The following is a 68,024-nucleotide window of genomic DNA, read 5'->3' as shown; positions in this document are numbered from 1 at the left end:
GTATTTTTTCTGGGTGAGAATCAAACCACTATTGCTTGTATTTGTCACTTGAATTCCAAGAAAGTAGCATAGGCTTCCCATGTCCTTTAGAGCGAATTTTGCATTCAACTGCTCGATGACTTGCTTCATTGTATCTTCAGACTCACCAGTGACTAATATGTCATCTACATAAACCAGCACAAACGTTTTTGCTCCATTAAGATCACTTTGGAAAACTGACACATCAGATTTTGTTTGCTTGAAACCAATGTCATTTAGACCGTTAGCTAGCTTGCAATACCATTCCCTTAGTACTTGTTTTAGGCCATAGAGAGCCTTTGCTAATTTGCAAACTAGTGATGAATCTCCCTATTCGAACCCTTGAGGCTGCTTCATATACACTTCCTCCATCAGGTCACCATGAAGGAAGGCATTGTTGACATCAAGTTGCCTTATTGGCCATGAGTTTGCCAAGGCAATAGACAGTATTATCCTTATGGAGGTGGGTTTTACTACAGGGCTGTAGGTTTCTGTGAAATCGAATTCTGGTCTTTGTGCATAGCCTTGAGCAACTAGCCTTGCCTTGTATTTTTTAAGAGACCCATCTGAGTTGTACTTGACTCTGAACACCCATCTACTCCCTATAGCACTTCTGTTTGGAGGCAGCTTCACTAGCTCCCATGTGTTGTTTTTCATTAAGGCATCATACTCCAAGTCCATAGCTGCTTTCCATTCAGGCATGTCGAGGGCCTGTTTCACACTCCTTGGATCTAAGCTTGCCTAAAACGCCTTAGGCTTTACTATCCCTGTCTTACTTCTGGTTGTCATAGGGTGCACATTTGTAACTATTGTGCGAGGTGGTTTAGAAATTGGAAGCATAATCTCTAAGTCATTAATTGGAACTGGTGTTGGGATTTAGGACACTGCTACTGGCCTTTGAGAGTTGCTGGCTGATTGAGGCTGTTGTTGAATTGAAGCTGGCATTGTTACTTGTTGAGTACTCAAGAGTTGCTGTGATGATGTTTGAAGAAGATTATCTCTTATTTGCTGAGAAAGGACTCTTGAAGGGTTATTTGTTGTGGCTGGACTTGAATGAGGTATTGGAGGTGAAGGTTCTGGTGTTGGTGTTGAGATTAAACTTGAGTGATTTTGAGCTATTGAGATTGGGAGTTTAGGAATAGTTGGCACTTGTGATGTTGTTTGATCAACTACTGCTACTGAGGACTGGTTTTGCTTGTTGAGTTCCTTGAAGGGGAATTTGGTTTCAACAAATACCACATCTCTGGTAATTATTATATTTCCATCTTGAGTGAGACATTTGTATCCCTTGTGAGCTGTGCTATAGCCAATGAACGTGCAGGGTGAAGATCTAAGGTCCAGCTTATGTTTGTTATAAGGCCTTTGATGAGGGAAGCTGTAACACCCTAATTAGCCCAAGCTTTACCTCGCGTCGTAAAGCAAAGGTTAATCAGAGATTACGACAGTTCTAAGCTCATATATATATATATATATAAAGAATAGTATAATCTAGAAACCCGATGAAGGATATAGCTCAAAATCAGGATTTAAAAAGCGCAAAACGTATTAACGAAGCTACTAACTTAAAGCACAAGATACAAATAAGATATATCAAAATATAATAGTATAATATCATAAGAATCTAGCCACGGCTTGCGGAGTCTAAGCCGGCTAGCCATATACAGACCAAAAAGAACCAGACAGTGAAAACAACTTATCAAATTTTGTTCTCTCAAATACATGCCTCTAAGCAAAACAAAATACAAGTGTGAGAGACATATACAAAATAAGCCAAAAAGACTCAAAAAGATATCTGGATCCTACGCTTCTGTCACCAACCAGACAACTCATCGAGGTGGGTTGCGACTTGCATCTGAAAAACACAACAGAAATATGGTATGAGAACCAGAGGTTCTCAGTATGGTAACAGTGCCCAGTGATGTAGGATATAAGACCCCAAGACGCCAAAGGCAATCCTAAGCTCCATATCCATCACAATATTCAAACTTAAGGCATACTAAAACAGATAGGCATAAATATATAAACCTTAGCATAAATAAACCGGGTAATCTATCTTAGGGGATTTCTACTCTAACCAAACACCGCTGTCCCACAGCTAGGCATGGCAAAAATCCCTGGCGGGGCGGGTATCCGCGGGGATTTACCCGCCGGGGGCAGGTATGGGGAGTGATTTATACCCGCGGGGACGGGGACGGGCCCCGTATAATAAACGGGGCGGGGGCGGGGGGAGAGGTCTCCGCCCCATGGAGACCCGTTAAATCCCCGTTTAAATGAAATGACGGAAATGCCCTTATATATATAATATGTGACTGAGCCATTGGACAGCAACCCTAGCCGCACATATGCTTCCCTGAATCCCTGCTTCAGAGACAGAGTGAGAGTCTCGTGATCTCGTCTCCTCTCCTCTCCACTCCTCCTCAAAGCTCAAACCATTAGTCCCTCTCCTTCTCAAACACCGCTGACCGCCGCCTCCCACCTTCTAGGTCCCTCAGTGTCGCAGTCTCGTCTCGTCTCCTCTCCACTCCTCCTCAAAGTTCAAACCCTCAGCCCCTTCTGTCTCCTTCCCAAACACTGCCGACCGCCGCCTCCCACGACCCAGCGCCGCCTCCTGAGTGGCTCGGTCTCTCACTGGTGGTCCTGAGCTCACCGTCGCCAGTCGTCATCTTCTCCTCTTCACGTTTGTCTGCCAAATCGCCGGTCTTTGCTGTGGTTTCTGTGTCGGGTAAGTTGATTTCTGAATTTCTGAACTTCTGATTCTGATTTGTGATTAAGGTAATTAGATTTTGAATTTCTGAATTAGGGTAATTAGATTTTGATTTCTGAACTTCTGATTCTGATTTGTGATTATGGTAATTAGATTCTGAATTTCTAAATTAGGGTAATTAGATTTTGATTTCTGAATTTATGAACTTCTGATTCTGATTTGTGATTAGAGTAATTAGATTCTAAATGGTGTTCAAGCATTAGCTGAGATGCCTGTTTTCGCTATGATTTAATGGGTGTTTTCTTTTCATTTGTTCTAAATTAATTTCATTTTTACATTGCACATGACTCCAACAATGCTACCATATATCCTAAATGAAGACAAGCAAACACATTTATGCAGCATTTTCTTATAGTTAAATTATAATTTTCAATATGTAGGGGTTCCAAGGACTGAAGAGGAACAAAATATTTTTACTTGGATTACAAAAGTTGGGCAAAGGTGATTGGCGTGGAATTGCAAGGAACTATGTTATATCAAGGACCCCTACTCAAGTGGCCAGTCACGCTCAAAAGTATTTCATCACGCAAAACAATGTGTCTAAATGAAAAAGACGCTCCAGCTTGTTTGACATTGTTGTAGATGAAGTTTTTACTCTTGTCTGCAATTACTATCCATGAAATAATTCTTTTTTAATTTTATTTTGCATCAAATGAACATTTTTGCCACGTAATATACTCATGTTCATTGATAAAATTATCCAATTGTTTTTATTTCTTTAATGTTGTTAATATCTTTGTTGTTGTTAATGTTGTTAATGTCTTTGGAGATAAGGAACATGTTGTTGATGTCTTTGTTGTTAATGCTTTGGAGACAATTGGAACATGATGATTGATATAGTTTTTTCATTTTTTTTCCCAATTTTTTCCAATTTTTTTTAATTTTGTAAAAATCCGTGGATATCCGTGGAGTCCCCGATCCCCGGCGGATACGGGGTCCCCGTTACCCGTGGTGGGGACGGGGCGGGGACGGGGACTGGATATGGAGGCGGGGGGCGGGGGGCATGTCCCCGCCCCCGTGGGTACCCGTTGCCATGCCTACCCACAGCCTTCACCAACCGATCCTCCAAGCGATCCCATCGCCACCGCCTTCCGAACCTCCTCAATCCCAGTAGAAAACACAGGTAATATACAATGCAAGTAAAACACAAGTAGAAGCATATAAGACAAATAATTCAAATAGCAAATAGGCATGTTATACAAATATGCAAGCCATTTCAAGTAGTCAAAGCATACAAACAGATAGATAATGCATATGATAAATGCCTGCCCTATTGACTGTGATATCACATTGTCGGTTCAACTGCCAACCCGACACATCTCCATGGAGATGTCGCCCTTCGGAATCATCAATGGGAACCCCCGAGATATAGTGCTCGGATCACTGTCCAGGGTTTTGCGCCTGCATGCTCTATAGATCCAAAGGGATGCGAGCGGGATACTCTTGCCACAGACCTCACATCTCAACGTAAGCGGGATCAGACCACCGTCCTTACGCCGCCGCCGCTACCTCGACAGGCGGGATCCAACCGCCATCCCTGCCGGGTGCATAGCGTCTCATAATCTCAATACAAAATAATAGTGCAGTGTTTTTTCAGAAAACAGTTTCAATACATCAATGATTCCTCATCACACATTCGAGTCCTTGACTCATCTCAACCACTGTCAATTCACATGTTTATTCCGAACTCAACAGTTCCTCAATTCTCATCTTATACATCAACCATTCATCACATAGCGTCACACCATCCTCAGCACGCCAGAAACATAGGCTTCCGTTTTCTAAGTTTCCCAAATAATATCATCTAAAGCCATTAAATTCTTTCCCAATGTTATAAATATCCAAAACTAGGCCCAAGAGTCCTAAAATGGTGTTAGAGAAGCTTACAACCTTGTTGGGAAGGTAGAATAGTTGAAAATAAAGTAAAATTTGAGAAACAGGGCATGAGCAGCCGCACAGGGGTGTGCGTGCGCACGCCCAGGAAGATTTTAAAAGTGTACATACGCATAGAGGTGTGCGTACGCACAGGTGTCAAAACTTTCAATGTCTGTTCGCTTGCACAACCTGTGTCAGCGCCTCTAACAGACTAGCCTTCCTAACGTGTGCGTGCGCACATGTTGCATTTTCTCTTTGGTGTGTGCGCGCATGCTGTTCTAGCGCTGCAAGCAGACTGCCTTCCTCTGCGTGTGCGTACGCATAGGTTTGTGTGTGCGCACAGGACAAGATTTTCGCAGAGGTGTGCGTCCGCACATACCAGAAAACACAAAATTCTGCAACTCTGTAGAATTTCAGATTTTCAACACCAACTTTGAATGATCATAACTTCCTCTACAAAATTCAAAATCTTTCAAACTTTATATCGTTTCGAAGAGTTTTCAATAAACTTTAATTCTAAACTAATTTCAACCAATTTTGAAAATCGAGGCAAAAGTTATAATCAGACAAAGTTCACAAAAAATCCACTTTTACCAAACTTCACAATTTCCACAATTTCTTATAAAACACAACAAAAACCATACCAAATCATTCCAAACTTTCATTTCTAGTACACTCTACCCTTTTAAATCACAATTCACCATTCTCAATCATCAAATACCACATATATGATACTAAAGTCAATTCTCCACCAACATCTTCACCAATCATTAGTTTGTTCCCATCACTTATCATCATCAATTCCATTCATACTTTATATCCACATCCAACAACACACAATCATTCAAGTCATCAAACATCATGCTTCAACATCATTATTTCTCAACATAACATTACCAATTCAACATGCATTTTGAAATAAACCATCATCAACAACCACATAATTCCAACCTATCCTATAGGTCACTAGCCTAAGTGTCCATGAATATTATATACTACATAGAGGAAACCAAAACCATACCTTGGCCGATTTCTAATATGTCAAAAAACTCAAAATTGAGCACCAAATGAGCTTTCCACCACAATCAAGCTTCCACTTCCACTCCAACAAGCACCAATATGTTCCAATAGCTCCCAAACTCACAATAATCAAGCTATATACATACAAATCACCACAAATCAACCCAGGATTCAACATAAATATAATCTCACAAGGATTTAATGTCTCTTACCTTTTCCAACAGTTTTGATAGCCAAAATCCAATGCTAAGCAATGATTAGAGTGAACCTAAACATCCAAAATCACAAAAACTCACTTAACCATAAGCCCTAAATACCCAAAATTTTGAGGAGAAGAACTGAAGGGATTTTGAGCTTTACTTACCAGTTTCTTATATGGGTTTTGTAGAGCTCTTCACAAGGAACGCGTAACTGCAAACGGTGCGGCGATCGGAGCTCTGTAGCTCAAGATATAAGCTTGAGAAGATTGAAGTGAATAATGCTCAATCTCTTCTCCTCTCCCTCTTTCAATTCTGATGTGTGTGTGTTTTTGAAAGGGTAGGGTTCATTAAATGAACCTTATATATGTTGGGCTTGGGCCCGGTCCAACCCGTTAGCGTTTTTAACCCGTTTGGCCTAACTTCGGGTCAAACCTTTAAAATTAACGCCCGATTTTCAACTTCTAATATTTTTTTAAGGTTTTTGACGGTTTTCACTTTTTCTCGTGCGGTACTGGGAAGACTTGAACCGGTTCAACCGCCAGTTCACAGTTTTTCACGGTTTTTCGCAGAAAATACATTTTCTGACTCAGAAAAACCTACTGAATCTAAAACTCACTTTTAAATCCTCACATTCTCACTCTAACTTTTCAGAACGTAATTTGGGCAATATAATCACTTAATTAACCGGTTGATTAGTTACAGTTCTTACAGAAGAAAAGACATCCAAAAACTCTGAGACTTGAGTAAGAAGGCTCTTTTCCAAACAGTTTCTCTATAGGGGACACTCCATCTAGCACTGGAGTTGGCAGGACATTAATCAATTTTACAGTTGTGGTGAATACTTCTCCCCAAAACTTAGTTGGCATAGAGGCACCAGCCAAGAGTATGAGGCCCATTTCCACTATGTGCCTGTGCTTTCTCTTTGCAGATCCATTTTGTTGATGGATGTGATGACATGAGAACTTGTGCTGCACTCCTCTGTCATTTAGAATTTTTTATAAGCTAACATATTCAGCAGCGTTGTCAGATTGTAACATTTTTAATTTTGTGTTTCATTAAAATTCAACCATTTGTTGGAAGTGATTAAAAACTGATTTTAGTTGAGCTCTAGATTTAATAAGGTAAAGCTAAGTGAATTTTGAAAAAGTATCAATAAAATGCACATAATACCAGTTTCCACTGTTATCAACCTGGGGTGCAGGTCCCCAAATATCTGAGTAGACAAGATCTAAAGGTGAATTGTATATAGTTTGTGAAAGAGAGAAGGGTAGCTGATGTGATTTTCCAACACACCAGGCTTCACAAGTTTCTTTATTAGGTGAAATAGAAAGATTACAAGTTTTGAGTACTTTTGACACTACATTATGATTCGGATGCCCTAATCTTGCATGCCAAATCAGAAAGGAATTAGACTGTGCTAATGAGGATGTGTAAGCAAAAGGTGTGTGTGCAGCAGTGATGTCCCCAAATCTATATAGGCCTTTGTCAACACTTCCTTGGAGTAATAGTTCTCTAGTTCCTTGTGATTTGATGCAGCATTTATCACAATAAAATTCAAAGAAAACTCTATTATCACAACAGAATTGATGCACACTCATTAGATTCTTTGTGATTTCAGGCATATGAAGCAACTTAGTTAAGGTAAGTAATTTTGAGCTCAAATTAATTTTAAAACACATTTTACCAACATGATGAATATGCAAACATGAACCATCTCCTATGACAACTTGTTCATCTCTAGTGTATGCCTCTTTCTCCATGAGATTATGTGCATCATGAGTCATATGGTGTGTGGCTCCAGAGTCAGGATACCAGTTCGGATCTTGAACAGTGGAGGGAGTTGCTAAGACATTACTGTAGTTTGCCTTTGGCTGAGTGATTCCATTTATGTCTTTATATTGCTCCTTATCATATCTATACCAACAGAATTTTGCTGTATGTCCAACCCTATCACAGACTTGGCATTGTGGCCTTCCACCTTGCATCATTCTTCCTCGACCATACTGTGCTCTACCATAATCACCATCTTGTGTGAATCTTCCTGCATCTTGAGTCATTCGCTCTGCATCATGTGCACCTCTGCTGCTTCCCCTAAATATTCTTCCAGGTCTGCCACGAAAGTTGCCTCTATAGTTTTCTCTTGCTGTTGAACTTTGAGAATAAAATTGATTTTGTTGAATTTGTGAATGTTGTGAATGCTGAGCTACATTTGCTTGTAAAAAAGATTCAGATTTTCTGAATCTTGCTAGCATGCTTTCATTAGCGAGTAATAGTGCTTCTAATTCTCCCAGTGTTATGCTGGTTGATCTTGCCAAGACTGAGGTCATCACATTTCCATATTCTTCAGTTAGACTGTGTAGTATTGCATTGACATGATCGCTTTCTTTCATTGATTCACCTACTGATGCTAGTGCATCCATAGTGCTCTTTATTGACAAGACATATACAGTGACCGAATTGCCTATCTAAATTGTGCTTAATTTGTTCTTCAGCTGCATTACCTTGGCCTTAATTTTGGATGAGAAGTGATCCTCCAGCCTTTTCCAGATTTGATGAGTAAGCGTACAACCAACCATTCTTGTGGTGAAGGGATTCGACATTGAAGCTTAGCAACCATGATTTCAGAAGAGCGTCTTGCCTTTTCCACTTCTGAAACTTTGGATTTACTGCTCCGTTTGGAAGAAGAATCTGAGGAATTTCCTCTCCAGTGAGATGATTCAGCATATCATTTCCTTTGATTGTTGATTCTGCTTGATCCTTCCATTATAGGTAATTGTTTTCATCTAGTTTCAAGGAAATGGGAGTTGCAACGAAATTCTGAGCCATGGTTCTTGATCGATCTTCAGCCAAAGATCCAGATTTGATTGTTTGCGAAAGCTATGGTACCAAAAAGCTCTGATACCATGAAGGTATCAGTGCCTTAGGCACACAGAAGATAGAGAATAGAACTGAGCTTAGTAGAGGAGCATGATGAAGATGGAAAGAAGGGATGAGAATCAGAACAGTGTGAATTACAAGCAGACTTTAGCTATTTATAGTCGAGAGATAACACAACTGAATTGATAACTAACTGAAGCTTCTGGAAGCTAGTAACTAACTAACTGAAACTTGCAACTGAAGCTTGTAACTGATTCTAACTGGATTGACTTCATAGCAGTGCACATGCTTCTCAACTGATTTGATCACAGTGCTTAATACACTCATCACACGCATTGGCCATGCAAGGCAAAATGTTGGTGACGTTTTGCACAAAAGTCAGTGCTGTTTTCTACTTAACAACATCGACGTTTTTGTCGCTAACACTGATGACTCCCACAGTATCATTAATCTCACTTGCTGGGCTATTTTGGTGGCTAACATTGCTCTTGGCTTAATATTAAAAAAAAGTCCATTTATAAGATGAGATGATATTAAATTAGATACGATTAAATAATTGGCCATACATATGTTTGTAAATATATTTTACACAGTCTCTTCATAAAAAAATCTACAACAAATAAATTATATGCTAATTTTTAATTTGCTAATAATATGAACACCAAAAAATATTAGCTAATAATATAAACTTTTATATTTATTAGTACAATGAAGTAGGTAGTTTTATTTTTATAACTGTTTTAGTTTGAGAGTCTTACGTTTGATATTGATTCTCTTCTCTAAATGTTTTTATGAAATAATTTTAAATTTTACTATATTTGTTAGGAAAATTCATTTTCTGGGGTTAAAACTAGTGCTGCACACGGATCGGATCGGATTGGATATAGCCTAAAATTCTATTTGATCTGCACTATATTCATCGGATCGGATCGGATACGATATTCGCATTTTTTTCAGGCCAGATCCGATCCGCATACTTGCGGATCGGATCGGATCAGATATCGGGTATATCCGCATAATTAAAAAAAAAACTATTTTAAGATTCTATTTGGCTATTTTTACAAAAAAATATCCATAAAATTCATTTTTTACCTATTTGAGTATATTTACTCCTAAAATATTATCAATAAAAGTTTTCTTAAATAACAAAAAAAAAATAACACAAGATTTAAGTTTAATTATTCTAAGTTGAAGTACAACATAAGAAATTAAAAACAAGATATCATAAAATTCATAAACAACACACTAAAATTCATATCACATTAGGGTTTACTTTCTTAAACTATACTATTTATATGAGATGTGCAGATATGCGGATCGGATCCGCAGATATCATTGCTAAATCCGCAATCCGATCCTACCATAGTGCGGATCGGATCTGATCCGCTCCGATGGCTCTGCGGATCGGATAATATCCACAAAATTCGGTTCGGATGCGGATAATTACCGCGAATATGCGGATATTATCCGATCCATGTGCAGCCTAGTCTGCCTAGTCAACACTGAAATTTTTTTTTTTTTTTTTTGTCCTTTTGAGGTATTATTGGGCTGATCTGCAGGAAGCTAATTACGGGTGTTACCCATCGGTGACACAAGCTTTGAGAAAGCAACTATATTAATATGCCACGTGTCCTGCCTTCGTCAACGCCCCCAGTTTCTGCCATGCCCCAATTTTCCGTCCAAGTTCATTTTTTTTACCCGGGAAAATCCCAGTGAAGTCAAAGTTTATCAAGTGATTGCCCTAATTTCCCAGATTATTTATCCAAATGGGGTTCCATCATTATTATTATTATAAATAATAAACGGCTTGCGTGCAATTTCAGCGTGAGAAAGCAGAAAGCTTTTTGAGGAAGAGTGAATATTGAATGGCAGGGTCAACAGGGTTTCAGGTTCAGAAATCAGAGGAGGAATGGAGGGCCATTCTCTCCCCTGAGCAGTTCAGGATCCTACGCCAGAAAGGAACTGAGTATGAATTCAATTCCCCAACCTTTTCTGTTCTCATTGTTTTGAGTTATTTTAGTGCCATTTCTTAAAATCATTGGTAGCTTTTAGCAAATATATATATGGGTTTAAACACAATCTAAGAAGTTCCTTTTAAGACATGAAATTGGTTATGAAGTGAGTTGAGTTGAGATTTAAGAATATGTGACTGCAATGGGAACTTGTGCAGATTGAAGGGTACTGGAGAATATAACAAGTTCTATGAAGAAGGGATCTACAACTGTGCTGGGTGTGCAACTCCTCTTTACAAGTCTTCCACTAAATTTGACTCTGGTTGTGGTTGGCCTGCTTTCTTTGAGGGTTTACCTGGTGCCATCAATCGCTCAGTGAGTTCTTTTTCTTGTTCAATATTTGGATATTCATCTCTCTCTTTTTTTCCTTTGCCAACATTGATTGAATAAACCACTTTCAGCCGGACCCAGATGGGAGGAGGACTGAGATAACTTGTGCAGCATGTGGTGGCCATTTGGGTCATGTTTTCAAAGGAGAGGGGTTCAAGACACCCACTGATGAACGCCATTGTGTTAATAGTGTTTCCGTTAAGTTTATTCCATCTAATTCTACTGCTTAACCATTATGGCCTGTGTTGAAAATTGAGGCACTAATAAAATCCCTTTCTCTTTCTTTGCAAAATCTATTTATATCCCTTTCTGTTTGTAGCATAAATATGGATTTCTGCAAGACACTGCCATATGATCCAAATAAATTAAGAATGGGTTTCGCCAATAAAATCATTTTAGAATAAACTGCAAAGAAAGGATAGTCTATCAATTTCCTTTGTTTGGTGGTGTGCCAATGCAATAGTTTGTTTTTTTTTTTGAATCAAAATAAGCTCAACACACTAATGTGGAGCAAACGAAAGAAACCATAAACAATTCATAAAAGCCATAAACCCCCCCTAGCTTCCGGCAACGCCATCAACCACCAAACAAATCACTCTCGGTCCATTCGTTGTAGCTCAGAACCGTCTTCCTTATAACAATCTCCACACTTGTTTCCTGATTATTAAAAATCCTAGCATTGCGTTGCACCCAAATGTTCCAAATAACTGCAAAGAACCCCGGCAACCATTTCTTCTGATCTTGTTTCCGCTTATACCTACCGGTCCACCGCTCAAATAATTCCCTTATGGTACCAGGAATAGGCCACACCTCCCCAATCGACCTCAACCAATGCAATAGTTTGTTTTCTTGGTGTGGGACAGGACTTGATTGAAAGACAATGTTTTTTAATCATCTTAACCTTGCACCCACCCCATATTGATGCCTATTCCATTACTTTAAGATCTTATTGTATAATGTTTATGTGGCCTTCAACTTTGACACCTACACCTAAACTACTTTATTTGACCTCTGATCTTGTATGGTGTCTTATAAACACTCCACTTTCAGATGCAAATTTATGATGAATACAAAATATCAACACGGTTCCCTTGTGTTTGGCCCCTCAACAATTTCTTCAAAACATAGTTACAATTATATCAAATCACCTAAGAACAGCAGAGCAACCAGAATAAAAGCATAATCCTAAGCACTAAATCTAAATCAATAATGCCAAAATGGTTTCTTCTAAATAATCTTTCTGTTATCTTCAAATTAGAATCAACCTTTATAAAGGGATATCATATGGAGTCCCATTTCCACAATTTCTTCAAAGCATAGTTACAATTTTATCAAATCACCTAAGAACAGCAGAGCAACCAGAATAAAAGCATAATCCTAAGCACTAAATCTAAATCAATAATGCCAAAATGGTTTCTTCTTAATGATCTTTCTGTTATCTTCAAATTAGAATCAACCTTTATAAAGGGATATCATATGGAGTGCCATTTCCACAAGTTCAATCTCAACCAGTTTCAATTGAAATATTGAATCATTCGTACAAACAAATTCAATTCTTTTCCCGTGTGCACCAGTGTCTATACAACATCAAAGTGGTGCCATGAAGAGTAGAAAAAGGAAGTACATTACATGAATGACCTTCATTATTGCCAGCTCAAAATTCTCTTACTTGCCTTTGTTTATCTTCTTCTTCTCAAAACATTCCTTCAGAGCTTGAACTTCTGTATGTCAAAAACTCAACAATTTACTTACAAGCATTGATTTGCAATAAAGAGCTTCTAAAGAAAACAAAATTAAGTAACATTCAACAGAATAACAATGATCTTCGTTTTTGGAAAAAAAAAAAAGAGCCTCGTGAAAAAGAATCAAATCATCGAGAAGTGATTGAAATTGAAGAAACATACCTGGTTGGCATTCTTTCCAATTCCTGTTTGTTCGAACAACGCAATCCTGAAATATAATAGACAAAAAACAAGTCGAACGAGTGCGATGGATTCCAATTCGAAGATTGAAGGGTTTAGGGTTTAAGGAAGCTGAGAGTAACACAAGAATTTTCACCTGCATTAAAAGGTAGAGAGCAGAACACTCGTCGAGCTGCTTAACGTTCTCATCGTCGTCGTCGGCGTCACTTTTGTGAAGCGGAGGCGCCGCCGCAGCCACCGGTTTCGCTCCGCTCGGGTTTAACTGTTGGTGATCCATTCGCGTTTGAAGCTGCAAAAATAAATTAACCCTAATTACTTAATTTCCAAATCCGCATGAGAATGGCTTTGCAAGGGAGGGGAGGGAAAAAAATTTGGACCATTTCTCGATTTGTGCGTGTCATCCTTGCGCAGGGGCCATGCTAATCTTCTCTGTATCGTTCCAATTTTATCGGATGTCCCCGAAGGGACGAGCCTTTGTTGCTCCCTTTGATATATATTCTGTCAAAGTAATGAAACACTAAACGATGTGCGACTTTACCGAGTAAAGTGAGAAAGAGAAACTGAACATGAAAATGAAGCATGATTAACATCTCCATCGCAGTTTGCATGAGCTCATAAGTCATAATTCAGTTCTTTAACTCAGTTCAGAGAGGGAGCTGGGACTAAATAGTAAACAATTTTTGTATTTAGTAAATAATTTTTGCATTTTATCCTAAGAAAAAGCTAAGAAATGCAAGCCTAATATAGGGAGCTTTGAGAATCTACTAATATATGCTTTGAAGAGTCAATAACTAATTGGGAATTGACTATACTGGCATATTTCTCAAATTTGCATGACAGAGTAGTGATAGTACATATGTGTCAATCATTTGATATTTTTATAATTTTATTTTGTTTTTTTTCTTTTAATTTAAATGTGAGACTGAATCTAAGACTTTTAGATGAAGATGAAAAGACCATATTATTTGAGCTATAATCTCGTTGGTTAAATTTATTTTGTTCTTGGTCTTTTTTTAATGTTCTTATAATCATGTCGTTAAAATATTTAACAATTTATGAAATTTTAAGGTTTAGATAAAATTTTATTCTTTTATTTTGATTCAATAAAATCTATAAGATTTTTATTTCAATTTCGCTCTTTAATGCTTTAAATGCTGGTGTGATCTTAAAATTCTTTGAGAACAAACTAACACTATTTTCGATAAGTAATAAAATCAACAGTTTTTAAATTTTATTTGACCACAGTTAAATGAAAAACAAAACCTTTAAAGAAATTAAAAAATAATATTTATAAAAAAAAATTTATCTTAGCAAAATTGCAATTATATCTGAGAGCTAAAATTACATTTAAAATCTATTTATGATATTGATATAAAATTATAAAGTATCGTGCTATAACTTAATTATTATAAAAAAAAAATATACATTCAACCACCGTTTCAATAAAAATAAGAGTAAATAATAAATAATAGGGGTGTTCAAGTCCAAACCGATCTCAATTAAACCATTCATTCAATTCAATCCAAATCGAAAATCGATTAAAACGACGTTAATTCGAATTTGATTGGATTCTATTTTTTACAAACCGCTCCAAACTGCACAATATTCTATAATATTATTATTTTATTATTATATTTACAATTATACTTATAACATGTTTAATTTTTTATAAATTTTTATATTATTCATGTATTATTATTATTTAATAAATATTTATGTTCAAAATATTATTTATTTATTTATTTTAACTAATCTATAATTTTATTTTTATTGTTATGTTATCGTTAGCTTTTTAAGATATTATTGAGACTTGTTATCTCATTGTTGATTATTTAAAATTTGATGTTAAGACTTGTTATATGTATTTAATTTTTTTAATTTATAAACCGCAAATCCAATTCAATCCAAACCGCTTGAGATTGGATCGGATCGGATCGAATTTTTTTTAAAGCATCCAATTCAAACCGTACCGCAAGTAAAATTAATGTTCGAATTGAATGAGTTTTTGACTCAAAACCGATCTAAACCGCACCGCAAACACTCCTAATAAATAAGTTCAAATTTTTTATTTCGAAAATAAATAAATTTTTTAATACGTGACACATTTAAATTTTTTTAAAAGATTAATTTATTTTTATATTTTTAATTAATCTAAATTTATGTATTTTCGAATTAAAAAATATTAACCACCTATTTATCTTTTTCTCAAAAAATAAAGCAGAAAAAATATATTTTTATATATAAAAAATACAAAGGATTGTTTTTCCATTCTGATTCTCCAATGTTCGAAGATTGATCTTACTTACCTTGGTTGTTGGAAAGACTTGCTTTGTATTAGGTATGTCTCTCGATCATCGAATTCTAATCCTTGATATGCTTCTTCCCCAGTTCCCACATGTATTGGGATCCTTCTGAGTAATATCAGTGACCATATTCGATACTAGTATTTTTGGAACACTTCTTCTTCAATTTCTTTTATCGTTTTTCTGATCACTGCTTGAATCTCAAGTATTGCTACGCGACTCAATTTATCTGGGTACTTCAAATTTTCGACCTTTTTCAACTGGGGATGCTTAGTTTAACTCTGAGATTGATGAATCAATGTTTCTGAGAAGTGCCTTTTTATTAATTTACTATAAATTAATAATATACATATGAATTCACGTTTTTTTTATCTATCTTAATGTTTCAGGAAGTTACACTTACACATCACAGGTTGCAGGTAGTAATTTTTTCTGTTATTGAATACATGCAATGCATTATAATCCTCTTGTTTTCGTTTTAACTTCTAACTATGAATTGCTGCAAAGCGTTATAATCCAATGTTGTGAACTTAGTAACTTACTACTCTGAATTTTCCTTGTCAATCTTAATTTTTGCATTAAATTTTGAGTGTAACTTTTTGTTAATGTTCAGTTTTTGGTTCCTTTGATTGGTTTGCAGCTAAATGGCATCATTGGTTGCCAGTCAAATGTCTCCTTCGGTTTCTGTCAAAGAGAAGGGAAGTAGGAATAAGAGAAAGTTCAGAACTGATCCACCTTTAGGGGAACCAAATAACATTGTTCCTTCGCCTCAACATGAAAGCATTAGTTATGAATTCTCTGCCGAAAAATTCGAAACAACAGCAGGTCATGAGGAATCCTCAGTTTTTGACCCGTGCAGTGTTAATCAAGATCATTCTAATGCGTTGAAGCTTGAACTTGGATTGTCTAGTCCTGTGGTTTCTTCAGAGGTTGGGATTAGCCAACCCAAGGAGGAGCATGAGGTGGATGAATTGAGTGATGCTGATTGGAGTGATCTCACAGAAGTGCAATTGGAAGAACTTCTCTTGAGCAATTTGGACACCATTTTTAAGAGCGCAATAAAAAAGATTGTTGCAAGTGGCTACACCGAAGAAGTTGCTACAAAATCCATCTTAAGGTCTGGAATCTGTTATGGATGTAAAGATATTGTATCGAATATAGTTGACAATACGTTATCATTGCTAAGAAATGGACAAGAGATGGATCCTTCACAAGAGCACGGTTTTGAGGATTTAGTCCAGCTAGAGAAGTACATGTTGGCTGAATTAATTTGTGTGCTTCGGGAGGTTCGACCATTCTTTAGTACCGGGGATGCAATGTGGTGCCTGTTAATTTGTGACATGAATGTTTCACATGCTTGTGCAATGGACACCGACCCTTTAGGTAGTGATAGCATGGTTGATGGTTGTTCTTCTGTTCAACCTGAATCGCAATCAAATATAGAAGCAAAAGGTGCTGAATTGACCCTTCCAAGTCCTTGTAAATCTGCTTCCTCAACTGAGAAATCGCATGTGACTGGAGATTCTGTCGCAAACAACTCAAAGAATTCTCAAATTCTTGGTGAACTCTTGGAGAAAGAGAGCGCTGATGCTGAATGTAGTAATGTTGGAACATCTCAGTCCCCCCTATTAGAAGAAAAGTGTGGTAGTGTTAGGAATGTAAATTCCACTGGTTCCAAGAGGGATTACATTCTTCGACAGAAGTCATTCCATGTTGAAAAAAGTTGTCGGACACATGGATCTAAAGGGTCTTCAAGAGGAGGAAAGGGAAGTGGTTTGAGTAGTTTAATCTTGGAGAGAAAACTTAAATCCATTTCAGAAGCTACTGCAATAAGCTTAAAGAGTGCATCCTTAAAGATAAGTAAGGCAATGGGAGTTGATGTGACCCAAGACAATCTTAATCCTAACCCCATCACAGTGAGCTCTGATTCTACTGATACTGTTTCTTGGTCAACGGATACTTTGTCTCTAATACCTGCAGCAGATACTATACCTACAGTCACTGTCCCAACTGCATTATCTGCCACAGATACCGACCTTTCTCTTTCATTGTGCTCCCAAAGCAAGTCTTCTACAACGCCATTATGTTGCAATAATGAGACTCCTAACGATAGTTGTACAGGGATACTATTTGACAAGTCCCTGGGGCAATGGATACCGCAAGATAGAAAGGATGAGATGATTATGAAGTTGATTCCGAGGGTACAAGAGCTACAAAATCAGCTTCAAGAATGGACTGAATGGGCGAATCAGAAGGTTATGCAGGCTGCTCGTCGGCTGAGTAAGGACAAGGCTGAGCTCAAGACACTAAGGCAAGAGAAAGACGAAGTTGAACTTCTAAAAAAAGAGAAGCAAACTCTTGAGGAAAACACCATGAAGAAGCTTTCTGAGATGGAAAATGCCTTGCGCAAAGCAAGCAGGCAGGTAGAACGAGCTAATGCTGCTGTCCGGAAGCTTGAGGTGGAGAATGCTATGCTGAGGCGAGAGATGGAGGCTGCTAAGTTACGTGCGGCAGAATCGGCCACAAGCTGTCAAGAGATCTCAAGGAGGGAAAAGAAGACTCAAATAAAGTTTCAGTCACGGGAGAAGCAGAAATCTTTATTTCAGGAAGAGCTAACGACGGTAAAGCGCAAATTAGCCCAACTACAGCAGGTTTTGGAGCAAGCTAAAGTACAACAAGAGCAAGCTGAGGTATATACTATTTCGAAATTGTTGTTACTGAGTTGCTTAAGGAGGTAGAAATGGTTTGACACACACTGAATGTTAGTTATCAAGGTTTGATGTGGCAATGAAATTTGATGACCTTGAATCTAAAGAAATGCATAGCCTCCACCATGGTATGAATGTTCATATGATGAACTGTGATAGCAGAGAAAAAGACTTACAATAACTCCTGATGAATCATTTTCTGCCCCTTGCATCTTTCTTGTTTCATTTAAATTTTGAGGGTTCCATTTCAATACTCTCTCTGCCCTTTTCATAAGAACATTGATACTATAACTGATGTTAAAATGAATTGAATTGTGAGAGTACTTTTGCACTACTTGCATTGTTACTTGGCTGCTTCTCATTATAATGGAAAAATACCACAGGCTAGATGGGAGCAGGCAGCAAAGGCAAAAGATGAACTTCTCATGCAGGCAAGTTCTATAAGAAAGGAAAGAGAGCAAATTGAAGAGTCCACAAAATCCAAGGAAGAGATGATCAAATCAAAAGCAGAAATAGATTTGCAAAGGAACAGTGATGATATCCAAAAGCTCGAAAAAGAAATCGCGCAAATGAGGCTAAAGACTGACTCTTTCAAAATTGCTGCACTGAGAAAGGGAATCGATGGAAGCCACAACGGCGGCTATACAGACATGGAAAACAGCACTTATATGGAAGAATCAAAGAGTTCTTGTATCTCAGAACTGGTTACTAGTTTAAGTGACTACTCCTTGATGGTTGGTGTGAAACGAGAGAGGGAATGTGTGATGTGCCTTTCCGAGGAGATGTCGGTCGTGTTCCTCCCCTGTGCTCATCAGGTGGTTTGCACTACATGCAATGAACTGCATGAGAAACAGGGTATGCAAGATTGCCCTTCTTGCCGGAGTCCCATTCACCGGCGAATTTCTGTTCGTTATGCTCATACTTAATTTATTTGCTTAAGTGGGTTGAGAGTTTTAAATAATGTCAGTGAGACTCACTTGCATAGAATAATGCATTTGAATCATGCAGATTTGTTTGATGTATACATTAATTTGTTTTTATTGTCAATGTTGATTCATAGAGGTAAGTAACACTCTTGTAATATTTTCCAAGCCATAATTTTGGAATTACAGTAAGCCAAAATACACCATTTTTCTTTTTGTAAACAAAAATCACAATTTTATATTTTACACACCAGACACCACCAAACAACAGTACATATGAATTGAGACTGCAAAAGGAATTTCCATAGTTCTTCATAATTTGTTTTCAATACTGATATTATATGCTAAAAAGTACTAGACAAGAGGAACAAGAGATTAATTTTCATGGAGCTGTGAACTGGTTTTGACTAGGTAAATGAACTAAAATCCCCAACTTTTTGGAATTCTAATTGATTACCAAATCTTGGAGGTTGTTTGTGCTGTTTTGATGTTGGGGGTGGAAAGATCTTTTTCTTGTTAAGCTGGTTATGCTTTTGAAAACCAACTAGGTTAGTTTTCAAAGTAGTTACAATGATATAACCAAAGAAGAGTCTTATATTATAGTTAGGAGAGAGAATTTACTTGAATTTATGTAAACAAAACTGAACATGAGTGATTATGATATTCCTAAAACATATATCAAGTGTATTTTAGTAACATATAACTATTTCTCATACCTCATACAAAATCCACAAAAAGTAAAAGAAAGATACCAGTACAAATTCAAACTAAAGTACTAAAGTTCTAACTACTCTAACTTATCCACTTAATTGAATAATAGTAATGTGGAGTTTCTGAATGTTGATTTTCATCAATGTAAATGAATTTCCTACCCTTAAGAATAGCCTTAGTAAGGAACCATTATTATTTATTAGGTGAAATGTATCATGAATGTTACTACTGTAACCACCATCAATGACAAGGATTTGAGGTTAAAACCTCTTTTATTTTACTGCTCTTGTACAGTTGTACTATCAAACTCATATTATATTTTTATTATTTGTGATTGTTAAAGGGCTGGCCATGGTTTCTGACACTATTTTTTCTTTGTATGCATTGCAACTTGTATATATTTTATTATATGTTATTATCAATATATCATTTGTAAAGTGTTTTATTAAGTTTTCCTGTTAAAACAGCTAATTGAATTATGATTTTGTCTAACTGTCACTCACTTTCTTTACCTATATTATTGACTTGATCTTGTTCAGTGAAAATGAATCTCAGATTCATGAACTTTCTTTGAGTTGGATAGAGTAACTAAATCCAAATAAAATATAGCACAGCACACTGCATATGCAAATTTATAAGAGACAGGCAAAGATGGTTCAACAATATGGTAAGGAATAATTTCATATATTGTAAAAAAATAAAGTTGATAGTTGAAAACTGTTAGATGATAATTTAGTCAAATATGTCAAATCATCTAACGGTTTTCAACTATCAACTTCACATGAAGACAACTGCATGTGAGTCTCAACTTTATGTTAGTAGTTGAAATATGAACACCTTTGTAAATCTTCAAAAATATTAGAAAAAGATGTATAATCTAAAGCTTTATTTGTTTAAAAAATTATAAGCGGGATCCAATGATTACATAATAACTCAGATACCATGTAAAGAAGAAAGTGTGATTTTATTCCAAGACTAAAATAGAAGAATCATTACAACTAAACTATAGCTTTCTATAGGGAGCAAGATCTCAGCTCTCAACATATTTAAATCAGAATCAATCAGGCTATGGAGTCAGAAATGACTGCAAATCACGGGATACAACACAAACACCAAGAAGAAACAATGATGATTAAGAATCCATTAGTTGACCCTACTTAAAAAGAAGTCTTATTTATTTTACTAACAATTTTATGATTGATTGTGTAATTATTAATATAACAACTGGAGTTTTGTTTGCCACTGCCAATCGTAGCAGTTGGATTTTGTTGTCTTGTGTTGAAAAAAAGGAAGCTCAACAACATGGCTGCCATTGTCAACTCTTCTGACTTTTATCCACCATATCCCTCGTGGAGTAGTTAGAAGCTAGGACCTACTTTTGTCTCCATTTATTCCAATATATTGAAGTGTGTTTAGCATGAAACCAAATACTTATGCAGATTGCAGCATTCTTTTTTAGCAATTAACTAAGGAACTAGTTTTCTTGTGTTGCAAGATGCTGAGTGTGATTCGAGGAAAACTCGGCCGGCTTTGTTCCAAGATATGGTGGACTCTATGGAAGCGTCCGAGGTCTAAAGTTGTTATCAGAAGATTCAGGAAACTGAGCTGCAAGAGTCAATCAAGAGCAGAACTTTGGAAGTGTGACAAGAAAGCTACAATACACTCAAATGGTGGTGAAGCTGGAAGGCCGATTCGTGTGGCGACATTCAATGTTGCCATGTTTTCTCTTGCTCCTGCAGTCTCAGAATTGGATCATGGACAAGGAGGATCCAACAGGAAGAATTCCAAAATGGTTGAATTTCCAAAGAGTATACTAAAGCAATCTCCATTGCATTGTGATAGCAAGATTGTTCCAAGATCAAACTTGAAGGTTTCAATTAATCTTCCTGATAATGAGATCTCATTGGCAAACAGTAGATTGCTTGCATCAATGAGGGAAAAAGAAGGGACAAGCGTTCCTGCTCGCTCCCCGGTGTGCTTTCCTTTCCTTATGAATCAGTATGAGGGAATTGACAAGTTGACAAGCAGCAGAAGCATTCTAGAAGTTCTCCGGGAGATCGACGCGGATGTGGTGGCACTGCAGGATGTGAAGGCTGAGGAAGAGAAAGGGATGAGGCCTCTCTCTGATTTGGCAGGTGCCTTGGGGATGAAGTATGTGTTTGCTGAGAGTTGGGCACCAGAATTTGGAAATGCCATCTTATCCAAATGGCCTATTAAGAGGTGCAGAGTTCAGAAGATTGCTGATGATGAAGATTTCAGGTTCTCTTTTCTTCCCTTTTAAGTTTTAACCTCATACTCCTAAATCTTCTATCATTCTTTCCTTTGTTTATTGATTTTCAATTGGTTAGGAATGTGTTGAAGGCCACAATTGATGTGCCATGGGCAGGGGAAATCAATTTCCACTCTACTCAACTTGATCATTTGGATGAGAGTTGGAGAATGAAGCAAGTTAATGCCATAATCCATTCCAATGACCCTCCTCACATCTTGGCAGGAGGTCTCAATTCTCTTTGTGGAGCTGATTACTCGTCTCAGCGATGGAATGATATTGTTAAGGTAAGCTGTTAGGCAGAGACACATGACGAAATCATTGAAATACTTGCTTTCTGTATCTAATACTTCTCCTCAAGCAAGAGCCTCTTTTTCTGATGCAGTACTATGAGAAGCTAGGAAAGCCAAGACCAAAGACAGATGTGATGAACTTGATGAACTCAAAAGACTATGTTGATTCAAAGGACTATGCAGGCGAATTCGAACCAATCGTCATCATCGCCAAAGGCCAAAGTACTACTAATCTACTCTAAGTTATGATTCTCAAAATTCTAGACAAAAAAAAAGTTGAATGGTTTTTTTGACACAGATGTGCAGGGGACATGTAAGTATGGAACAAGGGTGGATTACATTTTGGCTTCGCCTAATTCGCCATACAAATATGTTCCAGGTTCATACTCAGTGATTTCTTCAAAGGGAACTTCTGATCACCACATTGTGAAGGTGGACATTGTGAAAATGAACACTTTTGCTCACAGACAATGCAGGAAGCTAAAGAATAAGGTTGTGAGAATAAGAACACCACCTTGTTCTGCTTCTGCAACTGCTGTATGCAAATCAACACCATCATACTTGATTGAAACCAAGCCACAAATTTGATATAACATTATTCTGCTATGGGATGCTTACTATAATTTTAAATTAAAGCAGTATCTTGTAACCATATATAACCATATTTACAATTCAAACCAATACATGGCATCAGTATGAAAATATTTTCATGTAAATATGGTAGTTATATGTGTTTGATAATTTGACATGTTTAATATAAGTTGAAAATTCACGTGCAGTTAACTTGATGTGAAGTTGATAGTCAAGAATCGTTAAATGATAATTTAATCAAATCTGTTAAATCATCTAATAATTTTTAATTATCAACTTCACATGAAGACAACTGTATGTGAATCTTCACTTTAACATAATGTGTCAATATCTTAACTATTATTATCACGTAAAAGTATTTTTATATGAATAATTATTTTTAAATAAAACGTGTATATACGTTGACAAATCATTGCAAAAGGTAGTTCAAAAGAAAAGAATCATCAAGTATTTCTAAAAGGCGATGTTAATGTTTGAATTGGTGGCAATGATGCACTTATCTTTGTTGCTTCAACAATCATCCCACAAACCTAATTCTTGAAGGGACTTCTCTCTTACATGGAGAAGCTACGTAATCCAATCATGACTGCTGGTAAATTATTGAAATGAATAAAATGATGCAATAAATATTAGCACTAAAATTCAATTTAAATATACAAATTTGTAGTTATGTGTGTTATTCTATCTTAAAAGTAATATGACTATGAAGTCAATAATTAATCAACTGTTGATAGAAATCAACCAATATTAAACTTTTCTCTTATTTAAGTATGTGCGTGAAATATTGTGTCTATATATTAGGGTAGTATTTTATAGCTCTAATATGTACTTATGTAGTTTATAATTCAATTTTTAATAATTAATTTCACACTGTTTAAAAATTTGTAATCAAATTTCTATGTTATGAATTGTTTTCAATCAAATCCATGTTTAAAAATTTCTAATCAAATTCTTATACTTTACAAATAAGTTTTATTTAGATTATTTTTTTTTAAATGAATTAGCTGTTACGTCATAAATCCCCCAAAAAAAAAAAAGATCCGCACAATGTAGCAATTTAAATTAGTAACAAATTTTTTTAAAATAAAGTTAATTAGAGATATGATTGAATTTTTTTATGTATTGCGTGCAAAGACTTGATTACTAAAATTTAAAGTATAAAACATATCTAATTAAAACTTGAATAACATAGAATAATAATAGTTTAATTATTCTATTAGTTTTTATAGTTTTATTAAATTTACAATTAAATTTCTGTATTTTTTTTAATTGTATTCTTATATTACTTTTAATTTTATAATTAGATTTTTTTATGTTAAAAACGTCAAAATTAATAGAATATTTCTTCCAAAAAATATGTGGTAAAAAATTTAATGAGATTTTTAATTGTGGATACTTTTAATTTATAGATAAATATTTTGTTAATTCTAATATTTTTTATACTACGAAGAACTTAATTACAAAATTAAAAATAATGTAAGTACCCAATTAATTGTAAATTTAGTAAAAATAAAGATCTAATTATAAATTTAATAAAACTATAGGAGCAACAAAATAATTAAATCAATAATAATTAAACCACATAAATAGTTTGGTCAAGACTTATATTCAATTGTTTTTATATAAAGTTGATAATTAAAAATTATTAGATAACAATTTAGCCAAAAATATGTCAAATCATTTTAAAAAAAAATTGTGATAGTGATATGATCAATAAGAAAATGAGGCTCAGAGCAATTAGAGAAAAAGTTTCATTTCTCACGATATGCAAAAAACAGAAAAATAAAGGAAGCTACTTACAATTGCAACTACCTATTTATAACACTACCTAATTAATTCATAATTTATTTTAACTAATTTAGAGTACTAACGATGTGCTGACTCACCATAGTTAATTGTAACAAAATTCTATCTAAAAAATAATGACCAAATAATATATATATCATTAGCTATTAGTTAAAACTTGCTTAACAACTCAATTCTATGTCCATTATTTTTTCTCAAATTGTAGCTAATTACTACAAAATCTTCATTATCTTCACTTAGAACTACTTTAATTACCACATCTCTTAAGGCAATTACATCTGAGTTTTTTCAAATAATTTAGAATATTTATATCGACAAACTCGTACTAGGTACTTATTCCTTCACACCTAAATCTGTAGAAATAATGTAGTTAAGAATACTTAAGATGTCACAATTGATGTGTTATTGCAGATAGAAAGTCCCTATTTATTTGAATAGAAAAAGATAAATATTGTCTCATCGATCTTAACTAAGAGACATATGTTTAAGAAGTAGATTCGGATACTATTATTTTCTAACTCATTGTACACATTGTATAAATAGTCCATTGTCTCCCTAGCGGTATCCATACGAAAATACAAACATCTCAATCCTCTACTTTATACGATGTACATATGTATAGATTAAACAATGAATACGAATTAGATCGTCCAACATATACATACATGCAAACGACGATGAATCAACCATAACAAAGCAACCTAATACATCAATAATTAACCAATTAAAGAAATAACTCTAAAATTCGTTAACTGAAGATAAGTTTATATTTGAATAATAATTACCCTAAACATAACATAAATATCTTATTAATTATTAATTAGGCCTTGGAATTTTTATCAGTAACGTCATTAGGGTCCTCGCTGGTAGGGTACCCTATACCGTGGCGGTTATCAGGGAACATAACAAACACAGCACTCGTAACCGCTCCAATCACCGGCGGCAGAACCTGCACCAGAACCTTCTCCGACGACTCAAAGCCAGGGTAGAAACAACGCACCGTGTTGGTATCAAGCAAACCCAAGATGGCGAAAATAATCAGCGACGAAAAAGCGTGGACGAAATCACCGACCCTAAGCTTGTATTTTGACATGTCAACGGCGTCGGAGGCCGGAGAAGGCCAGAGACCTTTGGGCGTGACGAGAGCGTAGTGGCGAAGACCGTCGGAGCCGGCGTAGCTGTCGGTGAAAGAAGCAAAGACGCAGTTGAAGGCGCAGATTACGAGGAGAGTGGCGGTGAGGTACTTATTGAGCGTGGTGCAATGGCCGCTGTTAGTTACGATGGGGATCAAGAACTGGAACATGAACACCGTCCCTGTTGGCAGCAGCTTTATCAGGTTTCCAAGACTATTCAATGCCTTGGTTGACATGCTGCTGTTATTACTCATGCTTTTTCTAAGTCTGTTAGAGTCAGTTACAACTTACAACCACTTCCTTGGAGATTGTGATGATTCTGTTTCGGTGATTTATAGAACGTTATTAGGGATGAAGAGAGTGTTAATTAGTTGCTTCTACGCATAATTTGATGCTAGAGTGGAGCGTTTATGTTATCTTCCCTTGCTTCTACTCGAGGCTCTTAAATTTGAAGTTGATTTAGTTTTTAATTTAATAATTTAACAATATATTTTATCTCATACTTTTAAATAATAATACCTAATTAATAACTAAAACTAATAAATTATGATAATTTTTTAATTTTTTTCAAAAAACTATATACGTATGTACCAAACCGATTCATGCGTAGTTGACAAAACAAGAATGAGATCATAAGATATGTAGTAGGAACTAATTGTAGTATTATACAGTGATTAGCAGGTTGATCACGCTATTTCTTTCCTAGTTCAATGATGATAAACTAACTAACTCGTTAAACATTAACTAGTAGTATGTAATTCTTTGTTTGTTTTGAGCAGCCCTAATTAATAATAGATGAAAACTCAGTTACAGCCAACTTCACGTGAAGTTGATATTTGAGAATCGTTTGATGAAAATTTAGCCAAATCAGTTAAATCATCTAACGGCTCTCATCTATCAACTTCACATGAAGTTGACTGCACCTGAGTTTCCACCTTATAATAGTTGTTTATGGAGAAATACGAATAGGGAAGTGCTAAGGGAACAATAAAAATTTTGAACAACATGAACAACCACTAATCAAATGAAAATACACTACACCCTAATTTAGTGCTACTAATTAAATTTACTCTTTTAACCCTATTAATTTACATTATTTACACATTGTTCAAAAATCTTGTTTGTTACCTATACTTTTCCATACGAATAATATTCTTAATTGTTTATTGTTTATGGTAGGCGTGCTTTGTATATATATATATATATATATATATATATATATAGACACACATGCATGAAGCGTATGCATTATGCATATATACGAATACGATCGATTTTTATTTATTTATTACTTTGGGGAGTTTTCATTTGCCTTTGGTTATACTTTCATGAAATTACATATATAACAATATTCTGTGTCATTTGAATATACCAATATTAATAGTCGAGAGTGATATTTATTTTGGATAAAGTATTGTTTGAATATTTAATATTTGCGTTAAACAATTAAAAAATTCTTAAGTTTTTTTTTTAAAATAATCTCTAATATTTTTAAAATGTTTCTATTTTTTATTTTCAATAACATCTTCATCGTTCGCTTATAATTTTATACATTTTCTTTACTACTTTTCTTTTTCGGTGAGCAAATTAAACATGGTGCTAAAGAACGAAGAAAAGTATATATAGTATTGATCCAAAAAAGTTGCTTTTCTAATTTTATACATTAAAATCCGAATCAGCATTCAGATATACATACATATCCTTTTAAAGATCATATGATCCAATGTTTAGTACCAGTTAAGGAAATTAAATTTAATATCTAATGTTTTGTTGTCTAATCTTGTTATTTTCATGCTTACGTTTGATAATGATTATCTAAAATTTACAAAGCCAATTATATATATACCACGGATATATAATATGATTGATTTTATTTGTTTTTGTTTCTTGTGAGAGGGGTTTTAGTTGTTTTTGGAAAGATAAGTTCCGGCTTAAATTGAACAAGAAATTAAAACATATCTTAGGTCATTTATTAATTGCTTGACGCTATATGATATACACGCCCAATAAGATGATGTATCATCATTTCAATTATGAATACAAGGCTAGGTTTGTTTACAAAAATATGACACTGAGAATCTGAGATAGAAGTATAAAAACACAAAATTATATTTAATAGAAAAAATATAAATAGAAATAATATATTTAGAAATATTAAATTAATGTATTTTGTATCTATATTAATAAATATAAAAATATTAATAAAAAATATAATTTATTTATTATTTATTTATAATTATATTTTTTGTTATTATATTTTTTATCTTAAATTTTTTGAAAGAAGAAAAATAAATTAAATTTTTATAATTTATTTTAATTTATTATCAAATAAAATATAAAAATATAAAATTTTATATCTTTATCTTTTATATTTTAATTTTAATATTTTGTCTGTCTGATGTATATCTGGTTCTATCAATGTATGTTATTATTATTATATTATTATATTATATAATAGTGCGGTTGGTGTGTTTGCTTCTTTTGTATATCTTTCCAAGGCTTCGAGGCTTTTATATATATATATATATATATATATATATATTGTATGGACAGAAAGTTTGATGCTTTAAGAAATATTTCTTAGGAATATATATGTGTCCTTTGAAGAAGAATTGGAAATTGATCTATATGTTCCCTTTACTGTGTATGAAATTTATTATTTTATATTTATTACGATAATACTTGCTTATTAGTTGGTGATTAGATTAGATAATCAAAATCAAGTTACAAAGTTCTCTCTCTCATTTAATTTTTTTTTTAGAAAAAATCTTCATTAAGTATATATAAACTATGTTGAGTATAGGGATGGCAAAATTCCCTGAGACGCGGGGATCCCTGCGGGGATTGCCCCGAATGGGGATCCAATTATGGGGAATTTTTTCCGTGGGGATGGGGATGGGGGACAAAATTCCCCCGAAGCAGGCGCGGAGACCCGAGCGGGGATCCCCGCCCCGTCTCCGCTCTTCCCCGAAATTAAGAATTCCTTGAATTATCCTTAATAGTTTATTTCTCATATATGTTTTTTAGTCATTTCTCACACACACATATATATATAGAAACCCAAAACTCCTAATCTTTATTTGCATAATCCCTCTTCAATTCAGAGATCCCTAAGGCTGTCCATACTTCATCCAACCTCTCTACAGCCACCCCCTCGTCACCCTTCTCACCGCATTGTCACACCTCACCGTGCCATCACCTTACTGCGTCGTAATTTTTATTTGCGGCGTTCCTTTTCGTAACTCTGTCGTCGTGTCCATTCTCCTCTCTGTTGCCGCATCTCCCACCTCGTCCACTACTTTTTCCTTTGGCTCGTCGTTGCATCCCCCCATTGCGTTATTTCGAAAGAAGTCACCATCGTGTCATTTAGACTTTTTATATAAAATTTTACAGTTTTTGTATAAGATAGATACTTGTAACTCTATTTATATGGAAATTAATAATTAGTTAGAACTATTATGTAGATGGGGAATGGGATATCCGCGAGGAATGGGGCCCCGTGGAGAATGGGGATGGGGAGCAATATTCCCCCACGGCGGGGAATGGGGGCGGGGATGGGGAGCAAATCTGAGGGCGGGGATGGGGAGCAGGGAGGCATCCCCCACCCCCGCCCTACCCATTGACATCCCTAGTTGAGTATATATTAAAATCAACTATAAATATAAAATATATGTTAAATTAAAAATAAATAAAAATAATATATATTTATATACAAATATATAATTAATAATTATTTTAGTAACTAATTTTAGTATATATATAATATTTTTTTTGTTATATATACAAAATTATTTAATTTCTTTTTACTATTAATATAAAAAAATTTTATGCAGACAAATAATTATATTATCACATTAATAAAAATAACTAATTCTTAAATTATTATTTAAAAAATCATCTAATAAACACATAAATATAATTAGATGATCATTATATTATCAGTGTATTAAAATCAAATTCGTATATAATGAATGAACTAAAAATTATTAAATTGACCTATATACCTAATTAAAATAATGTCATTATTAATCGTTGTTAAAATAATGCATGTCACGTGCCACCTATTTGGGTTTTAAACGAAAATTGCCAAAGGTAAAAAATTTTCCCACTTTCGTTATGGTTTTTGTGCCTTGGTCCATCAAGAAATAAGATCATTATTATTATTATTGTTATTATTATTATTATTATTATTATTATTTTCCCCATTGAAAGATAATATTTGAAGCGAGGATTGAAGTCCTTTCATGATTTGCAACGATGTGAATATGAGAGTAATTATAGTTATACACTTATACTAAAGTGTTAAATAGTAGAAAAAACAAGAATGACCCATGAGTTTCTGCTGTTGAATATTAAGGCCCAACCTCCATAAACAATTTAATTAAGTTTTTTTTTGAAAAAATAAAAATAATTTTAAATTATTTTGTATTTAAATTTTTAGTTCTAAAAATATTTATTTTTTAAAAAAAATGTGATAAAAAGTTTTTTTATTATAAGAGAAGTCATTTTTTTAACTTCTCTATAAACTCTTAAATAGCTTCTTAAAAAGTTATAATTTAATTTTAAAAATTACACCAAACATTAATACTACTACTTTTTATAAGTTAAAAATTTAAAAAAAATTATTTTTAAAACTTTTTAAACGGACCTAAATAGACAAAATTTGAGGAGCATCTACCAATATTTCACATAGCATAGCCATATAGATAATACATATAAGAGAAAGTTTATGGATCAGTATTTTTATTAAAATCTGATCAACATTTAACCAACAAAAAAAAAGTGAATAATCTTATATTATTGGATATAATCCAACACCATTAAAAATGGATAAAAAATCCAAATAAGCCAGGCTGAGAAACATATTACCCAAATCAGCCAAAATGAAAATTTTTTCAGCATTTAACCGAAGATCACTTCACGCTGTGTCGCTGTCCCATATAGTGATATACCTTCCATTAGTTTGAATAATAAAACTTATTTTGAACAAAATAATAATAATAATAATAATAATAATAATAATAATAATAATAATAATAATAATAATAATAATGACGAGATTTTTTTAAAATATTAATGAGTTATCAATTTGAATTCCATACAATACACTTTTGTCCATTTTTAATAGCTCATAAATATTTTTTAATAAGCACAAGTACTATAAGTGTGTTTGGTAAAACAGCTTTTAAAAATTAAAAAAATATAATAAACATATTTATAACGAAGAATAATATTTTTTTTTCAAATTTTAGAGACCAATAGTTTAAATATTTATTTGATTTACTCTCTATATTAATATAAATAGAGTTATCATTAGTCAATAATAAAACTTGTACTGATACGTTTATTACCCATTTATATATATTGACTCACTTATACAAATCACAAAAAATGAGACACATATCTTAAGTAAAATTATATGAAGGTTGTGTTAGAAATTGTGAAGGTTAGGTTGAGAAATTAGAAATATATGAGGATTCCAATGGCAACATAATAACAGGAAATATGTGTAAAAAAATAAATGAAATATATTTTTAATTGTTTTGTATGGAATAAAATATTTTTTAATTTCTAAATTATTAATGACTGTGTAGAGTACTTTATTTAAAATTTGAGTACCTAAGTCATTAGAACATTACAAATTTTTATAGTACTCCTAACATTTTTTAAGCCATTTTTTAAAATTGTTTTGCATAGAATAAAATATTTTTTGTAGTATAATTTAAATAAATTTATTAAAAAAATTTATTAAAAAATATTTATGAGTTATTAAAATTGGACAAAAGTGTATTGTATGGAATTCGAATTGATAATCCATTAATATTTTAAAGAAGTTTCGTCATTATTATTATTATTATTATTATTATTATTATTATTATTATTATTATTATTATTATTCAAACTAATGGAAGGTATATCAGTATATGGGATAGGGACACAGCGTTGGGCTATCCATGTTAGCAACTATAAGAAAAAGACTTTAAGGTTTGATTTATTTTTCTTACTAATTCGAATCGACATATATCGAATTATGTTTAACTCGTTTTTTCCTACTAATTCGAATCGATTTGATTCGAATTATGCTATTGTAATTCGAGAGAACTTGATTCGAATTACATGCAAATTTCTATGCTCTTAATTCGAATCTAGTTGATTCGAATTATTTGCAATTGTAGTTCGAAGTATATTAATTCGAATTACATTAAAGTGATCTTTGGTTGAATGCTGAAAAAATTTTCATTTTGGCTGATTTGGGTAATATGTTTCTCAACCTGGCTTATATAGATTTTTTACCCTTAATAATAACTAATTGATAACTACAAATCACAGAATTTGCTACCCCTAACACTCCCCTCTACATACAATACATTACTACTATATGTTCATTGTCACATGATATACTTCCTTGCATTTCTTTTGGATGAAGTGCATAAATTTAAAATTTTAAAATATATTTTAACAGTGTTATAACTTATAAAAAATTCTGGCATGAAAAGAAAGGATCAATAACAATAATATTAATATTGATTAAACATAATTTGGAATGGATTGAAAATAGAAAATTGCTCTCTCTTTCTCTCTCTCTCTATATATATATATATATATAAAAAGTAAAGTATTGTTTTTGTCCCAACGTTTGAAGTAAATCTTATTTATGTCCCTAACATTTAAATCGTCCTATTTGTATCCCTAATGTTTGTAAAAGTGATTCAATGTTATCCTGCCGTCAATTACACATCATGAGCGCTTTAGTTTGAGTTTTAAAAATCTCTTCTTGGAGTTAGAATACAAATGTCTGTGATAGAATCAATGATCTACTCCGAAAAATAGTTCGTCAAATGTTGAAACTAATTCCTACAACATTTACATAATTCACTTTTCTAGGGACATAATTGAATCTAAACACAAATAGTGGGCATAATATTAAAATCGAACACATCCAAGTGAGACCTAATTGAGAATGAATACATCCAAGTGAGAATAATTGAAAAATATAATCTGATTTGTTAGTATAATTGATAGTAGGATAACATTGAATCACTTTTACAAACGTTAAGGATACAAATAGGACGATTTAAACGTTAGGGACATAAATATGACTTACCCCAAACGTTGGGACAAAAACGATACTTTACTCTATATATTTTATAGTATCTTTCAACCCGACAGATCAAAGATTAATCCGCCGGGGTACTGAGTTTCGCCATGGTACTGAGCTCCATTTAAGGGTTTACGAGACGGAATTTGAATCTCCTACTTAAGCGAACTAGTGAACTAACCACTAGACCAATCCAATTTGTTTGTTTTTTTTTTAATTAGATATTAATCATATTATTGAGCCGACTGAGCCGAAGGAGTCTTTCAGGCCCATAAAATGGAACTGGGGACAACTGGACTGACAAAAACATAGTTCCTCTAGCCTTTTTGTTACGTCAATTTCAATTTAAAAAAAATACCAAAAAAACCATGACAACCAAAAACCAAAGAAAAACATCGTGTATAGAGCAAAGAGAATTGTAAAATAATAAAATAAATATTAAGAATTATTAAATTTATAATTTTTTATTGTGTGTGAATATTATGATTTTAATTTTAAAATAATTAAATTTTAATTTTTTTTATTTTATTAATTTTTTTATTTTATAACAACTTGATCTTTCAAATCAAACTCTTCTAACTTCTAAAAAGAACTAACTACCATTGAATTAGTATGTGTTTTGTGATACACAATTTCTTTTATGAAATATATTATATAGGATAAATTAAATTCTAATTTTTATATGAAACGTTTTTTTAATATAAAATATTATGTACATATAAAAAATAATTATCAAATCAATTATTATTTAAATATAAATATATATTATCTAACTCATTTTTAATATTAACTGATATTTTTAATGTATATATTATATAATTGGTCACGAATTAACGTATTTAGAGAAATTGTCATTTTAATATTAACTGATATTTTTAATGTATATATTATATAATTGGTCACGAATTAACGTATTTAGAGAAATTGTCGCTAATAATTGACCTTGATAATTTATTTATTTTGATTAAAATAACCTATTTCAGGGGAAAATGATTTCCAGGTGAGGAGAATAGAAATATAAGAACTTTTTAATTTTAATATGGAGAGAAAGTTGGTGTGGTGTATAGCAGAATTACGAAAGTATATGATGTTTTATCAGGTATAAGGATTGTGCAAGACAAATCGAACCGTTTGATTGGAGGTACTGAAAACCTGGATTAGATTTATGTATTGGCAGAAGATTCTGGGTCCCATTTATGTATCCATTCTCTCTTTGCAATAAAATTGGACAGTCCGATTCCTTTCTACTAAAACAAAAAATTAAATCAGACGGTCTGATTCCTTCCCACTAAAACAAAAAATTAAATGACATCGCAATCGTGTATATTTTCTCAATACTCCATAACTCAGCATACTCACATATCAACCACATATAAAAAAAATTAGCCGAGATATGAAGCATGGGAACCATAACTAACAACCCACACGCGTATGTCTCCTATTGGCTAATGCAATACCCCCACACAAATTTACGGTTTATTACTATTTTTGCCTCTTCATCATTCTTCACAGAATCACAGTTCACAACCACCCCCGTATGGAAACCCGAACACCAATTTCCCCCTTTTTTTTTCTAATAAATTAAATCCCCGATTATTCTGTGGATAGTTTTTTCTTTAATATTTTAGTTTATATTAAATTACAGTCTTAGATTCATGGAATTAAATATGTAACTTTTTTTAACAAAAAAAAAAGGTGAATCCTGGGCAAAAATGCTTATAGCCTTATACTGTGTCCCATTACCAATCTTTCACCAAACTTGATTTGAGGCACCAAGCTCACGGCTCACCTAAGAAGTCTCAACTCTCAAGTCTCAACAATGACCAGAATTTTTGACTTTTCAGTTTTCAGTAAACTACTCGTCTTTGAATAATTAAAATCTTTAATCATGCTTCATGCTCAATGGTTTTTTATTTAATTTTTTAACTCTTCTTCCTCCAATCTATTTGCAGCATGCTTAATGAATCATGATCAATAATAAAACACAAAATAAAGGAGAAAAAAAAAAATCAAAGTCCAGGAAAATATTACCAAACCTTTGAATTTGAATTTTTCCTATTTAATCATTTTTCTTACTTTACAGTACAAAAGGTTACACAGAGCAGCTCATCAAATTCACATACACTTTAGTAGTTATACTTACATCCCATACAATTTCCAGGTTTTACAAATCAACCCCTCCCACATCCCCTCCCACTCTATCTTCTACATCTCTTTTTCTTTTTTTTTTCTTTTTCCTCCCTCAAATATATCCAAATTTATTTAATTATTTTCCCACACTAACCTGAAAGATAGATAGATTATAATCTAAAAAGTTAAAAACAAATTCGCCCTTCTTAACAACAAGGAACCCAACCCACAAACAAATCTCGTAGTGTCTTAAATTCATAAACTACCCACAAACTTCTCTTTTTTACCATTTCGCCCCTAAACTTTTCCAGTTATTTAATCAAACCCCATATTTCAGATCTACCCTTCCGTTTAAAAAAATCACGGTGCGGGCAAATACTAGAAACAGGGAGCGAGGCGTAAAAACACTAAAAAGGAGAAATATTTAATAAGAAGATTCTAGAAGGGTTTCTGAAGAGACCGAGAGAGATAGAGAGAGAAGAGAAGAGAGAGAAGGTGAATAGTCATCGGATCCGAAACCCGGAAACCGACCCGATTCCAGCTCATTCGAGCCGGAGAAGGCGCCTCAGATCCCTCGTGGCGGAGTCATCGACGGCCACCGCAACCGCCGGCGACGGCCGCTGCAGCTGCTTCTTCCCGAACGATGGCAAAGGAAGTGCGCTCGGAGACGGTGACACGGAGAACGCCGATCCGGCGTAAACATCGGCAGCCAGATCGGCGATCCGGATCCGCCTCGGAACCATGTTCGGGTCGGGTCCAAGCCTCTGGGTCCCAACGACGACCAAATCTCCACCTTCCTTCCTAAGCGCCTCGCTCCGAATATTCGAATCGAGCGACTCGCCGCGACGGAGGATCTTAACAGTACCGTTTCCCCTCGCCGGCGGCACCCTGGAATCATCGGAGCTAGGTGGCCTTCTCTCGACCCGTTTCTTCTGTTCAGATCTCTCGGGTCGGATCACCGGTTTCCTGGTAGATCTGCCTGTGCTAATAGCCTGAAAATTATTGTTATAGCTACTATTGTTGGTGGTGTTGTTATTAGGATAATAATTATAATAATTGAAGTTCCTCCGCCGTGAAAACACCGCAGGCGACGGCGGACCTCGGATCCTTTGGATGAGGCAGTCCTGTGGCCGCAAAACCTCCGTACCCATTATAAGTGAGGGACAGAAAAAAAGAGAAGGAAGGGACGAATTAACAAACGAACAAAGAGGAGCTACGAAAAATCGAAACTTGAGAAATGGGTAGGAGCGTTTTAGATCTAAAACTGATCTAGAAACCAAGAATCTCTGGGTTGGTTTTTTTTTTTTTTTGAATTTTTTTTGTATTTTCTCTCTCCTCAACCCAGAAGAAAAGAGAGGAGAGTGAAATAATGGAGGATGGGTGGGTTTGTGGGGGGTGGGTGGTGAAGGAAGGGGTGATATATAGAAGAAGGAGAGGGGAAAGGGGTTTCCAACCACTTTCGGCAATGGAGGAGAGAGAAACAGAAAGAGATAATTGGGGACAGGTGGAAGCGAGCTGACCTGACCGGGTCTTAGTTACTGTTAAGGTAGGGCCAAAACGTGTCATAACGGTTAACGTTAGTGTTTGTTTAGGTTCGGAGTTTCGCTGAACAATTGAACATGTCGTTGTTGTTGGTTCGGTTTAGGGTAAGCTGAGGTAAGGGTAACGGAGCCGTGTAAGAAGAGTTAGTTGTCACAAGTGACCCCGGTTTCGGGGAAATTATTATTTTGGTGGGGCCCATGTAAGGTTCCACCTTACCCTATTCATAATGCAACTTCAATTTTCATTAGTTTAGTTGTTGTTTTCTTACAGTAGTTGTTTATTAAAAAATTACTTACTAGTAGTAATTGAATTAATCTTAATGCAACTTCAATTAGTTTTCCATTTTTGTTAATTGTTAAAAAAATTACTGGTAACTCCAATCTTAATTTCTTGATTCCTAACAAACCATGAGATAAATAAAGTGAGATAGGAGTAGTATTTTGTCTTAACTTTTAACAGTAGAATGTGAAGTGTGTGTATTGATGTCTAAAAATAACAATAAGAAATGGTCATATTAAAATCAAAATTTAAGATGTATTTATTGGATAACTATTTATACCTCATATAGAATCTAAAGTAGTAAAATGTTCTCAAAATAGTCACTTGTGGGAGTTAAACCCCAAATGGTCTCTAAGGCGTCGTGTACTAAAATCGTCTCTGAGATTCTAATTGCACCAATTACATTCCTGAGATTGAAAAAAATGCACCATATTAATCCCTGACCTATTTTCTATTAACGATGTGATGACATGGCATGATGACGTGGACTGTAAGTGACACGTGTCACTTCATGATTTGGCCACGTATAATGGTATGATGATGTAGTGACCAGTGACACGTGGCATGCTGACGTGGATGGTTGTGCCATGTGTCACGATGTTATTTGGCCACGTGTTGCAACAGTACTCATCCACGTGTCATCTATTATGTCATCGTTGTATATGCACCAAATTAGTCCTTCACTTTGCATTAAATGACTCATTTTAGTTCCTGAAATTGAATGTCGTGCACCAAACTAGTCCCTCGTTCTTAAGTTTTACTACTTCTTATTAAAAAAATAGTTTTAAACTATTAAAATTTAAAAAGAGTTTATTTAAATATTAATTTTTATTTAATGACGTGTCAAGTGAAATGTTTATTTAGGACAATTTTTTATTAGTTTTTTTAATTGAATTTTCTCTAAAAAAAACATATTCAAATATTCAAGGAATATTGTAATTTGTAATATTTGTTGTTCTAATTATAATTTTTTTTTACAATTTCACTGCTTATGATATTCTATTTTTTTACAATTATAACTTTTTTACCTATTTTTTGTCATCCTAATAACAAACTTAAAAATAATTAATATAAATAACATTATATAATTTTATACTAAAATTTTTTGTTCCCGCAATAATTTTGTTTAAGCTCCGCCGCATCTTCAAATGATAATCTTGTTTTGATGTAATGCATCATTTTTTTCATAAGTGATATTGTGATAGACAACTATTGATGCATTTGATACAATTTTCGTCGAAACATTTAAAAAATTATTTAAAAGATCACATAAAAAACTAAGAAAAATTTTGACCATTAGATTTTTTTAAAAAAAACTTTGTCATTCACATAAAATAAAATAAAAACGTAAAAATAAAAATTCACTTAGTGTAAATCATCAAATTTAGAAGATAAAAATATCTCATTCACTTTTAACAAATTGTAAAAAATCGTGTTCAAGTTTTATGTTTTTAAAATTTTTAATAAATTTTGTTAAACTAATATTATTTTTAGAGGATCAAAATATCATATTTTTTTTCTTTTAAAACCCATTTTATCAAAAATCAAATGTTTACAAGAGCCAAATAGTATTGTTTACTCCACATTATTGTTGTAATAAACATCTAAAAAGCAAAATTATTAATCTCGTGTTTGTTTGATGATGTATCCAAAAATAATTATATATTAAGTAATGCCTAAATCCAGGACTACTCTAGTAGTTGAGGACTACAAATAGTTATATATTAAATAATAGTGAAAATAATTCTGAGTTTGTAGATATTGAAAGTTAATTTTTTTTGGTGACTAAATAGAAAAGAAAGAAAAAAAAGAGACAAAACCAAATTAATTGGCTAGGGTCATATCTAAATCTATTAGATGTTGAAGCTCACTCCATGGTTGGCTTCAATTCGAGTGAATGTCCGCGACAGAAGCAGCTGCTTTAGCCATACAATCTGCAACACTATTTGCAGTCCTCTGAATTAAAAGAATAGAGACTCTCCAATTCCAATTCATAACCTCCTGCATATGCTTTGCCAAATCCCATTCCGGAATATCCTTACCAAGCATTCTTTGGTTTACCAAGAAAAGAGCTTCTAAACAGTCTGTTTCACAAATAACCTCACGAAATCCACTCTCCCAAGCAAGAAGTAAGCCTCTCCAAATTGCATACAATTCAGCAAAAAGAACACTGCACACTTCGACTTTCCCAGTGCAACCTTTCAACCAACATCCATCAGGATTGCGAATGATACAACCAAAACCAGCATAGCCAGAAGGAGGAAACCAACTAGCATCACAGTTCAATTTAACAGAATAAACTGGAGGTGGAACCCAATGCAAACAAAGTGAAGGAGGAGACAGAGATTGATGCATAGCAAAAATAGTATGAAACTCCCTTACTGAACTACGAATCAAACTCACCACTTTACTAGCACTCCATGAATCATCTATATTAAATAAGTCATGATTCCTGCTTCTCCAAATCCACCAGATGGTCGAAAAGAAAAGAAAAATATTTTCACTCCTTGCACCTCTATAGAGCCAATCATGTAAATTCGAGTTATCTGAATACATGCCTAAAAGGTTCCAGACCTCCTTGGCACTAGGGCACTCCTGAAGACAATGAAGAATTGATTCAGAACCATTCTGACATCGATGACAGGTGTTAGATAAAGCTAAACCACGACCAAAACGAAACTTTGCCGTAGGAATAGCATTATGAAGACTGAGCCAAATCAAGAACTTGTACTTCTCAGGAATATGCAGTCGCCATACCCACAACCAATTATCATGCTCATTCCAGTCAAACTTTCTTTTGGCTAGCCAACTGTACCCACTCCTAGCTGAGTAAAGTCTAGAAGATGCCACACCCCACGACCAACCCGAACTCTCTCCAGCATTTAAATCCGGATTATAAGCATTCAAACGCTGTTTGACATCTTCTGGAATGATAGAGAAAATACCATGGAGATTCCATTGACCATCTTTCCAAACGTCTCTAATAGTTAAATCAGAGTCAGATATATGTACAAAAGGGACATCTTGAGCAATTGGACCCTCAATACTCCAATTGTCAAACCAAAAAAATTGATCAAGTGACCCAACGCACCAAGAGAAGGCATCCTTATATTGAAAGTTAATTTAATTTGTTATGTTATTATCCGTTTAACCAAAATAACAAGTTTTTGAAGATTAGGCTAGAAGATAGTATAAAACTATCTAATCTTTGTTAATAACTAGCTATAACAATTAGTTAGCTACTTTTCTAGTTAATTTGTGGATTTGTTGTGATGATAGGTTATATATATATATATATATATATATATATATATATATATATATATATATATCAAAACTAACTAGCTTTTTCTTTTTCTTCTTCTTTTTTTTTTTTTGTTTAAAAAAAAAAGTGTCACTTTCCTCCTTTGACAGATATTGAAAATACATTATCATATTTTCTATTTATAAAATAGACACTCCATCATCTCCAATTTTTTTTTTTTAATTCTCAAAAATTTCAGCAGGGAAAGATGTGGAAGAGAGGCATAGGTGATCAGGTGGCTCTAGCATAATTGCTAAACCCTAACGCAAAATTGTGTTTTATCTAAGGATATAATTGTAAATTAAAATGTTTATGTCATTTTTCTTTTTTCCGATAATTATTTTCTTATAAGTAAAAAATAAATCCAATAACAAGTGAACTTTTTAATTTTAACATGGAGAGAGGGTTAGTGTATTGCAGAGTTACGAAGGTATATGGTGTTTTACCAGGGTATGAGGAGAGGGTATAAGGAGATACTGAAAATCCTAGGTTCGATTTGTGTATTGGCAAAAAATCTTTAATCCGATTTGTGTAAATCCTGGATCCGATTTGTGTACTGAAAGAAAACTTTGGATCCAATCTGTGTACTGGCAGAAAATCTTGGGTCTGATTTCTTCTCACTAAAGCAAAAATTTAAAAGCAGTCACAATCGTGTATATCTCTCCAATACTCCATAACTCAACATAACCCACATATCAATCTCATATAAAAAAAATTAGCCATTGAAATTCGATGTTGATCGTAATAAAAAGGGGAAATTGATGAAATTTGATTGAGTTAGTTTCATGGAAGCAATGCAACTAGCTTTTTGCAAAAGTTGGATGCTGTGCATGTAGGTTCCTTTTCGAAGTTACTTTAATTTATTTTGTGGATTCGAAAGTAACTTGGATTTGGATGGTAATAGAGACTCATCGCTAAGACCAAACTTGTCTGAGTTAGAGAGCACTATGTATATATATGCGACTTAAAGTAATTAGTTTAATTTAATTTGTCGTTATCGATTAAAAGAGAAGAAGATATTAGAGATATAATTATTCATATAATTTTTTTATTAGTTTAAATTTGTAATAGAACGAGTAATTTTATATGTTGTCAGAATTTTATGTTCGAAAAAAAAATGTCTATACAAAAATTAAATAAACTTAAAAAAGATTCTTTTTAAAAAAGAGTAGTGTTAATAATATAACTGTTCATATATAATCTTTTATATTATCATTTTAAAATTTTAAAATATGTAGTTTCATGACAATAAATATTTTTTCTCAGAGATAATTATATATATTAGTTTAACATATATAGTAGGGTCTAGTTTAATATATATAAAAACAAAATAGTAAAATGAAAGGAACTATCACACAATAAATTTCAAATAGTAATTTTTATGACAAATAATATACTAATATTTGAAGAATGTATACTTTATTTAAGATTGATAAGTATTTAACGTTTATTATTTGTGAACTGTACCTCTAAGATTTTGGATAAAATCGAGTCATACCTCGGCACAATGGCTTTATCCCAATAGAACGCTCTCCACAATTTTAAAAAGAGATCAGTCACCATAATTTCGGAAGGAGATCATCAGTTATCACAATCTCAGAAGAAACTGACTATTGAACTACACACCGAGCTATAAAACGAGCTGCGGCGTCAATGATAAACAACACAAGAAAAATACTTTGTCTCCAAACCAACACACTTCGAAACTATATCTGCAATCATATATATCCTCTTTATTTAGTTTATTTTTCTACTAACTTGGGCGTCGGAGTCCTTTTTACAGGTACCACGCTCGGGTACAAATTCACGAGAATATCATCAATCCGACTAAAGCTATCAGCCATATCAAGGTCAACGGAGAGTCGACGTATAACTCGGATAGAGTATCCTTGCAAGAATAATTTGTATTATATATATAATTAAAATGTATGAAATTTATTTAATTTTAATTATAGTAGAATTAATGTAATTTTTGTTATTGAAATTCAAAATTTTCACGAAAATTTTGTTAGATTATATATTTTCGTAGTAATAGAGATAGATAGAAGAGAAATGTTAGAGAACTATGACAATGTATTATTTTTAGTCATTAATATAATATTTAAAGTATGGGATAAAATATATATTGTTAATTAGATTATTAAATCAAAATAATTAAATTAAAAAAATTGAGTTAATAATTAAATGATGGCTAAAATTAATAAAGTTTAATGATTTTTTAATATTTATTATAAAAAAGAATTTTCTATCATAAAATATAAGGATGAGAATAAGCAAAAGCTTATTTCATCTCTACTTCCTTATATTGTCATCCCTCAAACGAAACCTAATAATGTTTATAATCATACTCCACAGCACATTGTTGTATTAGTTAATTAATATTTAATACGATAAGAATAGTATAATCCAAGAAATCAAAGGCAATCTAATAATATGTGTAGAAAGAAAGGATTCAAAGGACATTTTGCATGTGTGGGGTAGGTGTGTGAGTATTTGAATAATGTAGCATGTATTATATTATTCATGCATATCGCAGACCATAATCTCAACAATCTTATAATGTGGTATTATAATATAATATGCTTTGATTTAGTCATGCATTATTCCATTGCTTACTGAAACCGAAACACTTGTACCAGCTTCTGGCTATGAATTATTTTTGTTACAGGGAAAAAAAATAGCATGAAACCCTTCCAAGACGACAACACGAACCTTCAACTATTTTTACACTTTTATTTATTTATTTATTTGGGTAGCCGACTAACTGCTGATGCACCAGCACACCAGCAAGAATTTATTTATTTATTTTTCTCCTTAATTATATATTTATTATTGCTATCATCGCTATTTTAAAAATCAAGAATATTATTTAATTTATATATTAAAATTAGTTATTAAAATTAGTCACTAATATTATATTTGTATATAAATGTATGTGTAATTTAATTTATTTTTAATATATATATATATTTTTATATTTTAATATATATTTTATACAAATAACTTATTTTAGTAACTGATTTTAAGTACACATAACATGGTTGTTTAAAAATTCTCATTTTAGAGTTTTGTTAGGTAGATAATAACTTTTATGAATAATGTGAACAATAGATTCTAAAATTTACCCAATAAAATAAAAAGACACTCCACTCTCAAATTATCTCCTAAACTCTAACATTAAAATAACTATCTACACACCTAATAAATTAAACATCCAACATATTCATTGTTCACATTATTTAATATTTTTATTATCTATTTATACTTTTCCTTTTTAAATTTAGTGACATCTTGTAAAAAAAGGTTTAATTTACTGTCTACACACATTTTGAGTGTATGTGTCATCTTTTTTCTTTTTTATTTCAAGGTTTTGTTTACTCGATGACTTGAACTAATTTTTAAACAAATACACGCTTAAGTTGGTTAATTAAACTACGAATATGATTAAGTATCCGTTTGAGAAACTTTAAAATAATTTGAGTTTTTGACTTATAAAAAATAGTAGTATTAATATTTGGTACGATTTTTAAAATCAAAATGCAGCTTTTTAAGAAATTATTTAGGAGTTTATAGAGAAATTAAAAAAAATAATTTCTCTCGTAATACTACTACTTTTGATCATATTTTTATAAAATAAGTACTTTTAGAACTAAAAATCCAAATACAAATAACTTATTTATAAGCTACTTTTAATATAGTCATTTATTGTTTAAACTATTTTTTCAAAAAAAAATTAATTAAGCTGTTTACCCAAACTAGACCTAAATAGCAGCTAGAAGTATCTCGCCTTGTAACGTGTAATGCATGGAAGAAAAAAAATTAACAGAATTTATTATTTTTAAGGTAGAGTATATTTTTTATCTTTAAAAATAAAATTTTAAAAATATTTTTAAGTTTTATTTTATTTTAATTTTGTCCCAGAAATTTTTAAATTACATAAAATATATTTTTGATGACTAATTTTTTAAAAAATTTAATACTAATTTAATAATAATTTCACAAGAACAACTTTTAATACAAATAAACCAGACATAGCTGTTAATTTATCATATATTTTTACTGTATTAGTCCTAAACTTTCTAAGAATTTAATTGTCAGGAGTATATTTAATTTGATATAAATAAAAAATTTCAAAGACAAAATTAAAATAAAATAAAACTTAGGAATATTCTAAAAAATTTTGATAAATTCAAAAATAAAAAATATACTTTATCCTATTTTTTATCATTAATATTAGATATCAATCTAATTATTTTAATTTAATAATATGCTTTTAATTTATTTTTTAAATATTAATAATTTATTACTAATAAAAAATAATAAATTTATTGATGCTCTAACATTTTTATATTAAAATATAAAAATTTCAAATCACACTTTTTTAGAGAAAAATAGAATAGTCAGTCATGTATATTTGTTTGTGTAAATTAATTACATGGTGTAAAAAACCGTTGGATATATTCTTAATAATAATAATAAGAGAATTAATATTTTTAATTAATTTTTAAATTTTAAATATTAAATTTTAAATTATTAAAAAAATATTATAATAAAAGTTAACAAATTTTAACTAATTAGTTAAAAATTGACTATACATATAGTAATAAAAAGGAATAACATCAGCACTACAGCAGCGACAACGACCAGGACATATATATATACAATATTTGTTATTATATAAGAAATTTAGTGCACACATTTTTTTCCTATTTTAAGACTCAAATCGAAGAACTTTTAGTTAAAATTTATTTTATTTATTGACTAACTTCACGTTATGATTCTGACTCAGATTTAATTTAAGTTGCTGCCTAATAATAATAATAAGTTTTTTTTTTTGAACAAACGAGCTCAACACAATAAAATGGAGTGATAGAAATAAAAGACTCAGACAACAAAGCAACAAAAGCATCCCAAATATTACTTTTAGCATTGACATCAACAACAAAAGGAATTCACACTATTTCACTCTCTATAATTAGTTAAAGATTTGTGAAACACCTCTTGTGCACCGGCTTTCTTGTTATTAAATATCCGCCCGTTTCTTTCAAGCTATATATTCCATATAACTGCAAAAAAAATCTATAAGCCACTTGTTTCGTTTCTCTTTCTTGCTAATGACGCATGTTCAACTCTTGAAGTGTTCTTTCAGTGAACCCGGAACAGACCACGGCCTCCCAAATTCAAAAAGCCATTTACATCACACCTGTCAGGTAAATTCACAACCAAGAAACAAGTGGTGAATATGTTCAACATCTTTTTTACATAGAACACACATGTTATTACCGTGGCTAATAATGTGTAGTCTATACAATATTTCTTTTGTATTTACTCTTCCTATCAAAGCAAACCAGATAAATAACTTTACTTGTGGTGGAACCAAACCTTTCCGTATGGTTCTGGTGAAACTGTAGCTGGTAATATCCTCCGGAATCGTTTCTGACTGCAACACCTGCACAAAAGAGTTAGTTGAAAAAATGTCTTCATTGTCAAACTTCTATACAACTTTATCTTGCATATCACGTGCTATTTTTACAGGCCTTAAAGTCTCATGCAAATGATCCACTAATTCCAACTTCCATTGGAATAGTTCTCGCCTCTACTGAAAGTTCCAAATCCACTCTAATCCATTCCAAAACCCACAATCCCCTATAACAGATCCTGTTTGGGTTGAAATAGATAAGAGTCTCGAAAAACTCGTCTTAAGCGGACCACTTTACAATCAAATATCTTCCCAGAATCGAATTCTCCTTCCATCACCCACCTCCATAGATAGCCCAGCAATCATCTTATCTCTCACAATATAGTCCCTGAACTGCAGCTGACAGATATCTTTCCATAAACCTCCTCTACTAAGCAATGTCTGAGCTGACAATATCACATTAGAGTTCAAATTATGACAAAAAACATATGACCTTCTTCTATAATGGACACTCCTCTAATAATTTCGCAAACAGAACTATTTTACCAATAGTTGTAAAAACTGGTGAACCGGACCCCTAACCGATCCGGTTGAGTGATATGACCGAATAAGGAAGAGAACCGTTAAAAATTGAGTTGAACCGGTCAGTTTTGATGAAAATCGGAAAACCGGCGATTTTTGGTCAACCGACTGGTTCGGAAGCTTTTTTTTTACTTCATTTTCCAAAACGACGTCGTTTTGGTTTATTAAAAAAAAGAAAAAAAGAAAAGTGCTCTCGTATACAGTACCCCCCAAACCCCAATCCCAGTTTCCAGTTTCCACTTTTCCCTAACCCTAATCCCCTAACGGCTAACCCTCCCGTCACCACCTCACCTCACTCCGTCACAGTATCACTCACCCAGCCACCGCCGCCAGCCGCCCGCCGTCGTCTTCTTCATCTCATTGCTGGACACCGATTCTAAACTTTGAAGTCTGAAGGAACAGAACAGAGTACAGATCCGCGGCTCTGCTTCGTCCCTGTCTCTCATCGCCGTCGCCGTTGGCTCGCCGTTGCCGCGCCGTCGCCCTCGCCGTTGCCTCACTCTTATGCTCTGTCAAATATGTTAGTTGAATATGTTGTTCTCCAGTTCTTCTCTATTCGGCAGTTCTACAGTTCTGCTCTATGCTTGTTGAAAACTTATGAATAATGAATAATGTTGTTCTGCACTTCTGTTACGACTTATGCTTGTTCTATTCTGTTGTGAAAACTTGAAAGGATATATTCTGTACTTCCTTGACTGATGCATCAATATTTTCTGTTGTTCTGGAGTTGAAAGGATATGTTCTTTTCTAGAGTTGTTATATTCTGTTGCGAAAACTTGTTCTCACAATATTTTCTGTTGTTCTATTATGCACTTCCTTGACTGATGCATCAGGAGTTGTTCTATTCTGTTGTGAAAACTTGAAATTTCTGGGATGAATATGCTTGTTGAAAGCTTGAAAGTATGAATAATGTTGTTATGTTGATTTGTTCTGTGTTGAATATGCTTGTTGAAAAATTTATGAATATGAAGCTATTATGACTAATGTTTTTATGTTGTCTGTTCTGTTATGAATATGCTTGTGGCCTTGTGCTGTGAATTTAACTATTTAAGGTTGCTGTGAATTTAACTATTTAAGCCTTTAAGGTTGCTGTCTTGCTGAATAGGAATAGAAATTAGGGAATTTAAGATTGCTATTGTTTTATACTTTTGCTACTTCATATTCTTTTAGAATGGCTTCTGCGAATACACCATCAGAAACACCATCTTCGCAAGAACAAGGATCAACTCTTGATGCATCAATCGGAACCCAAAAAAACAATAGTAGAGCAAAAAAGATCCTACATGGGGTCATTGTAAACAGGTTGTGGAATCTGGAAAAACTATTCTACTATGCATATATTTTTGAGAAGCTTATTAGGGGTGGAGGAATTCATCGGTTTAAGCTTCATTTGGTTGAAAAAAGAGGAGATATTGAGTCATGTCGAAAGGTGCCAGCTGCAGTGAGACACCAATTTCATCAAAGCATTGAAGAGTTTCGAAGCAAGAAAAGAAAAACTCAAGAATAATATGCAGAAAGTTATAATGCTTGTGATGAAATTGAAAGAGAATTTGACGAGATCGAACGTAATGAGATGCAACAACAACAAAAATCTAGAGTTCGAGCACCTAGCTCTAGAAAAGGAAAACAAGTCAAAGGTTTACAATCCTATTTTCCATCGGCAATAACACCCAGAGCTCAACCAACTATCAAAAGCGTTCTTCAAAGCAAAGAAATTGTGGAGAAGTGTGATATTGCTATTGCGAAATGGATGATGGATGCCTCTGTTCCATTTAATGCGGTTAATTCAGCTTATTATCAGCCAATGATTGATGCTATTGCAAGCATGGGTGCAGGGTATAAAGGGCCAAATTATCCAAGAGTCCGTGGGTATTTGTTGAGTAAATTAGTTGAGGATGTGAGGAAAATGATTGATGGTTATCGTGAGATTTGGAAACAAACTAGATGCACTATTATGGCCGATGGATGGACTGATCGTTGTAGGTGTACTTTGATTAATTTTTTAGCTTATTGTCCTAAAGGAACTATTTTTCTAAAGTCAGTTGATGCTTCTAATGTCTCAAAAACTGCTGATGCTTTGTTTAAGTTGTTTAAGGATGTTGTATTGTTTGTTTGTCCTGAGAATGTTGTGTATATTGTAATGGACAATGCTGCAAACTATGTTGCTGTGGGAAGAAAGTTGGAGGCTGAGTTTCCTAAATTGTATTGGTCTCCTTGTGCAGCTCATTGTGTTAATCTTATGTTTCAAGATATTGGGAAGTTACAAGAAGTGAGTGAAACTGTGTCACAAGCTTCAATGATCACCAAGTATATCTATAATAATTGCTATCCACTGCTCTTGATGAGAAAGTTTACAGGTGGGCGGGAAATACTTCGTCCAGCTCCAACTCGGTTTGCCACTAATTTCATTGCTTTACAAAGTATTTTAGCTCAAAAGGATCCTTTGAGAGCTATGGTGACCTCTAAAGAATGGACAAGCTCAGCTTACTCCAAAGAAGCCAAAGCTAAGAAATTTGTGGATCAAGTCTTGGATTCTAAATTTTGGAGTCAATGCACTGATATTGTTAAGCTTACTGAGTCACTTGTTCGTGTTTTACGTATTGTGGATAGTGAAGACAGAGCTGCCATGAATTTTCTTTATCAAGCTATTTATAAGGCTAGAGAAGAAATGGTGAAGATGTTTCAGAAAAGAAAGAAGGTTGTTGATCCTTATTTGAAGATTTTAGATACCCGTTGGGATGCACAACTTAAGAAAAATCTTCATGCCGCTGGTTATTGGTTAAATCCAGCTTTTCGATTTAATGCTAGAGAATTTGAAAAGCATAAACAAACGACTTCTGGCTTGTTGGATGTCATTGAGAAATATATTTATGATGATCCTGTATTGAATTCTAAGCTAACAAGTGAGAAGAGGACCTTTAAAAATGCTGAACAAGATTTTGTAAGACCATCTGCAATACGTGAACGAACCACTGTTATGCCAGGTGAATTTCTTCATAAATTTGGTCTTTTACGATTGTGATGTATTTATTTTGTGATATTTATGATTGCGATAAATTATTTTTCTGTTTTTTATGTTAAGATCAATGGTTGGAGTCTTATGGTTATGGAGCACCAAATTTGCAAAAGTTGGCTATTCGTGTTTTAAGCCAAACTTGTAGCTCTTCATGTTGTGAGCGTAACTGGAGTATTTTTGAACACATTCACTCAAAGAAGAGGAATCGGTTAGAGCATAAAAAACTTAATGATCTTGTTTATGTTCATTACAACTTAAAGTTACAACAAAGGTACTTTCTTGATTGTTTTAAGTTGAAAGCATTATTTTAAAATCTTAATCATCACAAGAGTAACGAAGTATATTGATAACATAGGAACCAAATGAGAAAGCAAGTCTATGATTCAATTTGTCTTGATGCATTTGAGGATCATTCGGAATGGATACTGGAATATTCACCACCATTTTTAACTCCTGAAGAAGTTGATGCTTTACGAAATGATCTTGCAAATATGTCTCTTCAATCACCGTCAAATGATTTAGGTATACTTTTATTTATTTATGAATTATGATCAACTATGATTTTTGTATGCCTTATAACATGTTTTATATTATTTTTTATCTTGATTTCTGAAACATTATCTATAATGCTAGATCAATTGGATTTGGAAGATGATCGGGATGATGATGGAGCTAATAATTCTGTAAAAAATGCAAATAAAAATGAAACCAATCAGGATGTAGCTCCACATTTGTCAGATGAAGAGCAATTTTCCGACTTCGAAATCACTCCTTGGATTTAGTTTATGAATTGTTATATCCTTATTGTGTTTAATTAAGATACTATTATACTAGTACTAACTAATTTCATGTTTATCTTTGTATTAGTTATATTTAGACTTTAAAACTTGATTGTTTTTAAAATGTTAGTGAAAAACTAAAAATATGTATTTTAAATTTTTTAATAATATGATTACTTTTAATATTTTTTATTTTTTATTTACGTAAAATCAATTTCACCAGTTCAATTAACGATTTATCGATTAAACCAATAAATCAGTAAATCAATAATTTGACCGGTTTAATTACCGGTTCAGTTCTTACGACTATAATTTTACCAACACATTCTACAAAATCAAAGAAGAAAAACATATTCCTTAGACACTGGTAGAGAAATATAAACAAATCATAAGCTATACTGCACATATAAAAATATAAAAACATATCCATTCTTTGCATAGTATTAGTATACGTATATACTCTTAAAAGTGATCATATATGATTTCCCTTATATAAAAATATATTATTTCCACTAGTATTCCCTAGTCCCCACTCCCCTGCTTCAATAATTTTCCACTATAAAAAAGAAGGGGAGCAGTGGGAACAAATTACTAAATAACTTTTGATGAGGCGTGGGGTCATGAAAATATGCCTTTCATTAAATAATAAATTATAAAGAATATGCTCTCTCACCCTGCTGTCTCCTCTTTTTTGATGTAAAATAAAAAGTTTAGAAGGCACATTGCATATATAGAATGCTGATCCTTTTTTGACACTTGCAATTATATATGTGAGCTGCCCTTTTTTGACATTTCATGTTTAATACACTTGTTCTTGCTTTTTTATGTAGTATTAACGTCTTTAATAACCATACATAATAATTAGTTGTTATAATTATTATTCTTAAAAGAATAAATTTCACTCTTCATTCTTTGATAGAGAATATTAGCAATCTCCTATATATATTGTTCCTGTGTAATAAGCCGAATTTGAGATATAGTTCATTTTGTACAGGAATTGAACTTTTATTTATCTAAAGTAGAAAAAATATACGTCAATTTTAAGAAAAACAGTGATAATAGACATTTACAAAGATATTCTTACACTTAAATTAGTAAGAGTAGAAGTTTTGAATGAGTAGCGTACCTTTTACATATTTAAGGTTTGATATTTATAAAATAAAATTCTCTTCAAAGAGGTTGAGATATTGGCCTAATTTTTCAGCCATCATTTGAGTTTGTTGCTGAATGGGTTGTTATAAGCGAGATTTTCTCTAACTGAAAATTAGCCAGGTTTGTTATTGAGTTTGGATTCTGATTTATAGACATAGCTGGACTGGGTTATAACCACCAGATCACAACCTTCAAACTTGACCTGTGGTATTTTTTAATACGACGGGTTGAACTTTTTTGTGGATCTATAAATCGGAATGGTGATAATATAGCTCAGAATAGTGATTGTAATCATAGTTCGAAATAGTGATTGTAATTTGGAATTTGCAATTTGGAATGGTAATTGTAATTTGGAATTGTAATAGTAATACTAGTACCCCCAAACTCAACTTGTTGTATGTTGAAAAATGATAGTCATGTTTGGAAATGGCTTTTGGTGAATAATAAAGTAGCTTGAGAATGATTAGGAATAATGGTTAGCTAATAAGGATAAGCCCCAAGTTTGATATAATAGTATGGAGAATAGAATATTTCTTTGGAAGAGAAGGGTGTTGGTATATAACGGCTTGGTTTTTGACCGGTCCGACTTATAGATGCAAATTTGGTTGCGGTTATGCTGACGTATACGCATCCGGTTGCTTAGAATGAGTCTGGCGTATAAATGAAAATTTTGACTGGAGTTATTCTAATGTATTACCGTCGGGTTGTTTGAATTGAATCAGACTTATAAATGAAAGTGTGATTGGATTTGTTCCGATGTATAAGTGTCGGGTTGTTCAGATTAAATCTGACTTATAGTTGCCGGTTTAATTCAAATAAATGGAATAAATAATAATCGGTATGAAGTAAATAAAATAGAATCATATTTAATACAGATAGTAAATGGGGTGATAGAAGTAATGACCTGTAGTTATTTTCTCGTTTACAGATGATATAATAACCAGTATGGAAGTGGAATTTGAATGAATGGTGCTGATGGGATCTGAAGATGAAGAGTTTGTAATCATCATCGTTGATTGTTTAACTATAATAAAGAATAGGTAGAATGTGGGTTAGGGTTTTTTTTGGAAAAAAAAAGGGACACATTCAGTATGTGAAGTTTTTGTTTGAGCCCTGTTGATTCGAGGATGGAAAATAGAGGTTAGTCTATTTTATTGTTCTTACTTTGTCTTCGTCTGTATCACGTGTGGACTTTGTATAATAGCCTCTGAATTAAAGAGATGTGAATGATAAATGAGAATGATAAAAGGGAAGAAGAAAGATAATGAAGATATTATAATTGAAAAAGAATTTGTATAGGATGTGAATGACCCGTTTGGTTGGGTGTCTGATTTGGTTAAGAAGCATTGTTTAGTTTTTTATGATAATGATAGTGTTGCTCAGTTGGACACAACTTGTTGGGTTAGGGAAGGATTAGATATAAAGGTTGAATTTTTGCCATGCATGGCCGTTGATCGTGTGTTTCACAGCGGAGAGGGTTTTGAGTTCTTCTTCATGTATTCATGTGTCTTAATTGAATTGAATGTGAATTTTTCCTTCATCGAGTTTGAGCATGGTGTGCTTACTCAGTTGAGATGCGTCCCGTTCCAATTACACCCAAATTTATGGACATTTGTTCTGAAGGGTTGAGATTCTGATGGAGTTCTTGAAAGTAGAATTTTCACTGAAGGTGTTTTTTGCTCTATTTCAGTCAAAAAGAGTGAAAAGGAGGGAGGGGTTTGGGTCACTCTTAGTGGGAGTCCTAGCCGAGCAATGTTTTGTACCTTTAAATCCTCATTCAAAGTATTCAAGAAAATATTTTTGAAGGTTAGGTCAGCGGAGGAAAGTTTTTCCTTATGTAGATGAGATGTTCATTGAAAGATTTCCATTAGACTGGGATCCGGGATCAAGGCAGATCCTGGGAATGGATTATATGGATAGTAAGAAAGGGATGATTGTGACTGGTTGAAGGAGTGTCCTCTCATATATTGTTATCTGTTGCTGAATTATTGGAATATGAATCTGATACGGAAGCTTTAGTTGATTATATAGGTAAATTTGTGTTTGTATAATGCTAATATGATATGAATTCTGCTATTAAGCATTTGTGTTTGCATGTGAAAAAGCCCTAAAAGTTACTCCGGGTAGTTTGTGTGCCTTTTTCAAGACAAGAAATACGAAAAAATTAAAGGGTCATTTAACACTGCTAGGATTGAGGGTGGTACTGAAATGGAGCAACCACGGAAAAAGGTGGTTAGTGTCAAGAAAAAAAAAGCTGGTATTGGAGGTAGCAAGCAAGATATGGTAGATCTTGTTGGTGGTGGGCAGTTGGTGAAAAAGCCCATGGTGAACGAGGTTGAGAATTTTATTGCTAATCAAAAAGAGTTGCATACCTTCAAAGGATTTGAGGATACGAGCTCGCTTTGGAATGATCATTATCTATTTGCCAAGTTGTCTGAGGAGCATGCACAAACTCCTTCTAAATTGAAGTTTGTAAATAATATGGGTGATGTGGTGCTAAATCAGTACTTACAGGTATATAGATAGTTTGATTGTATTTGTGTGATTGAATAGTGTATTTGCTAATTTGGCTTTTGTTGTAATATAGGTCATAGGGGCTCGACTTATGTGTATAGGTCGGACCCCTAAGTTGAAACATAGGAGTGTTGCAGTGGACAGAGAGGAGCTGAACAAACTTGTCCAGGATAAAATTGAAAAGGAAAAGGAGTTGCAGAAGCTCGTAAGGAGCTTATTTTGAAAGACGGGGAGTTGAAAAGCATGAAAGATACAGTCGGAGTTTTGGAAGAAAGAGAGAAAACTCTTTGAAACCAAGAAATTGAGCTGGAGGTTAGGATTGCTGAACTGACTGTAGAAAAGAAAATCGCCGAAGATAGTAAAGATAGCTATGGTTATGAGTTGTTGGCTGAAGGATTTGACAGAGCCTCTGAGCTGGCCAAGTTTATTGCACCAACAGTTGATTTTTCTATAATGGACCCATGTAAGGTGGTTCTTAATAGAAAACTTGTTGATGATGATGTCGAGCAGGAAAGCAGGGATGATAACATGGCCACCCCATAGTATTTTGAAAGGATTAGAATTGTATGTGTTGAACAATGTTTGTAGGTTTATGTTTGGATTTAGTTTTGTTGGTAATTGTTTGTGCTTTTGATGAACTAGTACTCAACGTTGTTCGGTGAACTAGTTTTTTATATATGTGATGTTGTTGCTTTGATATGTTTATAGATGCCTTGCAGATGATGTTTGAGTATTTTGAGATTATTATTTTGATATGTAGATTGATAGGGGTAGCATGATTTACATGATAGTCATCTGATGCTTTTGGAATAGTTTTATCAAAGAACTGTCTTTGGCTTGTAAGAGGTAGAAATATAAAGAAGAAAACATTGATCTGGTTTGGTGAATGTCTATAGATAACTATATAAATTGTACAAAGATAGGTTAATTGATATTGGTATTCTTGAAATTGTAAGATTGACTAAGCGTGGCTAGTAGTAATCGATGAAGATTGTTGTTGATAGATCAAATCGCTTGTGTTTGTTGCTGCTGAGTTGTTTGGCAAATTGGTGAATCGACATAATAGGTCAGTTTGAAATTGGACATAGTGGAAATGATGTCAAAATGCGTAATAGTTGTACCATCTTATAGATCGGTTTGTTTGAAATTATTCCGACTTATAGATATTGGATTGTTGGAAACGAGTCCGACTTATAGACGTCGCTTTGTTTGAAATGATAGATAGCTTAGTAGCTTGTGCATTTAAAAATCGAAGTATAGCTCGGTTTTAATTAGTTGATTAAGCCGCTTGTTGCAGTTTGAATATTGTTACTAATTGATCACTGGATTAGTAGTAATTTGTTTTAGATTATTAGAATTTTTGTTTGTCAATAGTATCTGAAATTTCTTATCAGATAATAGATTAGTAAGAGTCGCGATTTGATTCAAAACCAAATTATAATTTGGTAAGAAGAATTGAGTTTTGAGTATTGAATTAGGATATCTTTTGGATAAGTCTGAGCAGTTTGACTGAGTATTGATTGATTTGTAGTTTGTTTTTGGGATTTGACCGTTTGAATTGTAAGTCTGTTCCAGTACTAGAAAAATTGGTTGCGGATAATTTTGTAACTGTAACCACCCTACCCCCATGAAGTTTGAGATTTCTCATTCCTCATGACGTTCATCGACACGCATAGGTTTAAATATATATGCGACATAGGGAGTAAGTTAAAATTATAACCCGTGGCGCTAAAATTTTTTAGCTTTTCCAAATGATAAGTTTTGGGTAATTAATTAAATTATCATTATAATAAAATTTTCTTTATTTTATTAATTTATTAAGTTCACTGAATAATAAATTAGCAGAAGAACAATCCTAGATGCATCATCAATCAACAATTGGTACATGATCACAATTTCTATTCTTAACCCAAAATACTCTTGCCATAGGATAAATCAAACTAATGCTTTAGTCATTCTTATGAAAAACCCTAAGATCAACTAAACCATTAGTTCACCTAAGCCAATTATAATTTAACCATGATTAGAAACAACAATGTCACTCCTTTCTTTTCCATTATTGCCACGGACAACACCTCTCCCCCTTTTCAAACCATGATTTCATCTCATGGTTAACTAACCTAGTGGATGCTTAGTCATTAAACTCAAGTACATGTGTTGCCTTATTCACCAACATCAGCCATGAAACACACATGCAAGCTTACACCCGTTGTTCACTACATTATCCTCACTCCACTTATTCATTTGCTCACGCACAATCTGCAAAAAGAAAGAGAGAAAGAGTGAAGACCGAAGTGACCCAGCAAACACGGTTGACTTGCCATCTTCCTCTTCCCTTCAATTTCGGTAGGAGCTTGAAGAATGTAGCCCTCCTCTTCCTCCATCAACCCTTGTAGCATTGAAATTCTTTACTGGGTAAGCTAGCCTTGGCTCCCCCTCTCTTCTATCTAATTCGGTTTCACCATTATTGAACAATCCAGCCTTGCTTTTTCTTTTAGTTTGTGAAGCTCAAGGGAAGTTCCTTTAGTCTCTCTATTCCACTAAGCCATTCGGTCAGAGAAGGTGAGAGTTGCATCTCCTCTTTTCTGGTGGTCAGGGTTCGGCCCTAAGGCCCTAATGATAATGATGAATGAAATTAAATTATGATGCATTAGGTGTTGTAGCTGAAAAAGTGAGCTTAGGAGCAAAGCATATCAATTTTCGACATCACCAAGTAAGGGTTAGGATAATTAGATTGTTAATTTTATGGTTGTGTCTGTGATGAGAATTGATGAAGTATTATATGCTTGACTGATGATAAATATGATTCTAGTATGTGTTTGAATGATGGATAAGGTATATGAATTGATATGTTTGGTATAATGCTGAAAGGTGAAAACTTGACTTTGTTTAGGTACTTGAAATTGTGAAAATTGTCGAGTTTGGATTTTTTGGGTTATGTTGACTGTGAAAGTAACCCTAGATAACTGAAGGAAAGTCGGAAATGTGATTTTGGAAGGGATATAAGTTCAAATGTGAGTTATGGTATGTAAGGTTGTTGAAAAGGTCCAAGGCAAAATTTTCTGCATAATTGACAGTGGAATAAACCAGTTTCTGGGAGCCGACCAGACTCTATTGTTGAATGAAACTATTTTCCATGAAACTCTAATGTGTTATGAGCGTCTCATAAAAAATTCAGAATTTATTGATGAGTGGTTTGGAAGAAACGAATTTTTAAAGATTGATGGATTTTGTAGGAAATTATGTTTCTCTACTACAGAAGCACCAACTTCCAACCCACTGAATTTACAATTTTGAAGAGTTTTTGAGCTGAAACCAATGGAAGTTTCAAGCCTTATGTGTCCAAATTCTTCAATTTAAATTTCGTGTCAAAACTCTTTTTAACCAATTAGATATGTAGCAAAAAGTGAGTTGCTCGCTGGATTTTGAAAACAGATTTTTAAAAGGCAGGGTTGTATTTCTAACCTCATAACTTTTTCATGTGGTATGATAATGATCTGAAATTTGATATTTTGAAAAACTGGAAGAGCCTTGCTTAAGGTTATAAATTTTGAAAAGGATTGGGTGAAAATTGAATTTTTAGTGAATTTAACAAATTTATTGCCCCTACTGTTTTTCTGCACTTTCTTAAAACAATGATAGCATCTTTTTTAATAGAGATAGTACAAGTTAAACTATGACCAAATTAGCTCAATACCAAGCCTTAGGTTCTAAAATAGTAGTATTATGACAACCAAGGAAGATTTAAGGTTAATGGGTGATGTGGAGGTATGTATAATTAGGCGGTAGTGCGGAGGTATGTATAGTTAGGCAGTGATGCAGATGTATGTTTTATAGTGTTGGTGATGTGGAGGCATAATAAAGAGAAAGAAAATGAGAAACCATGTACGAAAGAGATAATTGAAACGAATAATAAATTATGAAAAGTGTATGTTGAATGGGCCTTGTGCCAAACTGTTAATGCGAAAGTGTCCGCCTAACGGATAGCCTGAGATTGCTAATGCGGGAATGTTCGCCTAACTGATAGCACTGTAATGCACATTAAAATGTTATTATGATGAGGCCTAACTGACATAGTAAAGGAACCATATTCGGGGTTCACTCCGAGTAACGTTGGGTTGCGGGTAGACAACCGACGCATGAGTTTATGACCTGCGCTAGGAACAGGCATGCATCATCTTGTTTGCACATATGAACTTCCTATGAATTGTTTATTGCCATTTCCTAATTGTTTGTACTATCTACTTGTTGAATGTATATTTATACCTTGTATCTCTATGTTTGTTCTTTTTCTGTTTCACGACAACTTAGAGACAAAGACCCTAAGTTTTCCGTTTACCTTGCTGAGAACTCTAGGTTCTCACCCCACGGATCCTCTTCTCTTTCTTTCTCCCCCTCCCCAGATGGGATCGGCAGAGGAGTCCGTTGAGTTTCGGGTTTCGGTATATCGCCCACGTTTCGAACCCGGCAGACCGTACGTGTTCACTCTAGCTGAAGACCATTCCGGAGATTAACCTAGCTCACTTTTTACTCCTTTTGACGATTAATAGTATTACTTTTCCCTCGCTTTTGTAGTACTTTTAGAGGGGTAGGACCTCTTAGTAGTTGGTTCCAGTTTAGGAAACCCGTGTGAGGGTTGGGACTGACTTCCTCTTTTGTATCTGTATATAAAACTTGGAGTAGTACTCGGCTTTTGATAGATGACATGTATCTCTAAACTTAACTCATGTGTATATTTGTATATATGTATATATGTTATTTTCTGTTACCATGTATTTATCTGTGACATGGCTTCAAGAACTAACCTTGCGAGCAACTAAATGATATTTCACGATTAATGGTTTATTCACGCTAAGCCGATAAAGGCTTTTATTAATATTTGTTTACAAAATCTGAGCCTAGAGCTAAGTAGATCCTTATGACGAGTAACACCTGAACGTTTGGCATTGGTCATGACGAGTCAAAGGTTGGGGTGTTACAGTAACATGAACGTTTTAATGAATAAATATATCTCAGTCGAAGATTTTGGTGAATTGAATGTATGTAATTTTGAAGATTCGTGGCAGAGTGACTTTGGTTGATTGTATATGAGATATTTGTAGATCAATTAAGGATAATGATAAGTCGATAACTGAAACTTAATACGAAAGATTGAAAGTAGGAGAATAAAGATTATTGATAAAAGAAGAGATCGTTACCATGTTTTAACTTATAGGCTTATTTGTAATGCCATTTTAGGCTAGTTTGATACATGGATTTTGGAGTTGAACTATTAGAAGGTGAAATTGTCTGAGTTATAGTCTGTATGGCGGTATTGTTACTGGGGTTATTTTTATGAGATGATCTATAGTACTGCCTGACTTATTTTTGGTCGGCGTGACTATATTACATTGTATATGAAACTTGGCCCAGCAATATATGATAGAAATAATAGTGTTAGATATACTCAACTAAGGCCAATCGAAAATGAAATACAGACTGATAATTTAGTATAAAATGTAGCTTGTACATGGTTGATATATGAAATAGTAAGATTCATAAAAGTAAAGCTATATAGATTGATGTATGCCTTACAAGAGGTCGTATTATATTGAAAATAGAAGAAGTATATAAGCAACTTAGGTCATGCTTACAGATTGTTTTTCCGTAGTAACGGACTTGTCAATTTGATATGTTGATTTTATTTGCCTCATAATTGCCTTTCGAGTTAATTTTAGGTTTTTTGTTTTTGTATCATAAACAAATGTTTTAAACTTGTCGGTTAAAGCTAAGACTGAATCCCCTTATTCCAGAAGCAGAATAATTGAAAAAAAAAGGAAGAGCTTGAATAAAATGACATGGATTAACACCGAGTAATCAGAGCAGGATAGTTAATTATAGCAATAATAATAAAAATGAGAGAAATTCATTGCAAGTTGGCTTAGATTGTTTGGATTGTATATAATCGGGATCAATAAAATTAATTTATTTGATCACATGCTTGCATAGTTGTGCTAATTCAAAATTTTCAATGAAAATATGAGAACTGAAAAAAACTTTATATATAGCTCTAAAATTGTGTATCATTAGATAATGTTACCAGAGTATTTGGTAGAATTTATTTTTCTTGTTGATGGGTTTGGAGTGACTATTACGAGGGCCGTTATTTTCAAGGTGTGGTCATCACTGCTGTCATTGTTATACTAGAATTTCTCTACTCCTCTGTATCACTTTATTTGTTTTGGTTCAAGAACTTGATTAACTTTTGATTTTCTGCTTTCGGTGATTCTTTGGTCACCAATAGTTAGGCTACAGTAGGGGATTGAGGAGAATTGCTTTTCTGTTATTGATTAAAACCTGCAAAAGAGGCTAAATAATGGAATAGGAAAGATGATAGTGGAGTTAAGTAAATTCGGTCCTACGGTGAGCGCTAAATGTTCCTGTGTAGTAAGTTGGACTTGAGGTATAGCTCATCCTTTTTAGGGATTGGGCTCTCATTCGCTTGAAGTGGGAGAAGTATACGTCGACTTCAAGAGAAATGGCAGCGGCCGACACCTTCAAAGACACTCCGACACTTAAGTTAGTAATAGTAGAAGATGAGTATAATATTACTCAAAATGAATAGTATACCTTTTACATGTTTAGGGTTTGATTTTTATAGAATAAAATCTTCTTTAAAGATGTTGAGATATTAGCTTGATCTTTCAGCCATTATTTAAGTTTGGCCATTAATATTTAAGTTTGTTGTTGAGTGGGTTCCATTATTTAAGTTTCTTGTTGAGTAAATTGTTATCAGTTTCTCTCTAACCGAAGATTAGCCACGTTTATTATTGAATTTAGATTTCAATTTATAGACATAATTCAACTGTGTTATAACCACTAGATCACATATGTTTGGAAAAGATGGCACAGTAGTTAAGTTTACCAAATGGTAAAATGTTAGTGTTCCAATAATGATCAATATTTAGGGGTGATAACGGGGCGGGTAGGGACAGGTTTTTGTTCTACCCAATCTCACCTCTCTCTACAATAACCCGTATAGAATTTGTCCCGCTCTTATTTGTGAGTAGTAGAAAGTTGAATCTTAACCCGCCCCGTCTCTATCCGCTCTTATAATTATTAAAATTCAATAAATAAAATTAAATTTTAAAATTTATATAACTATCATCACATACATAGCATAAATTAAAATAAAATTTAAATATGATACAATATTATTAATCATTTTATTAATTATTTTACATATATTACACATTTAAAATTATATGTATTATATATATATATCGAGACAAGTGTTACTTAAATCCGATCTCGTCCTATCCCAACCAAAAATCCATCTCGATAAAACCCATCCCAGTGCAAGACGGATAATTACTTGCTGAATAGAAGTGAAGTGAATATTTGTAAATTTGAGTGGTGTTGTCATCTTTATCAATACTCCGTTTAGGTATGGAATTCCAAGGATAGATGACTTAAAATAGCGGTCAATTATTATATAAACATCAAATTGTGAATGAATAACCCAAGTAAAAAATAAATAAATCAAAGCTTAATGTGAAAAAAGAGAGTAATTCGTAGAAGAAAATGTAGTCATCATGATGCATCATTCTACAATAGTAGGAAAGGATGATGACGGAAAACTTATGAGCATGGAGAGCAGTCGATGAGCTATATATATTATAATTATTAGAATATTTTTTTTTTGTTTATGATAATTTTTATTCTACTAGATTAAGAATTAATTTATTATAAACTAAAATTTTATTTAAAAGTTTGTTATTGATGAATAGATAAAATTCAAATCCTTAATATTTATTTATGCAGATTAATTCAAGTTAATTATTATATTGAAAGGAAAAGTTTAGGGATTAGCAATTTTATTAAATTCTGATAAGTATGTAATCAGTAAAAAAAAATAAGTAATCTACACGGATGGAATCTTACACCATTAAAAATATCATTGATAATTACTTAATGACTATAAATCACAAAACTTATTGCTTCTTATTGGAATATGTGATGCAATAGTAATGGATTAATGGGCCAGTTATTTTACCTCAAGGTTCTTTCTCCATCTTGTGAAGCTAGGGTGAATTTGTTTGTGATGATAATTGCGAGTCACTCACACCATAATCACTGGTCCCTTGTTCTACCTTTGTCTTTTCTTCAAAACCCTATCCATTCTCAACCCATATCACACCACATACAATGGTTTCAAAAATGGAAAATTATAACTCTTATCTATATTTTCTACCTTTTGCATGCTACCCTCTCAAACAAAACAACTACTGAATCACAATTCACACTTCACATAATTCCAAAAATTAAATTAAATATATAATTCCAACCACAGTAGTATTCCAATATAATAATAATAATAAAACAAGAAAAAAGAACGAAACATGTTGGTGAGTGGTGGAGGTGGTGGAGAATCCAGTGTTGATGCTGCTCCTCCTGAGGCGGAGCTACCAGAAGAGCTTGTGCGAGTTCTGCCGTTGGATCCATTCGAGCAGCTCGATTTGGCCCGCAAGATCACCTCCATTGCTCTCTCCACGCGCATCCACGCGCTACAGTCGGAGTCCTCCAACCTACGCGCCGAGCTCGCCGAGAGAGATACCCTCATCGCCGAATTGCAGTCTCAGGTGGACTCGCTGGCACACGCCGAACAAGATAAGGTTCGAATGGCTACTGAACCCGGTTCAATTCAATCTAACCATGCTTGGTTTTTCTAATTTTATTTTATTATATACAGGAGAGGTTGGTGAAAGAGAATGCTTCTCTTTCCAACACTGTGAGGAAGCTGAGCAGAGATGTCTCCAAGGTAAGAATTCTTCAAGTATATGTAATGTAGTGTGGGTGCTTCATGGACTAATTGCATGCTTATTCATGCAGTTGGAAGTTTTCAGAAGACGACTCATGCAATCCCTTCAAGAGGATGAAGAAAATTCTGTAGGTTACATTCTTCCTTCTACTTATTATTATAAGATGAAAACTTAGGTGCAGTCTACTTACTTCACATGAAGTTGATAGTTGAGAATCAGATAAAAATTTAGTCAAATCAGTCAAATTATCTAACCGCTTTCAATTATCAACTTTACATGAAGTCGACTGCACTTGAATTTCCACCTTATTATTATAAAAAATATTCAATAACTAAAAAGAACTAGCTAAAATTTATCTATAATAATTAATAAATATTAAATAAGACAAGTTATGACTATTTTTTATCTCCTTAGTAAAAATAAACTTATATAGTTGACTTTGACACATAAATAGTACTAGTAGCATCTTACTAAAAAATAGCATTCATGATATGTAGGGAGAAGGAGGTGCAGACATCGTTGGCAAATTGCACAGCCAAGCAAGTATGACTTCCACAACACAACCTGGAGGTAGGCCATTTAGAATTTTATTTTATAAAAGTTCGAATATAAATGATTATATCTCTAACTCCACGATACAGATGATGATAGTTCATCGATGGGACCTTCAAGAACATCTTCAATGAGAGTTGCAGAGGATGGCGTGTTAATATTAGGATCTGAAGCGAACACACCACACATAAGTCCGCCAGGTTCACCAAGTGCAAGAAGAACATCCTCAAAACCTGTGTCTCCGAGCAGCAGGCGCCAAGCCATGTCGTTCTCCACCTCACAACAAACAGGGAGAACAAGGGTGGATGGAAAGGAGTTCTTTCGCCAAGTCAGGTGATCATCACATCATGAATATTGCTGCATACTCTTGTTTTTTACTCATTAGCTTCTTTATGTTATAATGTTAGGAGCCGTTTGTCTTATGAGCAATTTGGTGCATTTTTATCAAATGTTAAGGAACTCAATTCTCATAAACAAACAAAAGAGGTAATTAACAACCAACCCTACTACCTTCATTTTCTATGTATTGCAAATTTGCAATGTATATAATAGTTAACTCACGTGTTGCAGGAGACATTGCAGAAAGCTGATGAGATATTTGGGCCTCAAAACAAGGACCTGTATGCTATCTTTGAGGGCTTGATCTCTCGCAATGTCCATTAACATATTATTCTTCTTTAATTTCATTTCCTCTAAGTTACAACATTTTGCCCTTGTAAATTACATTATTATTTTTCAATAATAAATTCAAATCTCCTCTATGTCGTTTAGTTTGATTTATAGTTATGCATGCTTAATTACTTTATTTAATGTTGTGTGTAGTTCAAATTATTTTACAAAATAGTGCTTAAATTTTGAAGGCCAAGTTTGTATTTGGCTCGATTTGATTGTATTAATAATAGACAAATACACATTGAAAATAAATTAACAATCATGTTTGTCCCCAACGTTTGGGGTAAGTTTTATTTGTATCCCTAATGTTTAAATTGTTCTATTTGTATCCTTAACGTTTATAAAAGTGATTCAATGTTATCCTACTATTATTTATACTAACAAATCAGATTATATTTTTCAATTATTCTCACTTGGATGTATTCATTCTCAATTAGGTCTCACTTAGATGTGTTCGATTTTAATATTATACCCACTATTTGTGTTTATATTCAATTATGTTCCTAAAAAAGTGAATTATGTAAATGTTGTAGGAATTAGTTTCAACATTTGATGAACTATTTTTCGGAGTAAATCATCGATTCTATCCCAAACATTTGTATTCTTACTTCAAGAAGAGATTTTTAAAACTCAAACTAAAGCGTTCATGATGTGTAATTGACGGTAGGATAACATTGAATAACTTTTACAAACGTTAGGGATACAAATATGACGATTTAAACGTTAGGGACACAAATAGGATTTACCCCAAACGTTGAGGACAAAAACGATACTTTACTCATTAAACCACACATGTATTTATACAAATTTTAGCCTTTTAATTTCCTCGCTAATATTAATTAAGCATGTTCCAAAATCCACACAGCTAACTATTAAACTAGACCATTTTTTGTACAAACTTGTTTTTATTTATTTTACTGAAATTTTTATTATGTCAATGCAAGTGAATTATTATTACTATTTTGTTGTTGAAAAACTAGAAAAAGAACAACGAATTTTGCTTGCGATAAGATGAGAGAAGAGAACGACGAACAACCATACACAAAAAATGGGGCGACATTTTGGGAACAAAAATAGGCGATGTTTTTAGTAATTAGGATTAACGTGTATGATGGATGACTTAGACAAGAAAATGTGTTTGGAATCCATTTCTCTTTTGTTTTCATTTTCATCTCTGTCTCTTATCTCTGTATTTTGTCCTTAATACCCCTGGCTTCTGCTCCTCCTCCTCCTCCTCGGCCGCCACCATGACTCTGAGCCATGAGCGGCGGGAATCACATCCTTCGCCGAGGTATCATCATCCTCATTTTGTTTTTGTTATTGTTCCCTTGCATGCATGCATGCATCTATTGCCACACATTTCTCATCTCATGCATCAACTTCATATGTTTGTGATATCATATAATTATTAGGGTAAAAACTCAGGTGAAGTCGAATTCACGTGAAGTTGATATCTGAGAACCGTTAGATGAAAATTTAGTCAAATCAGTCAAATCATCTAACGACTCTCAGGTGTCAACTTCACGTGAAGTCGAGTGCACCTGAGTTTCCACCAATTATTAGATAATTTAACATATTTAACTTGAGATAAATCTAGATTTTAACTATCATTTTTATATTAAAACGTGACATAATTTAACAAAATTTGTACTATATTAATGCATCTAATTCCAAGTTTTCAACCACATGTTATAATGTCTCATTGATATTTTATCATATACGGTTCATTAAACTTTGTTTGTTGCAAGCATCATAGCTTAGAGTTGTTTGTCCATTGTGTCACATTTATTTGTTCTTGTTTGAATGCTGACAAAGAAGATCATGTTTTGCATAGCAATGGCATCCACAGCCACAACAGCAATGGCAGTTTCGAGAAAAAGCCAACATTTGCAAAGCATTCTATTTCAATAAGATCAAGAAGACATAAACCCGGTTTCTCTGATTCCTTTTCAAGCATTGGTAAAAAAAAAAGAAACACTTGTGTATATTTTTCTTTCTTTTTTATGTTCTTCTTGGTTATGACATGATAATGGTTTCTTTCCTTTGCTACTACTATTGTGGTAATGGTGATAAACCAGACTTGAATGGATTAGACACTGAAGAAGGTGGTGGTGGAGGATGTTTAACAGATTACTCTACAAGCAGTGTAGGATCAAGAACACCTTCATCTTCAAGAGCAAGCACTTCTGATTCTGAGGCTCTACCAGGTAGTGGTGGTTCCAATGCTAACAACCAATGGCGTGGTTTCTTCAAGCTTCTCAAGAAAGGCTCACAGATGCCATTTCAACCATTTCACCCTCTTAAGAAGAATGTTCCTAAGTTAACTAGAAGGAAGAGTAAGAGGGTTAGAGAGGATCTCATTCCTTCTTCTTTTGACTCTGAGTTTGCCAACTTCAAATCTTCATGGAAGAATTTCACTCTCTCTGAACTCCAGGCTGCAACTGATGACTTCAGCCATGGTATGATTGTCTTATTTTTCATGCTAGTTTACTCGTTAAATCGGAAATGATTGTTGTTATTGGCAGATAATGTGATTGGGGAGGGAGGGTATGCAGAGGTATACTTAGGAAAATTGGAAGATGGAAACTTTGTTGCCATAAAGAAGCTTACAAGAGGGAACCAAGAAGAAATGACTGCAGATTTTTTGTCTGAGCTTGGAATCATAGTTCATGTGGACCATCCAAACATTGCTAGATTGATTGGATATGGTGTTGAAGGTGGAATGTTCCTTGTTCTTCAGCTCTCTCCACATGGCAGCTTATCATCCATACTTTATGGTATGCACTATATATGCATCTTTATTTATTACAACTTAACATTTTTGGTTTCTTACTACTTTGTTCATCATCAGGGCCTAGAGAGAAGCTCAATTGGAGTCTCAGATTTAAGATTATTTTGGGAACTGCCGAGGGACTTTGCTATCTTCATGAGGGATGTCAAAGAAGGATCATTCACAAGGATATCAAGGCTTCTAATATTCTTCTCTCTGAGACTTTTGAGCCTCAGGTCGAACATCAAAAATCATCACTATGTATTTGTGTATAAATATATGCGTGTGTTTTTAACTTGAGAATTTCTTCCTCTGATTCAATCTCCAGATATCTGATTTTGGCCTAGCAAAGTGGTTACCTGACCAATGGACTCACCATACTGTTTCCAAAGTAGAAGGCACATTCGGGTCTATACATTTATAACAAGTTTCTTAGTATATTCTTTGTAGATAGTACTGTACTTAACCCTTTGATTCTGATTTGTTGTCACTAACAGGTACCTTCCCCCTGAATTCTTCATGCATGGAATAGTAGATGAGAAAACTGATGTATATGCTTATGGTGTGCTATTATTGGAGCTAATCACTGGAAGACAAGCTTTGGATAGCTCACAAAAAAGTCTTATCATGTGGGTATGTAATTGTCCAAATAAGTGATTATAACATTGAAAACTAGCATAGTCTTGTGCTAAGTGAAAACTCGTGCAGTTAAATGATTTGACTAAATTGTCATCTAAGGTATGAAGTTCACATGACTCTTGTGCTAATAATGTTGCAGGCAAAGCCTTTGTTAATTGCAAACAACATCAAAGAGCTTGTTGATCCAGTTCTTGAAGACAATTATGATGAAGAGCAGATGGACCTTGTGATCTTAACAGCTTCTCAGTGTGTAGAACAATCCTCGGCTCAACGGCCTCTTATGAGCGAGGTGCTACAAATATTAAGAGGTGATGAAGAGAGCTTGAAGTGCATCAAAGAAAGACAAAAGTCAAAAATTCAAAGAACATACTCTGAAGAACTCTTGGATGCAGATGAATACAATTCTAAGCAAAAGAGCCAAAGAGCACGCCATATGGAGTTTATTCTAAGCAGTAACTCACCCACACAAGAAACGGAACAAAATTGATTATATAGTTTAGAGAAAAGTTTATGTTAGCCACTATTGTTGTGAATTCAAACGTGCCTTTATTAATCCTTCTTAATGTAAACCATTAATTAGTAGTGTAATTATTTTTATAATTCTGTATGATGAAAATATGTTGCCTTGAATCATACATTGTGCAATTTATTATGTATTTTGTTTTTATTCTTGAATTAGTAAGATAAACTTTTAACCTCTTTCCAATGATTCTAAGTCCAAATCTAAAAGTTGATTTTCACTTAATAAATGTTGGGTTTAATTAATTGTCACACACGAAAAATAGGGGTGGCAATGGATAGGGTATGTAGGGTTTGAACTCAACCCTAATTTTACCCGCAACCCTAATCTTACTTGCAGGTTGAGAAATACCCAACCCTAATTCTATTGCACTCAACCTGCGAGTTGACAAAAATGGAAGCCAATAGATTGTTAAAAATTGTATTTATATCTCATTAAATGAGAAATATGATTTATAAAAATAAATGAGTAAAATTTACAAATTTATAAATTTAGTTTA

The 68,024-nt window shown here is 33.4% G+C and overlaps 9 protein-coding genes and 1 non-coding gene across 11 annotated transcripts; 6 read left to right on the top strand and 4 right to left on the bottom strand.

Annotated features, from left to right (window-relative positions):
- Positions 1-10,491: 10,491 nt before the first annotated feature.
- LOC107638544 (peptide methionine sulfoxide reductase B5) lies at positions 10,492-11,388 on the top strand. Its single transcript, XM_016341871.3, has 3 exons — positions 10,492-10,720; positions 10,925-11,081; positions 11,168-11,388. The coding sequence occupies exons 1-3, from the start codon at positions 10,620-10,622 to the stop codon at positions 11,324-11,326; spliced, it is 417 nt and encodes a 138-aa protein (XP_016197357.1). The 5' UTR covers positions 10,492-10,619; the 3' UTR covers positions 11,327-11,388.
- Positions 11,389-12,583: 1,195 nt separating this feature from the next.
- LOC107638543 (Cox19-like CHCH family protein) lies at positions 12,584-13,758 on the bottom strand. Its single transcript, XM_016341869.3, has 4 exons — positions 13,396-13,758; positions 13,155-13,307; positions 13,001-13,046; positions 12,584-12,817 (listed from the first exon to the last, which is right to left on the bottom strand). Exons 1-4 carry the CDS (start codon positions 13,417-13,419, stop codon positions 12,762-12,764), a joined length of 279 nt encoding a protein of 92 aa, XP_016197355.1. The 5' UTR covers positions 13,420-13,758; the 3' UTR covers positions 12,584-12,761.
- On the bottom strand, positions 13,384-13,486 carry LOC148566529 (U6 spliceosomal RNA). The gene has a single exon (XR_015882842.1). It is a non-coding gene; the product is annotated as a U6 spliceosomal RNA (small nuclear RNA).
- Positions 13,759-15,272: 1,514 nt separating the features above from the next.
- On the top strand, positions 15,273-19,158 carry LOC107638542 (putative E3 ubiquitin-protein ligase RF298). 2 transcript variants are annotated; one of them, XM_016341867.3, is made up of 4 exons: positions 15,273-15,356; positions 15,711-15,740; positions 15,962-18,011; positions 18,413-19,158. In XM_016341867.3, exons 3-4 carry the CDS (start codon positions 15,966-15,968, stop codon positions 18,953-18,955), a joined length of 2,589 nt encoding a protein of 862 aa, XP_016197353.1. In that variant the 5' UTR covers positions 15,273-15,356; positions 15,711-15,740; positions 15,962-15,965; the 3' UTR covers positions 18,956-19,158. The 2 variants fall into 2 exon arrangements, with proteins under 2 accessions (XP_016197353.1, XP_016197354.1); XM_016341868.3 differs by lacking the exon at positions 15,711-15,740 and having other exon boundaries at positions 15,278-15,356.
- Positions 19,159-20,844: 1,686 nt separating this feature from the next.
- LOC107638541 (DNAse I-like superfamily protein) lies at positions 20,845-22,997 on the top strand. The gene is made up of 4 exons (XM_016341866.3): positions 20,845-21,922; positions 22,012-22,219; positions 22,318-22,447; positions 22,524-22,997. The coding sequence occupies exons 1-4, from the start codon at positions 21,159-21,161 to the stop codon at positions 22,811-22,813; spliced, it is 1,392 nt and encodes a 463-aa protein (XP_016197352.1). The 5' UTR covers positions 20,845-21,158; the 3' UTR covers positions 22,814-22,997.
- A 2,193-nt stretch (positions 22,998-25,190) lies between these two features.
- On the bottom strand, positions 25,191-26,166 carry LOC107638540 (protein DMP2). Its single transcript, XM_016341865.3, has one exon. The coding sequence runs from the start codon at positions 26,007-26,009 to the stop codon at positions 25,443-25,445; it is 567 nt and encodes a 188-aa protein (XP_016197351.1). The 5' UTR covers positions 26,010-26,166; the 3' UTR covers positions 25,191-25,442.
- An 8,713-nt stretch (positions 26,167-34,879) lies between these two features.
- On the bottom strand, positions 34,880-36,456 carry LOC107638539 (uncharacterized). The gene has a single exon (XM_016341864.2). The coding sequence runs from the start codon at positions 36,133-36,135 to the stop codon at positions 35,527-35,529; it is 609 nt and encodes a 202-aa protein (XP_016197350.1). The 5' UTR covers positions 36,136-36,456; the 3' UTR covers positions 34,880-35,526.
- An 11,227-nt stretch (positions 36,457-47,683) lies between these two features.
- Positions 47,684-49,908, top strand: LOC107635870 (uncharacterized). Its single transcript, XM_016339422.1, has 4 exons — positions 47,684-49,094; positions 49,193-49,397; positions 49,482-49,648; positions 49,760-49,908. The coding sequence occupies exons 1-4, from the start codon at positions 47,684-47,686 to the stop codon at positions 49,906-49,908; spliced, it is 1,932 nt and encodes a 643-aa protein (XP_016194908.1).
- Positions 49,909-61,688: 11,780 nt separating this feature from the next.
- Positions 61,689-63,685, top strand: LOC107638538 (uncharacterized protein At4g15545). The gene is made up of 7 exons (XM_016341863.3): positions 61,689-62,225; positions 62,303-62,371; positions 62,443-62,499; positions 62,870-62,942; positions 63,014-63,257; positions 63,332-63,410; positions 63,495-63,685. The coding sequence occupies exons 1-7, from the start codon at positions 61,953-61,955 to the stop codon at positions 63,585-63,587; spliced, it is 888 nt and encodes a 295-aa protein (XP_016197349.1). The 5' UTR covers positions 61,689-61,952; the 3' UTR covers positions 63,588-63,685.
- Positions 63,686-64,752: 1,067 nt separating this feature from the next.
- Positions 64,753-67,638, top strand: LOC107638537 (receptor-like cytosolic serine/threonine-protein kinase RBK2). The gene is made up of 8 exons (XM_021120538.2): positions 64,753-64,887; positions 65,431-65,555; positions 65,675-66,055; positions 66,122-66,373; positions 66,448-66,602; positions 66,695-66,774; positions 66,864-66,999; positions 67,145-67,638. Exons 1-8 carry the CDS (start codon positions 64,844-64,846, stop codon positions 67,490-67,492), a joined length of 1,521 nt encoding a protein of 506 aa, XP_020976197.1. The 5' UTR covers positions 64,753-64,843; the 3' UTR covers positions 67,493-67,638.
- The last annotated feature ends 386 nt before the right edge of the window (positions 67,639-68,024 follow it).

Source organism: Arachis ipaensis, chromosome B4 (genome assembly GCF_059453495.1).
Source record: "Arachis ipaensis isolate K30076 ecotype BB chromosome B4, ASM5945349v1, whole genome shotgun sequence".
Taxonomy (NCBI): domain Eukaryota; kingdom Viridiplantae; phylum Streptophyta; class Magnoliopsida; order Fabales; family Fabaceae; genus Arachis; species Arachis ipaensis.
Note: the sequence above shows the minus strand (reverse complement) of the source record. Positions and strands in the feature narration are given on the sequence as shown.

Coding starts and splice junctions, on each gene's coding strand:
- LOC107638541 (XM_016341866.3), top strand. CDS start 21,159: ATGCTGAGTGTGATTCGAGGAAAACTCGGCCGGCTTTGTTCCAAGATA. Junction 21,923..22,011: donor GCTGATGATGAAGATTTCAG/GTTCTCTTTTCT, acceptor TCAATTGGTTAG/GAATGTGTTGAAGGCCACAA. Junction 22,220..22,317: donor GATGGAATGATATTGTTAAG/GTAAGCTGTTAG, acceptor TTTCTGATGCAG/TACTATGAGAAGCTAGGAAA.
- LOC107638537 (XM_021120538.2), top strand. CDS start 64,844: ATGACTCTGAGCCATGAGCGGCGGGAATCACATCCTTCGCCGAG. Junction 65,556..65,674: donor TGATTCCTTTTCAAGCATTG/GTAAAAAAAAAA, acceptor GTGATAAACCAG/ACTTGAATGGATTAGACACT. Junction 66,603..66,694: donor CTGAGACTTTTGAGCCTCAG/GTCGAACATCAA, acceptor TTCAATCTCCAG/ATATCTGATTTTGGCCTAGC.
- LOC107638543 (XM_016341869.3), bottom strand. CDS start 13,419: ATGACACGCACAAATCGAGAAATG. Junction 13,308..13,395: donor CACGCACAAATCGAGAAATG/GTCCAAATTTTT, acceptor TTATTTTTGCAG/CTTCAAACGCGAATGGATCA. Junction 13,047..13,154: donor CTCTCTACCTTTTAATGCAG/GTGAAAATTCTT, acceptor ATTATATTTCAG/GATTGCGTTGTTCGAACAAA.
- LOC107638542 (XM_016341867.3), top strand. CDS start 15,966: ATGGCATCATTGGTTGCCAGTCAAATGTCTCCTTCGGTTTCTGTCAAA. Junction 18,012..18,412: donor TACAACAAGAGCAAGCTGAG/GTATATACTATT, acceptor AAAATACCACAG/GCTAGATGGGAGCAGGCAGC.
- LOC107638539 (XM_016341864.2), bottom strand. CDS start 36,135: ATGGGTACGGAGGTTTTGCGGCCACAGGACTGCCTCATCCAAAGGATC.
- LOC107638544 (XM_016341871.3), top strand. CDS start 10,620: ATGGCAGGGTCAACAGGGTTTCAGGTTCAGAAATCAGAGGAGGAATGG. Junction 10,721..10,924: donor CTACGCCAGAAAGGAACTGA/GTATGAATTCAA, acceptor GAACTTGTGCAG/ATTGAAGGGTACTGGAGAAT. Junction 11,082..11,167: donor CTGGTGCCATCAATCGCTCA/GTGAGTTCTTTT, acceptor AACCACTTTCAG/CCGGACCCAGATGGGAGGAG.
- LOC107635870 (XM_016339422.1), top strand. CDS start 47,684: ATGCAACAACAACAAAAATCTAGAGTTCGAGCACCTAGCTCTAGAAAA. Junction 49,095..49,192: donor ACGAACCACTGTTATGCCAG/GTGAATTTCTTC, acceptor TTTTATGTTAAG/ATCAATGGTTGGAGTCTTAT. Junction 49,398..49,481: donor AACTTAAAGTTACAACAAAG/GTACTTTCTTGA, acceptor TTGATAACATAG/GAACCAAATGAGAAAGCAAG.
- LOC107638538 (XM_016341863.3), top strand. CDS start 61,953: ATGTTGGTGAGTGGTGGAGGTGGTGGAGAATCCAGTGTTGATGCTGCT. Junction 62,226..62,302: donor CACACGCCGAACAAGATAAG/GTTCGAATGGCT, acceptor TATTATATACAG/GAGAGGTTGGTGAAAGAGAA. Junction 63,258..63,331: donor GAGTTCTTTCGCCAAGTCAG/GTGATCATCACA, acceptor TTATAATGTTAG/GAGCCGTTTGTCTTATGAGC.
- LOC107638540 (XM_016341865.3), bottom strand. CDS start 26,009: ATGAGTAATAACAGCAGCATGTCAACCAAGGCATTGAATAGTCTTGGA.